The following is a 72089-nucleotide window of genomic DNA, read 5'->3' as shown; positions in this document are numbered from 1 at the left end:
CGTATTCCATAGGTCATTGTTGCGGAGATACGTGGCACCTATGGTCCCATCTGTTGAGCCTCCTGCCCCGGTTTTGGTGGAGGGGGAATTGGAGTATATTGTGGAGAAGATTTTGGATTCTCGTGTTTCAAGACGGAAACTCCAGTATCTGGTCAAATGGAAGGGTTATGCTCAGGAAGATAATTCCTGGGTTTTTGCCTCTGATGTCCATGCTCCCGATCTTGTTCGTGCCTTTCATGTGGCTCATCCTGGTCGGCCTGGGGGCTCTGGTGAGGGTTCGGTGACCCCTCCTCAAGGGGGGGTACTGTTGTGAATTCTGTGGCAGAGTTCACTCCTGTGGTCACAAGTGGTACTTCGGCTGATTCTCTCTGGGAGCTTCCGTTTGTGGAGGAAAGTGGTACTGCAGCTTCTGAGTTTCCTCCCTCAGGTGATCTGGTGAGGTCGTTAGCTGCTTCTCTACTTAACTCCACCTGATGCTTTGATCCATGCTTCCTGTCAATGTTCCAGTGTTGGACTTGTGTTTCTCTGGATCATTCCTGTGGCCTGCTGCTCTGCATAGCTAAGTGCTTCTTTGCTATTTGTTGCTATTTTTTCTGTCCAGCTTGTCTATTTGTTTTGCTGGAAGCTCTGGGACGCAAAGGGTGTACCTCCGTGCCGTTAGTTCGGTACGGAGGGTCTTTTTGCCCCCTTTGCGTGGTTTTCTTTAGGGTTTTGTGTAGACCGCAAAGTTATCTTTCCTATCCTCGTTCTGTCTAGAATATCGGGCCTCACTTTGCTGAATCTATTTCATCCCTACGTTTGTCTTTTCATCTTACTCACAGTCATTATATGTGGGGGGCTGCCTTTTCCTTTGGGGTATTTCTCTGAGGCAAGGTAGGCTTATTTTTCTATCTTCAGGCTAGTTAGTTTCTCAGGCTGTGCCGAGTTGCATAGGGAGCCTTAGGCGCAATCCACAGCTGCCTCTAGTTGTGTTTGGAGAGGATCAGGAATTGCGGTCTACAGAGTTTCCACGTCTCAGAGCTCTTTCTATTATTTTGGGTTATTGTCAGATCACTGTATGTGCTCTGATCGCTATGTACATTGTGTTACTGAATTGCCTAGCATAACAGGCTCCTGCACATCAGGAGGATATTCGCTTTCTGGTGTTGCATAATCTGCATGATGTGGTCGTTTTGGGGTTGCCATGGCTGCAGGTTCATAATCCAGTATTGGACTGGAAATCTATGTCTGTGTCCAGCTGGGGTTGCCAGGGGGTACATGGTGATGTTCCATTTTTGTCTATTTCGTCTTCCACTCCTTCTGAAGTTCCAGAGTTTTTGTCAGATTATCGGGATGTATTTGATGAGCCCAAAGCCAGTGCCCTACCTCCTCATAGGGATTGCAATTGTGCAATTAATTTGATTCCTGGTAGTAAGTTTCCTAAGGGCCGATTGTTCAATTTATCTGTGCCAGAACACGCCGCTATGCGGAGTTATATAAAGGAATCCTTGGAGAAAGGCCATATTTGCCCGTTGTCATCACCGTTAGGAGCAGGGTTCTTTTTTGTGGCCAAGAAGGATGGTTCTTTGAGACCTTGTATTGATTACCGCCTTCTCAATAAAATTACAGTCAAATTTCAGTATCCTTTGCCGTTGCTGTCTGATTTGTTTGCTCGCATTAAAAGGGCTAGTTGGTTCACTAAGATAGATCTTCGAGGGGCGTATAATCTTGTGCGTATTAAACAAGGCGATGTATGGAAAACAGCATTTATTATGCCCGAGGGCCATTTTGAGTACCTAGTTATGCCATTCGGGCTTTCCAATGCTCCATCAGTATTTCAGTCCTTTATGCATGACATCTTCCGAGAGTACCTGGATAAATTCCTGATTGTGTATTTGGATGATATTTTGGTCTTTTCGGATGATTGGGAGTCTCATGTGAAGCAGGTCAGAATGGTGTTCCAGGTTCTTCGTGCGAATTCCTTGTTTGTGAAGGGGTCAAAGTGTCTCTTTGGAGTTCAGAAGGTTTAATTTTTGGGGTTCATTTTTTCCCCTTCTACTATCGAGATGGACCCTGTTAAAGTCCAGGCCATTTACGATTGGACTCAGCCGACATCTGTGAAGAGCCTGCAAAAGTTCCTGGGCTTTGCTAATTTTTATCGTCGCTTCATCGCTAATTTTTCTAGTGTTGCTAAACCGTTGACTGATTTGACCAAGAAGGGTGCTGATGTGGTCAATTGGTCTTCTGCAGCTGTGGAGGCTTTTCAGGAGTTGAAGCATCGTTTTTCTTCTGCCCCTGTGTTGTGCCAGCCAGATGTTTTGCTCCCGTTTCAGGTTGAGGTTGATGCTTCTGAGATTGAAGCTGGGGCTGTTTTGTCGCAAAGAAGTTCTGATGGCTCGGTGATGAAGCCATGTGCTTTCTTTTCTAGAAAGTTTTCGCCTGCTGAGCGCAATTATGATGTTGGTAATCGAGAGTTGTTGGCCATGAAGTGGGCATTCGAGGAGTGGCGTCATTGGCTTGAAGGAGCCAAGCATCGCGTGGTGGTCTTGACAGATCACAAGAATTTGACTTATCTCGAGTCTGCCAAACGGTTGAATCCTAGACAGGCTCGTTGGTCGCTATTTTTCTCCCGTTTTGATTTTGTGGTTTCGTACCTTCCAGGCTCTAAGAATGTGAAGGCTGATGCCCTGTCAAGGAGTTTTGTGCCTGACTCTCCGGGTGTTCCTGAGCCGGCGGGTATTCTCAAAGAGGGGGTAATTATGTCTGCCATCTCCCCTGATTTGCGGCGGGTGCTGCAAAAATTTCAGGCTGATAGACCTTACCGTTGCCCAGCAGAGAAACTGTTTGTCCCTGATAGATGGACTAGTAGAGTTATCTCTGAGATTCATTGTTCAGTGTTGGCTGGGCATCTGGGAATCTTTGGTACCAGAGATTTGGTAGCTAGATCCATTTGGTGGCCGTCTTTGTCGCGGGATGTGCGTTCTTTTGTGCAGTCCTGTGGGACTTGTGCTCGGGCTAAGCCCTGCTGTTCTTGTGCCAGTGGGTTGCTTTTGCCCTTGCCGGTCCCGAAGAGGCCCTGGACGCATATTTCTATGGATTTTATTTCGGATCTTACCGTCTCTCAAAAGATGTCGGTCATTTGGGTGGTTTGTGATCGCTTTTCTAAGATGGTCCATTTGGTACCTTTGTCTAAATTGCCTTCCTCCTCTGATTTGGTGCCATTATTTTTCCAGCATGTGGTTCGTTTACATGGTATCCCGGAGAACATCGTTTCTGACAGAGGTTCCCAGTTTGTTTCGAGGTTTTGGCGATCTTTTTGTGCTAGGATGGGCATTGATTTGTCTTTTTCCTCGGCTTTCCATCCTCAGACAAATGGCCAAACCGAACGAACTAATCAGACTTTGGAAACATATCTGAGATGCTTTGTTTCTGCTGATCAGGATGATTGGGTGTCCTTTTTGCCGTTGGCTGAGTTCGCCCTTAATAATCGGGCCAGCTCGGCTACTTTGGTTTCGCCGTTTTTCTGCAATTCTGGTTTCCATCCGCGTTTCTCTTCAGGGCAGGTTGAGTCTTCTGACTGTCCTGGTGTAGATACTGTGGTGGATAGGTTGCAGCAGATTTGGACTCATGTGGTGGACAATTTGACATTGTCCCAGGAGAAGGCTCAACGTTTCGCTAACCGCCGGCGTTGTGTGGGTCCCCGACTTCGTGTTGGGGATTTGGTTTGGTTGTCGTCTCATTATGTTCCTATGAAGGTTTCCTCTCCTAAGTTTAAGCCTCGTTTCATTGGTCCGTATAAGATTTCTGAGGTTATCAATCCTGTGTCATTTCGTTTGGCCCTTCCTGCTTCTTTTGCCATCCATAATGTGTTCCATAGGTCGTTGTTGCGGAGATACGTGGCGCCTGTGGTTCCAGCCGTTGATCCTCCTGCCCCGGTGTTGGTAGAGGGGGAGTTGGAGTATGTGGTGGAGAAGATTTTGGATTTTCGTATTTCGAGACGGAAACTCCAGTACCTGGTCAAGTGGAAGGGTTATGGTCAGGAAGATAATTCCTGGGTTTTTGCCTCTGATGTTCATGCTGCCGATCTGGTTCGTGCCTTTCATTTGGCTCGTCCTGGTCGGCCTGGGGGCTCTGGTGAGGGTTCGGTGACCCCTCCTCAAGGGGGGGTACTGTTGTGAATTCTGTTGTCGGGCTCCCTCCTGTGGTCATGAATGGTACTTCGGCTGGTTCTGTCCATGGACTTTCTTTGGTGGCTGTGGGTGTTTCTGAGTTTCCTTTCTCAGGTGACGAGGTTAATTCGTTAGCTGGCTGCTCTATTTAACTCCACTTAGATCTTTGCTCCATGCCACCTGTCAATGTTCCAGTATTGGTCTAGTTCACTCCTGGATCGTTCTTGTGACCTGTCTTCCCAGCGGAAGCTAAGTGACTGCTTGTTTTTCTCTGGTTTGCTATTTTTCTGTCCAGCTTGCTATTTTGATTGTTCTGCTTGCTGGAAGCTCTGGGACGCAGAGTCGGTGCGGAGGGTCTTTTTGCGCCCTCTGCGTGGTCTTTTTGTAGGTTTTTGTGCTGACCGCAAAGCTACCTTTCCTATCCTCTGTCTGTTCAGTAAGTCGGGCCTCACTTTGCTTAATCTATTTCATCTCTGTGTTTGTATTTTCATCTTTACTCACAGTCATTATATGTGGGGGGCTGCCTTTTCCTTTGGGGAATTTCTCTGAGGCAAGGTAGGCTTTATTTTTCTATCTCTAGGGCTAGCTAGTTTCTTAGGCTGTGCCGAGTTGCATAGGGAGCGTTAGGAGCAATCCACGGCTATTTCTAGTGTGGTTGATAGGATTAGGGATTGCGGTCAGCAGAGTTCCCACGTCCCAGAGCTCGTCCTATATTATCAGTAACTATCAGGTCATTCCGTGTGCTCTTATCCACTAGGTCCATTATTGTCCTGACCACCAGGTCATAACAATTGCCATTCACCTGGCGAAGTCCTGGAAGCCCGGAATCTCTTCTGCCTCCAATTCTTCATCCTGATCACAGCCCAGGACCCCATGTGTCACTATGGATAAGGCATCAGCATGTGTTTTCTCAGCTCCTTTCTGATACCCAATCTTGTGTGGGACACCCATCTTTGTTCCAGGGCTCCAACTTTGGCATTTTCCAGATGAGCCAACAGGTTGTTGTTGGCTTGCACCAAGACTTCGGACCCCGACAGGTATTCAGCAAACTTTTCAGTCAGCGCCCATACCAGCGACAGCAGCTCCAGTTTGAAAGAACTGTAGTTGTTGGGCCTCCGCTCTGAGTCATGGGGAGATCAGCTCGTGTAGGCAATCACTCACTCTTTCCCATCTTGCACTTGAGAGAGCACGGCCCCCAGACCATGAAGACTTCTGTCAATGTGTAAAATGAGGGTTGCGAAAAGTCGGCATAGGTCAGTATTGGAGCTTCTGTCAGGGCCATCTTCATAGCTCGGAAGGCTTCCTCCTGGCTGCTCCCCCACAGGATAGTTCAATTCTTCGCTCTGAATGGTATTCCTTGGAGCAGCTCTAACAACGGATTAGCGATGCGAGTGAAATTTGTCACGAGCCTCCAGTAATATCCAGCTAGCTTCAGAAAAGCTTGCACATCCTTCACTGTCTTCATGGTGGGCCAGTCCTGTACTGCTGCTATCTTCTCACGGGCAGGCCTCACCCAGTCAGCAGATACGATGTGTCCCAGATACTCAATCTGTTTGCGGAAGAGTTGACACTTCTAGGGCTTCACTTTCAGACCATGTTTTTGCAGTCAACTCAACACTTGCTCTAGCCGCTAGAGATGTTCTTCAAAGGTGGCTGTATAGACAATGATATCACCCAGGTAGATAAGTGTTGCTTCAAAGCTGAGATCCCCCAAGCACCTATCCATCATGCATTGAAACATCCCATGGGCATTGTTCAGTCTAAAGGGCACTCGATTAAACTCAAATAGTCTGATAGGCAGAATGAACGCTGTCTTCGGCCGATTATGTTCGGCCATGGGCACTTGCCAATATCCGCTGGCCAGATCTAGGGATGAGAAGTATTTAGCTTTTCCTAAGGTGGACAAGGATTCTTCAATTCTTGGCAGGGGATATGAATCTTGTACAGTACAGGCATTCAGTCGCTGGTAGTCAACACAGAAGAGCAGGGTCCCATCTTTTTTTTCATACTAACACGATAGGGGCGGCCCATGGGCTTTGACTCACCCAATTGACCCCACTCTGCAGCATGTGGGGCAACATTTTTTTCACCGCTTGATACATCTGAGGAGGGATCTGGCGGTATCTTTCTCGAATAGGGGCGGTACTTCCTGTAGGTATCTCATGGGTTATGGCAGTGGTGCACCCGAAGTCATCCTCATAATGGGCAAAGACATCCTGGTAGCGCTCCAGTATGGCCTCCATCTGTTGCACTTGCTGCAGGGAGAATCCCGACATTTCGTCCCGTATCTGTTCCAGGATCCGGTGCCCCTCTCTTGTGCTTCCAAGTGGCAGCTCTGGGGCCATGGTAACAGCTATAGTCCACGAATCCCATGGTTTCACTGCTAATTGGCCAGTCTCTGGCGGCACCAGTTCTTCAGGCATGCCCAGCACCTGTGCCACCTCACTCCTGGATGAAAGGGTCAAACTGTCTTGTTCCCCAAGGTTGACACACTGCACCACTATGTTACTGTCATGAACAGTGGCCAAAGTCCAAGCAACGAAGAGTCCAGGGGGTATCTGGTCTGCTGTGGTTGGCTCAATCTGTGCTTCCACCCCTTCAAGCGGTGTACAGGCTCGTACGGGCAGAGTGAGCACCGTCAGACCCGGCGGTAAGACGAGCTTGGCAGAAGCGAGGATACCAAATTCCTAGGATCTTCCCATTGCTTGACGTCTCCTGCGCCTGGGCGACTCGAATCTATTGCTGGAACACCTTTCTTTGGGGGTGATCGGGGGCTCCACCAGTCCAGAAAGGCATCTGGTGGCTCACTAATCGGCAGGGTTCCGAGTTCTTTCAATACATTCATCCCCAGGGTCCCAGGAGTGCCGTCATCAAAGTCACTGGTAAGCAGCACTACCCATTTTCGTCCTACATCTTTGCCGCATATGGTCATTTGCATCCAGACCACCCCTTTGACTGGGATTGGCAATGGGTTAGCTGCCTTTAGCTTAATCACAGGGCCCCATTCGGGCCACGTGGTCCCTGAAAAATGACATCTGAAGTATGCTTCGGGCATGGTCATGACCTGGGAACCTGTGTTAACTAAGGAGCGAAGGGCCTGGCCGTCCATTTTTTGCCCAGATGAGAGGGCTCAGGGAAACTAAACTTTTGGGACTATCTTCTCTGATTCTTGGCTGTTCAGGCTTCGGGGCGTCACCCTCCTAGCCATGGAGCCCACTAATTTAACTGCTGCCGAATGAGCAGTCTTCCACGCTTCGCACAACCTTGGGCATAATGTCCAATGTCCCCACATCTGAAACAGATCACCTGTCTGTCTGTCTTAAGCTGTCTCATCTCCTGATGGGGTGCAGCAGGAAAACAGTACTTGGGGTTGATTCGGTCTTTGGACTGACATGGAGCCACAGGAATGGTTTTTCTGAAGTCAGACCACTCTTCCCGCATTCCTTGTATCTCATTCCAGATTTCTCTAACCCAGCCTGGCTCAGCTTCAGTTGAAACGGGCACCTCTCCACTCTAGACCTTCCCTGCCGAGGCTGCCACCCCCTGCTCTTGTTGGTCTCTCAAGATCACATCAGGGGGCCCCACATCCACATCATCCCACTTAGTAATTGCTGCGTGGATCTCTTGCAAGACATTCATATAATAGGTCACGGACTCCCCCTCACTCTGTACACGGTTGAACAAGAGCATGCACAATTCCCAAATGTCTGAGTGATACCCATGCATCTCCTCTAAGATCTGCGACACCTTGGTAAAAATGTTCTGCTCATGCGGGGGCCGAGAAATTACGGAACATCTGGCTTCTCCATCCAGGGCCATCACAGCAATCGCTGCCTGCATCGCAGGGATCATAGGGTGCATTCTCAGCATCCCCTTGACCTGCTCAGTCCAGTCCCAGAGCAGTGAATTGCTCACGGTGAATTTTGGGAGATTGCTGAGCATGGCCCCCAATGGCAAGCTGGCCCTTGGGACACCCATGGCCGCTTAGTCTGCTATCTTTGCGCTCGTGGACTGCATCCTGCCAACTACATCAAGTATAAGCAGGTTTGGGGATGCAGTAACACAAGAGAGGCAGAGTAAGGGTTAACAGTTTTAATTTTCCACTGCGCTCTGGAATGCACGGTCTGTGTGTAACAAACTAACTTACATTCACAATCTTTTCCTCTCTAATTCCCTTAACCTTCTGGCTATTACAGAAACCTGGATCCAGCACTCAGACACCACCGCCGCTGCCGCTCTCTCGTTTGGTGGGCTGAAATTTTCACATACCACCAGACCTGAGAACAGACAGGGTGGATGTGTTGGTTTGCTCCTTTCATCACAATGTGCTTTCCAGGTCATTCCCCCGGTTCCCTCACTTACATTTCCTTCCTTTGAAGTCCATGCCGTCAGACTCTTTAAGCCCTTCTCCTTGCGAGTGGCGGTTGTTTATCGCCCTCCAGGCTCCTCCCGCCTGTTTCTAGACCACTTTGCCACCTGGCTTACTCACTTTCTATCATGTGACATCCCCACCCTCATCATGGGAAACTTTAACATCCTCATCAATGATCCCATCTGCCAATCTGCCTCTCATCTTCTTTCTCTAACTTCTTCATTCGGGCTCTCACAGTTTACTAATTCTCCTACGCATGAGGACGGGAATACTCTGGACCTGATTTTCTCCCGTCCCGGCTCACTGCACGACTTTACTAACTCCCCTCTCCTGCTCTCGGACCACAACTTTCTTTCCTTCTCTGTCAAGAATTGTCTCCCCACCCGGGACACCCCCACTTACAACACTTATCGGAATACAGGCACCATTAATACCCAGCAGCTTATGGACAATCTCCACACATCTTTAGCTCCCATCTCCTCCCTCTCCTGTCCAGACTTAGCAATGTCACACTTCAATATTACACTGAAGAATGCCCTGGATGAAGCAGCACCTTCTACACGCAGAAAGACACGACACAGACAATGGCAGCCCTGGCACACTATGCAAACACGCTTTCTTCAGCGTTGCTCAAGGTGTGCAGAGGGGAAGTGGAGAAAATCTCTCTTAGCAGAAGACTTCATCAACTATAAGTTCATGCTCAAAACCTATAACTCTGCCCTTTATCTGGCCAAACAATCCTACTTCATCACCCTCATCACCTCACTATCCAACAACTCAAAACGACTTTTTGAAACCTTTATCTCTCTCCTGAAACCTAAAGTACAGGCCCCCATCACCAATCTCAAAATCAAACCACATCCATCAGGATATCTCAGCCCAATCTCCTCAGTGCCTGGATCCCCTTCCCTGCTGCACCTCAAGCTCACTAGACATATTTGAGCCTATTTCAGAAGAAGAAGTTTCCAAGCTCCTTGCTTCTGCTCGGCCTACAACCTGCAACAGTGACCCCATTCCTTCACATCTCCTGCAGTTTCTCTCACCAGTGGTCACCACTCACCTGACTAAAATATTTAACCTCTCTCTTTCTTCAGGTATCTTTCCCTCCTCATTTAAACATGCCATCATAACCCCTTTACTTAAAAAGCCATCCCTGGACCACAACTGCACTGCTAACTACAGACCTGTCTCTAACCTTTCCTTCATCTGTAAACTCCTGGAACGCTTGGTCCACACCAGTCTAATCCGCTATCTCGGATAACTCTCTTCTCGACCCCTTACAAACTGGTTTCTGCTCTTTACACTCTACTGAAACTGCCCTCACGAAAGTCTCTAATGATCTAATAACAGCTAAATCCAAAGGTCATTGCTCTCTGCTGATTCTCCTGGATCTCTCTGCTGCATTTGACACTGTGGATCACCAGCTCCTTCTCACTATGCTCCGCTCCATAGGCCTCAAGGACACAGCTTTCTCCTGGTTTTCCTCCTACCTCTCTGACCGCTCCTTCATTGTAACTTTTGCCAGCTCCTCTTCCTCTCCTCGTCCCCTTACTATCGGGGTTCTGCAGGACTCAGTCCTAGGCCCCTTCCTCTTCTCTCTATACATTGCCCCTATTGGACAAACAATCAGTAGATTTGGGTTCCATTATCATCTCTATACTGACGACACCCAATTATACACTTCTTCCCCTGACATCACCCCTACCCTAATACAAAATACCAAGGATTGTCTGTCTGCTGTCTCTAACATTCTGTCCTCCCTCTATCTGAAACTAAATCTCTCCAAAACGGAACTACTTTTGTTTCTCCCCTCTACTAACCTCACTGTTGTGAATTCCGCTCTTGGGCTCCCTCCGGTGGTTGTAAGTGGCACTTTTGTGAGTTCTGCTCTTGGGCTCCCTCTTGTGGTTTCTAGTGGTATGGCTGCTCCTTGGAGTTAGCTGTCATCAGCTGCCTCCACTTATCGTCTCTTCTGCTCGGCTATTTAAGTCTGGCTCTATCTTCAGCCAGTGCCACTTGTAAATGGTTCCTGGTTGGATTCACATCTCTTTGGAGTTCCCTGTTATCCTGACCAGTTCAGCTAAGCTAAGTTTTTGCTTGCCCTTTTCTGTCCATAGATTGTGGACTTATACATTCCGTGCTTTCTATGTTTGTCCAGCTTATCAGTGTGAATTAATTCTGTCTTGCTGGAAGCTCTGGGAGGCAGATTTGCCCTCCACACCTTTAGTCAGGTGTGGAGATTTTTTGTAAACTCTGCGTGGATTTTTGTAGTGTTTTATACTGACCGCACAGTATTCCATCCTGTCCTATCTATTTAGTTAGACTGGCCTCCTGTGCTCATCCTGGTTTCATTCTGTGTATGTCTTTTCCCTCTCCACTCACAGTCATTATTTGTGGGGGGCTAATCTATCCTTTGGGCATTTTCTCTGAGGCAAGATAGCTTTCCTGCTTCGATCTTTAGGTGTAGTTACCTCTTAGACTGTGACGAGATGCCTAGGGAGAGTTAGGAGCATTCCACGGCTACTTTTAGTGTTGTGTTTAGCTTAGGGACTGCGGTCAGTACAGTTACCACTTCCTTCAGAGCTCGTTCCATGTTGCTCCTAAACCACCGTATCATAACAGTATAAGTGGCCAAAAATGAATTAAATGCATCTCAAAAGAAGGAAAAGAAAGTTCTGAACCATTTTTTTTTCTGTGCTCTAGTTTGTCTTTTTTTTTTCTTTTCCTCTTGATATCTGGGTGGTTCAGTATATATGCTTTGGCATGGATGTTCAGGGTTTGTTTTCTCGTGTGGATCAACTTGCTGCAAGAGTACAGAGTATCCAGGACTATGTTGTCCAGACTCCGGCTTTAGAGCCCAGAATTCCTACTCCTGATTTGTTTTTTGGGGACATATCCAAGTTTTTGAACTTTAAAAATAACTGCAAATTGTTTTTTGCTTTGAAACCCCGTTCTTCTGGTGATCCCATTCAGCAAGTAAAAATCATCATATCCTTGCTGCGTGGTGACCCTCAAGACTGGGTTTTTTCTCTTGAAACAGGGGATCCGGCATTATTGAATGTAGATGCATTTTTTCAAGCGCTCTGATTATTGTATGATGAACCTAATTCTGTGGATCATGCGGAAAAAACCCTTTTGGCCTTGTGTCAAGGTCAGGAAGCGGCAGAGTTATACTGCCAGAAATTTAGAAAATGGTCTGTGCTCACTAAATGGAATGAAGAGGCTCTGGCTGCTATTTTCAGAAAAGGTCTTTCTGAAACCCTTAAAGATGTTATGGTGGGCTTTCCTACGCCTGCAGGTTTGAGCGAATCTATGTCTCTAGCCATTCAGATTGATCGGCATCTGCGCGAGCGCAAAGCTGTGCACCATATGGCAGTACCCTCTGAGCAAAGTACTGGACCTATGCAATGTGATAGGATTTTGACTAGAACAGAACGGCAGGAATTCAGACGTCAGAATAGGCTGTGTTTTTACTGTGGTGATTCGGCTCATGTTATCTCTGATTGCCCTAAGCGTGCTAAGAGAGTCGCTAGGTCTGTTACCATTAGTACTATACAGCCTAAATTTCTCTTATGATCTGTGACCCTGATTTGCTCATTGTCGTCCTTTTCTGTCATGGCATTTGTGGATTCAGGCGCTGCCCTGAACTTAATGAACTTAGAATTTGCCAGGCGCTGTGGTTTTTCCTTGCAGCCTTTGCAGAGCCCTATTCCTTTGAGGGGCATTGATGCTACACCCTTGGCCAAGGATAAACCTCAGTACTGGACACAGATGACTATGTACATGGCTCCTGCACATCAGGAAGATTGCCGTTTTCTGGTGTTGCATAACCTGCATGATGTTGTTGTACTGGGATTTCCATGGTTACAGGAACATAATCCGGTGCTGGATTGGAAAACTATGTCGGTGACTAGTTGGGGTTGTCAAGGGGTACATAGTGACGTTCCTTTGATGTCAATTTCCTCTTCCCCCTCTTCTGAGGTCCCTGAGTTTTCGTCGGATTTCCAGGATGTATTTGATGAGCCCAAGTCCAGTTCGCTTCCTCCACACAGGGACTGTGATTGTGCTATTAACTTGATTCCTGGTTGTAAGTTCCCTAAGGGCTGACTTTTCAATCTGTCTGTGCCAGAGCATGCCGCCATGCGGAGCTATGTTAAGGAATCTTTGGAGAAAGGGCATATTCGGCCCTCTTCGTCACCATTGGGAGCGGGTTTCTATTTTGTTGCTAAGAAGGATGGCTCCTTGAGACCCTGTATTGATTATCGTCTTCTTAATAAGATCACGGTCAAATTCCAATACCCCTTGCCTTTGCTTACTGATTTGTTTGCTCAGATTAAGGGGGCTAGTTGGTTTACTAAGATTGACCTCCAAGGGGCATATAATCTTGTTCGTATTAAACAGGGTGACGAATGGAAAACTGCATTTAATACGCCCGAAGGCCATTTTGAATACCTTGTGATGCCATTTGGGCTCTCTAATGCTCCATCTGTGTTCCAGTCTTTCATGCATGATATTTTCCGCAATTATCTTGATAAATTCATGGTCGTATATTTGGATGATATTTTGATTTTTTCCGATGATTGGGAGTCTCATGTGAAGCAGGTCAGGATGGTGTTCCAGATCCTTCGTGATAATGCTTTATTTGTGAAGGGGTCTAAGTGCCTATTCGGAGTTCAGAAGGTCTCTTTTTTGGGTTTTATTTTTTCTCCCTCGTCTATAGAAATGGATCCTGTTAAGGTCCAAGCTATTCATGACTGGATCCAACCCACATCTGTGAAGGGTCTTCAAAAATTTTTGGGTTTTGCTAATTTCTATCGCCGTTTCATTGCCAACTTTTCCAGTGTGGTTAAGCCCCTTACTGATTTGACGAAGAAAGGCGCTGATGTGACGAATTGGTCCTCTGAGGCTGTTGAGGCCTTTCAGGAGCTTAAACGCCGATTTACTTCGGCCCCTGTGTTGCGTCAACCGGATGTTTCTCTTCCTTTTCAGGTTGAGGTTGATGCTTCTGAGATTGGGGCAGGGGCCGTTTTGTCTCAGAGGGCGTCTGATGGTTCTTTGATGAAACCGTGTGCTTTTTTTTCCAGAAAGTTTTCGCCTGTGGAACGCAATTATGATGTCGGCAATCGGGAGTTGTTGGCTATGAAGTGGGCGTTTGAGGAGTGGCGACATTGGCTTGAGGGAGCTAAACACCGTGTTGTGGTCCTGACCGATCATAAGAATCTGATTTACCTCGAGTCGGCCAAGCGGCTGAATCCTAGACAGGCTCGATGGTCCCTGTTTTTCTCCCGTTTTGATTTTGTGGTCTCGTATCTTCCGGGATCTAAGAATGTTAAGGCTGATGCCCTCTTTAGGAGTTTTTCGCCTGATTCTCCTGGAGTCCTTGAGCCGGTTGGCATTCTTAAGGAGGGGGTGATTCTTTCTGCTATCTCCCCTGATTTGCGGCGGGTGCTTCAGGAATTTCAGGCTGATAGGCCTGACCGCTGTCCAGTGGGGAAGCTGTTTGTTCCTGATAGATGGACAAGTAAGGTAATTTCTGAGGTTCATTGTTCAGTGTTGGCTGGGCATCCTGGGATTTTTGGTACCAGAGATTTGGTTGCTAGGTCCTTTTGGTGGCCTTCCTTGTTGCACGATGTGCGTGCTTTTGTGCAGTCCTGTGGGACTTGCGCCCGGGCCAAGCCTTGCTGTTCCCGCGCTAGTGGGTTGCTTTTGCCTTTGCCGGTCCCTGAGAGGCCCTGGATGCATATTTCCATGGATTTTATTTCGGAGCTTCCTGTTTCCCAGAAGATGTCTGTTATATGGGTTGTTTGTGACCGGTTCTCTAAAATGGTCCATCTGGTACCTTTGCCTACGTTGCCTTCCTCCTCAGATCTGGTTCCATTATTTTTTCAGCATGTGGTTCGTTTGCATGGCATTCCGGAGAATATTGTGTCTAACAGAGGTTCTCAGTTTGTCTCTAGATTTTGGCGGGCCTTTTGTGCTAGGATGGGCATTGATTTGTCTTTTTCTTCAGCGTTTCATCCTCAGACTAATGGCCAAACTGAGTGAACTAATCAGACCTTGGAGACCTATTTGAGATGCTTTGTGTCTGCTGATCAGGATGATTGGGTATCTTTCTTGCTGTTGGCCGAGTTTGCCCTTAATAATCGGGCTAGTTCGGCTACTTTGGTTTCACCTTTCTTTTGTAATTTTGGTTTTCATCCTCGTTTTTCTTCTGGGCAGGTTGAGCCTTCTGATTGTCCTGGTGTTGATTCTGTGGTGGACAGGCTGCAGCAGATTTGGACTCATGTAGTGGACAATTTGACGTTGTCTCAGGAAAGGGCTCAACGTTTTGCCAACAGCCATCGGTGTGTTGGTCCCTGGCTTCGTGTGTGGGATTTGGTTTGGTTGTCTTCTCGTCATGTTCCTATGAAGGTTTCTTCTCCTAAGTTTAAGCCTCGGTTTATTGGTTCTTATAAAATTTCTGAAATTATTAATCCGGTGTCTTTTCGTTTGGCTCTTCCTGCCTCTTTTGCTATTCATAATGTTTTCCATAGATCTTTGTTGCGGAGATATGTGGAGCCCGTTGTTCCCTCGGTTGACCCTCCTGCCCCGGTGTTGGTTGAGGGAGAGTTGGAATATGAGGTTGAGAAGATTTTGGATTCTCGTTTTTCGAGGCGGAGGCTTCAGTATCTTGTCAAGTGGAAGGGTTATGGCCAGGAGAATAATTCTTGGGTGTTTGCCTCTGATGTCCATGCCACCGATTTAGTTCGTGCTTTTCACTTGGCTCGTCCTGATCGGCCTGGGGGCTCTGGTGAGGGTTCGGTGACCCCTCCTCAAGGGGGGGTACTGTTGTGAATTCCGCTCTTGGGCTCCCTCCGGTGGTTGTAAGTGGCACTTTTGTGAGTTCTGCTCTTGGGCTCCCTCTTTTGGTTTCTAGTGGTATGGCTGCTCCTTGGAGTTAGCTGTCATCAGCTGCCTCCACTTATCGTCTCTTCTGCTCGGCTATTTAAGTCTGGCTCTATCTTCAGCCAGTGCTACTTGTAAATGGTTCCTGGTTGGATTCACATCTCTTTGGAGTTCCCTGTTATCCTGACCAGTTCAGCTAAGCTAAGTTTTTGCTTGCCCTTTTCTGTCCATAGATTGTGGACTTATCAATTCTGTGCTTTCTATGTTTGTCCAGCTTATCAGTGTGAATTAATTCTGTCTTGCTGGAAGCTCTGGGAGGCAGATTTGCCCTCCACACCTTTAGTCAGGTGTGGAGATTTTTTGTAAACTCTGCGTGGATTTTTGTAGTGTTTTATACTGACCGCACAGTATTCCATCCTGTCCTATCTATTTAGTTAGACTGGCCTCCTGTGCTCATCCTGGTTTCATTCTCTGTATGTCTTTTCCCTCTCCACTCACAGTCATTATTTGTGGGGGGCTAATCTATCCTTTGGGCATTTTATCTGAGGCAAGATAGCTTTCCTGCTTCTATCTTTAGGGGTAGTTAGCTCTTAGGCTGTGATGAGATGCCTAGGGAGAGTTAGGAGCATTCCACGGCTACTTCTAGTGTTGTGTTTAGCTTAGGGACTGCGGTCAGTACAGTTACCACTTCCTTCAGAGCTCGTTCCATGTTGCTCCTAGACCACAGTATCATAACACCTCACTCTACCTAACATCGAAATTACCCTGGAGGGTTCAACCATAACTCCCAAGCAGCATGCCCGCTGTCTTGGGGTCATATTCGACACCGAACTTTCCTTTACTCCCTATATCCGATCACTCACTCGCTCTTGTCACCTGCATCTTAAAAACATCTCCAGAATCCGACCTTTTCTCACCTTTAAAACTGCTAAGACTCTTACTGTTGCCCTTATTCATTCCCGTCTGGACTACTGCAACTCTCTTCTGATTGGCCTCCCTCTTACCAAACTTTCCCCTCTTCAATCCATCTTGAATGCAGCAGCCAGAGTCATATTTCTGTCCAGCCGCTTCACCGATGCCTCCATCTTGTGCCAGTCATTACACTGGCTACCCATTCGCTACAGGGTCCAGTATAAACTCATCTCTCTCACCCACAAAGCTCTCCACAGTTCTGCACCCCCTTATATCTCCTCTCTCATCTCTGTCTATCACCCTACACGTGTCCTCCGTTCTACAAATGACCTAAGACTAACATCCCACGTAATCCGAACCTCGCACCTCCGTCTCCAAGACTTCTCTCATGCTGCGCCAGCTCTCTGGAATGCACTTCCCCAGATGATCAGACTGATACCTAGCCCCGACCTATTCAAGCGCGCTTTGAAAAGCCATCTCTTCAAACAAGCCTACCACATTAACTACTCAGTAAACTAACTTTGCCCTGTTACCTCCTTCCAAATTTTATTCTGAATCTGCACCCTACTATTCATTTGTCTCCACACCCTCCATGCACATGATAACTGCACTTGATACTTGACTATTGCACTTAAACACACGGGCTGATGACCGGATCATACAGCTTTACTGTATATGAAAATCCCTATTTATTATAATTGCCAGACCTGAATAACACGCAATCAAAAATACGGGTATAAATAACAATGGTACCGCTGAAAACGTCATCTTGTCCCGCAAAAAAGTTATAGTCCTCAGAATAAAACGATGCAAAAATTATTATTTTTTATAGAAAATAGTTTTTATCGTATAAAAGCGCCAAAACATAAAAAAATATAAATGAGGTATTGCTGTAATCATACTAACCCGAAGAATGAAACTGCTTTATCAATTTTACCAAATGTGGAATGGTATAAACGCCCCCTCCCAAAAGAAATTCATGAATAGCCGGTTTTTGGTCATTCTGCCTCACAAAAATCAAAATAAAAAGCGATGAAAAGATGTCACGTGCCCAATAAAAACGTCAACTCGTCCAGGAAAAAACAAGACCTCACATGACTCTGTGGACCAAAAGATGGAAAAATTATAGCTCTCAAAATGTGGAGACGCAAAAAACTATTTTTTGCAATAAAAAGTGTCTTTTAGTGTGTGACGGCTGCAAATCATAAAAATTCGCTAAAAAAACACGCTATAAAAATAAATCAAACTCCCCTTCATCACCCCCTTAATTAGGGGAAAATAACAAAAATGTATTTATTTCCTTTTTCCCTTTAGGGTTAGGGTTAGGGTTGGGGCTAGGGTTAGGGTTGGGGCTAGGGCTAGAGTTAGGGTTGGTGCTAAAGTTAGGGTTGGGGCTAAAGTTAGGGTTGGGGCTAAAGTTAGGGTTGGGGCTAAAGTTAGGGTTAGGGTTGGGGCTTAAGTTAGGGTTAGAGTTGGGGCTAAAGTTAGAGTTAGGGTTGGGGCTAAAGTTAGGGTTAGGGTTGGGGCTAAAGTTCGGGTTTGGATTACATTTACGGTTGTGATTAGGTTTAGGGGTCTATCAGGGTTAGGGGTGTGGTTAGGGTTATGGTTGGGATTAGGAGTGTGTTGGAGTTAGGAGTGTGGTTAGGGTTGGGATTAGGGTTAGGGGTGTGGTTAGGGTTGGGATTAGAGGTGTGATGGGGTTAGGGGTGTGGTTGGGATTAGGATTAGGGGCATGTTCGGGTTAGGGGTGTGGTTAGGGTTATGGCTGGGATTAGGGTTAGGGGTGTGTTTGGATTAGGGTTTCAATTAGAATTTTGGGGTTTCCACTGTTTAGGCACATCAAGGGCTCTCCAAACGCGACATGGCGTCCGATCTCAATTGCAGCCAATTCTGCGTTGAAAAAGTAAAACGGTGCTCCTTCCCTTCCGAGCTCTCCCGTGCGCCCAAACAGGGGTTTACCCCCGCATATGGGGTATCAGCGTACTCAGGACAAATTGGACAACAACTTTTGGGGTCTAATTTATCTTGTTACTCTTGGGAAAATAAAAATTTGGGGGGATAAACAAATTTTTGTGGTAAAAAATTATTTTTTATTTTCACGGCTCTGCGTTAAACTGTAATGAAACACTTGGGGGTTCAAAGTTCTCACAACACATCTAGACAAGTTACTTAGGGGGTCTAGTTTCTAATATGGATTACTTGTTGAGGATTTCTACTGTTTAGGTACATTAGAGGCTCTGCAAACGCAATGTGACCCCTGCAGACCATTCCATCTGTCTGCATTCCAAACGGCACTCCTTCCCTTTCGAGCTCTGGTATCAGCGTACTCCGGACAAATTGGGCAACAACTTTTGGGGTCCAATTTCTCCTGTTACGCTTAGGAAAATACGAAACTGGGGGCTAAAAAATAATTTTTGCGAAAAAAAAATGTTTTATTTTTACGGCTCTGCATTTATAAACTGTAGTGAAACACTTAGGGGTTCAAAGCTCTCACAACACATCTATATAAGTTCCTTAGGGGGTCTACTTTCCAAAATGGTGTCACTTGTGGGCGGTGTCAATGTTTAGGCACATCAGGGGCTCTCCAAACGTGACATGGCGTCCCATCTCAATTCCAGTCAATTTTGCATTGAAAAGTCAAATGGCGCTCCTTCCCTTCCGAGCAAGGCCATGCGCCCAAACAGTGGTTTACCCCCACATATGGGGTATCAGCATGCTCAAAACAAATTGCACAACAACTTTTGGGATCCAATTTATTCTCCTACCCTTAAGAAAATAAAAAATTGGGGGCGAAAAGATCATTTTTGTGAAAAAATATGATTTTTTATTTTTACGGCTCTGCATTATGAACTTCTGTGAAGCAGTTGGTAGGACAAAGTGCTCACCACACATCTAGATAAGTTCCTTAAGGGGTCTACTTTCCAAAATGGTGTCACTTGTGGGGGATTTCAATGTTTAGTCACATCAGGGGCTCTCCAAAAGCAACATGGCGTCCCATCTCAATTCCAGTCAATATTGCATTGAAAAGTCAAATGGCGCTCCTTCCCTTCTGAGCTCTGCCATGCGCCCAAACAGTGGTTTACCTCCACATATTGGGTATCGGCGTACTCAGGACAAATTGTACAACAACTTTAGGTGTTCATTTTCTCCTGTTACCCTTGGGAAAATAAAACAAGTTGGAGCTGAAGTAAATTTTTTGTGAAAAAAGTTAAATGTTCGTTTTTTTAAACATTCTAAAAATTCCTGTGAAACACCTGAAGGGTTAATAAACTTCTTGAATGTGGTTTTGAGCACCTTGAGGGGTCCAGTTTTTAGAATGGTGTCATACTTGGTTATTTCCTATGATATAGACCCCTCAAAACGACTTAAAATGTGATGTTGTCCCTAAAAAAAAAATAATGTTGTAAAAATGAGAAATTGCTGGTCAACTTTTAACTCTTATAACTCCCTAACAAAAAAAAAAGTTGGTTCCAAAATTGTGCTGATGTAAAGTAGACATGTGGGAAATGTTACTTATTAAGTGTTTTGTGTGACATATCTCTGTGATTTAAGGGCATAAAAATTCAAAGTTGGAAAATTGTGAAATTTTCAAAATCTTTGCGAAATTTCAGTTTTTTTTTACAAATAAATGCAGGTAATATCAAAGAAATTTTACCACTATCATGAAGTACAATATGTCCTGAGAAAACAATGTCAGAATCATCAAGATCCGTTGAAGCGTTCCAGAGTTATAACCTCATAAAGGGACAGTGGATTCAGGAGCTAAGGCAGAGTACCTGGCCCCAGCATCCACCCTTGGGGGTAAAGGGGTTAAAAGATTAATAACTGCTGAGCAAAAAAATGGATTGTATACGGACAGCACACGGATGGCAAGTGAATAAAAATTGTTCCACTTTCCTGAAAGAGAATGGGGCCGATTATACTCAAGTGGGAACAATGCCTTAATATACAGAAGTATTAATAAGGAAATTATATCACACGATCAACTAGTTAAATAACATGGTCATTTAGAAAAAACAAAACAATTGATATGTCACAAACCTCATTGACAAATATGCATGAATGTTGTTGTACAATTAAGTAGCATTATATTATCAACAACTATATATGTATAGAAAAATTTGTAAAGTCATATTGCATATGCACATTATTATTGGTTTTGCTATTTGGATTGCATTTTTTAGTTAAAATTCATGTGATTTCAAATTAAAATTATACAATCAGTTAATTACATTACTTTTAATAAAAATGCAAATAAAGAAGAAAATAAAAAATGCAAAAATTCCAGTTTTGATAAAAAAAGCTACAAAAATCAAAGACAAAAGCTTGTAAAATGCAGTGCTTATTAAATGGAAACTTCCATTTTTTTCTATGTCTATCCAGAATATGTGTGTATCTAGCACTCATCTGGCGTCATTATTTCTGGCATTGTTTAACAACATTTTCATACAAATGTGAATTGTTGTGACTGCAGTGGAAGTGTCTTTGCTTAAGATAATATTTGACCACATATGTGTGTATTACTACCTGGCTACATTGAACTTGAGCAAACATTTTCTGCTTCATCACCTTCTTAAAACAATTGAACTGCAACATGTTTGTGCTAAGAGCACGCTACTTGCAATTCATCATGTTGGGCCAAATATCCTTATTTAGGCAAGGAACACATTGCAACATAACTTAATTTATCATTTTTCATTACTGCTAACAAGAAGAGAGAAAATAACTCCATTAGCACTTCTCATTTATTTCTGATGGCTTCTTCAACATTCTGATTTATAAAGTAGCAAAAGTTCAAGTGTTTATTCAATAGAAGGAGCCCACCCAGAGAGGTATCTCTAATTACTATCCATGTAGCTTCAGTTAAAACACATTGTTTGTTAATAAATACAGCTCTGGCAAAAGTTGAGACCACTTTAAAATGTTCATTTTGTCAGATTTTTCTCGTTATAGGTATATTTTTGAGTTAAATGAATTTTTTTTATTTATTCTATAAACTACTGACAACATGTCTCCGAATTTCCAAGCAGTAAATTTTGTATTTATTTTCTGAAAAGGAGAAATGGTCAAAATTACAAAAAAAAAAAACCAACCCAGTGCTTTCAGACCTTAAATAATGCAAATAAAACAAGTTCATAATGATTTAATAATAATAATCTTTATTTTTATATAGCGCTATCATATTCCGCAGCGCTTTACAGTTTGCACACATTATCATCACTGTCCCCATTGGGGCTCACAATCTAAATTCCCTATCAGTATATCTTTGGAATGTGGGAGGAAACCGGAGTACCCGGAGGAAACCCACGCAAACACGGAGAGAGCATACAAACTCTTTGCAGATGTTGTCCTTGGTGGGATTTGACCCCAGGACTCCAGCGCTGCAAGGCTGCTGTGCTAACCACTGCGCCATCATTTAGAAACAACTAACGTTTTAACTCAGGAAGAGTTCAGAAATCAATATTTTGTGGTTAACCATGATTTTTAATCACAGCTTTCATGCGTCTATGTCTTCACTTTGGGCCAGGGTGCAATAGAGCGAATAGGGACACCGACATTGAGCAAGGGTGCCACAGAGTTCAAATTAGGGTGCCAACTTCCGCTGCAAGGAAGGTAGAGATCATAGGAAGAGATAGGGATCTATTAGGATCACACACCTACCTCCTGGTAATAGTTCGATGAACTTGGTCATTAAAGAAAACACCCTCGTATTGTCTGTAATCACATGTATCTTTTGGGCAATATGTTTGTATGTTTTTAGATAAAAAAAAAGTTAAGTTTTAGGGGTCAATTCTTTTTTAATGTTTTTTTTGTATAATTTTGGCCTTGTCCAGCAATTCATGATTTGTTTTTTTTGTAGTCTGGTTCGTGTATTACGGTACACTAATACTCCCCTCTTCCCTGGATAAGGGAAGGGTACAGAGTGAGAGAGGATTCAGGAGCTAAGGCAGGATACGTGGCCCCAGCATCTTCACCATCAGAAGTAATCTGTGGAACAGAGTGAGCTAGGGCGCCCCTAGCGTTAGGAACGGAGAAAGAGCCCCTGGTCCAGGAACACCCAAAAACAGAGTCACGACATCAGCTCTGACTGAAACCGTTTTTGATCCATTATGGATCCTTTCTCTGCTTTGACAGGGAAACAGCCGCAACTCAGCTTGAAGTTGGCAGATCTATACACCATCATTTTGCAGCACCTTAACACATCAGGTTTGTGGACCGTGAGTCACAGGTAACCCTTAGTGGAGCCCAAGATCGCATTGCCTGACAGGTTCTCTGGGTGGCATGATAAGTTTGTTGTTTTCAGGGACGCCTGTAAGCTATACTTCAGAGTACGTCCTTTTCCTTAATAGCAATAGGAGGTGATAATAATCTCTCTCCTTCAGGGTGACTCTCAAGCATGGAGCCTATGCATTGTTTTTCCCATAGAACTCCCAGTCGCTTCAGACAGTGGGTCATATAAATAACAATCCCGACTGTGGCCATACTAGGTCAGCGTCAGCAGGGAGACCGGCCGGCGGACGAGTATTGTTCCAAATTTCGGAGGTAGTCCACTGACACTAAGTGGAATGACCCCATGCTCTGTAGCCATTTCTGTGAAGGGCTATCAGTAAGGGTGAAGGATGCCTTAGCCCTGAATGAGACTCCACTTTTCCTTGAGGTGGCCATGTCTCTATGGCTATGAAGGTGGATTGCTGTTATGACCAGAGACATAAAGAGACACCCCAATATGCGGGAGGTCCTGGGCCAAGGGAAACCTGGTCTGAGTCATCTGAGGAACCCATGCAGTTGGGTGGTATGACACATTATGGGAATCAAACTGTAGTTTGGTATAAAGGGGAGTGTGTTTTTATTGTAGGAAAAAGGGTCATTTCATGGGTGCATGTCCCTCCCTACGTCACCGTAAACAGCCGCCAGAAAATGAGGAAGCCCGAGTTGCGGGGAGGTTAGCAACCCGGATGTACATATCTCTTCCGTGGGTAGGACACAATTTTTTCTGCCTGCTGAAATCCATCTGGGCAAAAATAAAGTGGTTGTTTCTGCCTTTCTGGACAGTGGGGCAGGGTTTAATTTGATTGACCAGACCTATACTCATAATAGCCATCGACTTTGCACCCTTAAGACAGGGGTATTCTACTTAAGTTGTCCGAGGGTTACATCTACAGGTGGTGGCCATGCACTTAGAAGGTATTTACTGTTATGTGCTACAGGGTATTCCTTCTCCTGTTGTTGTTGGACTACCTGGGCTCACTCTGCACATTTCGATTGGCAGACTAGGGAGGTGGTAAAGTGCAGTGAGTATTATCAACTACATTGCTCGGGAACCCAGCTTGAAAGGGTGTATACCCAGTCTATGCCTAAATACCTGTCTGACTTTTGGGATGTGTTTTTAGAGCAGGGGTGCCAAGAACTTCCTCCCCTTCATCCTTATGACTACGCCGTTAATCTTATCCCTTGGCCAAGCTGCCAATGAGCAGACTATCTGAACCAGAGAAATTATAGAGTCAGGCCATGAAGAACTAGATCACAGAAAGTTTGGCAAAGTCATATCAGACCATCCTCATCCCCCATTGCTGGGGTTTTTTTCTTTATAAAGAAGAAAAATGGGGGGGGTACATTCCTGTCTAGATTTCCACAATCTCAAGCAGATCATGGCCCGGGATCTGTATCAGCTCCCTCACATCCTGGACCTCTTTAATCAGATTGTAGGAGCAAAATAGTTTTCTAAACTGGATCTCAGGGGGGCGATTAATCTCATTTGTATTAAAGAGGGGAATGAGTTGAAAACAGCTTTCAATACGCCTGAGGCACACTATGAGAACCTTGTGATGCCATATGAGTTGACTAATTCTCTCGCCGTCTTCCCGCACTTTGAAAATGAAATATTTAGTTAACGGGTAGGTAGATTTGATGTAATCTATCTTGATGACATATTAATTCACCTGACCTATGCAGTATGTGCGCTTTGTGTGTGTGTATATATACTGTATGTGTGCTCTGTGTGTGCATATATACTGTATCTGCGCTCTGTGTATATATACTGCATGTGCTCTGTGTGTGTACTGTATATATACCGTATCTGTGCTCTGTTTGTGTGTGTATATATACTGTATGTGAGCTGTGTGTATACTGTATATACTGTATGTGCGCTCTTTGTGTTTATATACTTTATGTGTGCTCTGTGCATACTGTATAAGTGTGTGCAGTTTGTGCTTCTGCAGTATTTGTAATGTGAGTATAATGTGTGTGTATATGTATTGTATGTACGATCTGTGTGTGTGTATATACAGTATATATGCTGTATGTGTGCTGTGTGTATACTGTATGTGTGCAGTGTGTATATATACTATAGAAGTGTGTGCAGTTTGTGTATCTGCAGCATGTAAATGTAAATGTGCAATGTACGTAAAATGTGTGGCTATATATGCATATGTTTATTGTTGCACATATACATTCATGTATATACCCAAAAATTTAGCTGCAGAAGCATGTACCACCATGGTGTTCATGCAGGTTTTTGACAAAGTATATGTGAAATCCATCCACAAACTGCCTCCCATTGTTATCAATGTGAAATCCACATTGTCATACACAGAGGTTTTTAAGAAGCTATGTCATGGAAACTGTAGTAGATAGCTACATGAAGATTAGCCCCACTAAATGTCAGAAACCTATTGATGGTGACCAGACAACCCCTATTGATGGTGACCAGACAACCCCTTTAACCACTTCCCTCATCCAAGGTTTTTAGTCAGTCACACATTTGTGTTTCGCTGTCTGAGTACTTCTTGGACCGCTGTCTGAGTACGGAACTTAAAGCATGGATTGGACAGTGCATTGTAGGTATATAAGAAGCTGTTGCGTTCAGGTCAAGAGACCTGTGACTGACCCATTCATTGCAGTCCAGTATATGTCAGACTATCACACACAGATGTGAGAATCCAACCATTTGAAAAGTATTCAGATTTGGTGCCGAGGGCAGTACCAGTTGTAAATATAGCCTTGCCTGCTGTCATGTTTGTCGAACTGTTGAGCACTCAGCCCTGGAATGGTACAGTGATTCCCTCAGTTATTTTTCCGGATACTCTGATAACCCCTTTTCAATTCACTGTTCCAATGACGTTGGATTTTATTCCACCATCATGTGAAGACTGCAGCCAATCCAATCAGCAGCTGCTTTACTCTCACTTCCTTCAGACATAAGGGATGTTCAGAATCTAACAACCGGGTACCAAGTACCCAAACACACCACTCTTACAAAAAGTGATACAGGAAATAGTATACAGGCTTCTGGGATCATATAGTCTGTGTCATATCATATGGGCATCCCAAATATATAAGCCCTAGTCTAAATAGACCTAAAGAGCATAGTGCCAAGTTCCCAGTCCAGTTTAACACATATAGAATGCCTGACACATACCCATGTGGTGAGCCTGTCCTTAGTATCACACACGTACAGGTGCACCCACCTGTCCAGGCAAACGGCACTCGCACGGGTGCTTGCGCCAGGTGGTGACCACGGCCCTGTGGGGGGAGTCAGCCCAATTAGGGAGGTATAAAAATGGCCTATGGTGGACATTCAGCAGCTGCAAATGATGGAATTGGAAAAGTCAGTAAGAGGAGGCCAAAAGCAAGACATTTTTCAGGCAAGCTACGTGTCAGCAGGGAAAGTGGGGCAAAATAATTTGAAATCCATGATTGGTTCATTTTAATGAAGGTTAGATCATCAACATTTCGGGTAGCCAGACGTGTCCTTTTTTCGGTCAGTATTGAACCAGCAGCACTGAAGACTCTTTCTGATAGCACACTAGCAGCAGGGCAAGCGAGCTCCTGTAATGCATATTCTGCCAATTCAGGCCAGGTGTCTATTTTAGCTGCCCAGTAATCAAAGGGGAATGACCTGTGAGGGAGAACATCGATAAGGGAGGAAAAGTAGTTTGTAACCATACTGGACAAATGCTGTCTCCTGTCACTTTGAATCGATGCAGCAGTACCTGTCCTGTCAGCGGTCATTGCGAAATCACTCCACAACCTGGTCATAAAACCCCTCTGTCCAATGCCACTTCGGATTTGTGCACCTCTAACACCTCTGCCATGTTGCCCCCTACGGCTCGTGTGAGAACCATCACCGCCGCTGTGTGCTGGGAATGCCTGAACCAAACGTCTACAAGAGTTGCTTGTTTGGTAGCCAATATTTACTCAAGGTTCTCATGTGGCATGATATTTTGTAATTTTCCATTATATAGTGGATCCAGGAGGCAGGCCAACCAGTAATCGTCATCAGTCATCATTTTGATAATGCGGGGGTCCCTTTTTAAGATACGCAAGGCATACTCAGCCATGTGGGCCAATGTTCCAGGTGTCAATTCACTGCTTGTGCTGGGTTGAGGAGCACTGTCTTGCCTGTACCTGACCTTGCAACGCCACCAGTTTCTATGGCCCCCTGAGAAGCATCCTCCTCTCATAAATATTCATCCCCATCCTCCTCCTCCTCCTCTTTGTCCGCCACCTCATCCAGGAGAGTTCCCTGAGCAGACAATAGCTGACTGTCATCAAGGCTTCCCTCCTCCTCGACTGCAGATGCCAGTGCCTTATTGTGCGTCAAACTTTGCATCAGCAGACGCATTAGTGGGATGCTCATGCTTATGCACTTACCAGCCGTGTGCATTCCTCAAAACACTGAAGGACTTGACAGAGTTCTTGGAGCTTCGACCACTGCACACCAGACAACTCCATGTCTGCCATCCAACTGCCTGCCTGTGTATGTGTATCCTCCCACAAATGAATCACAGCACGCCTCTGTTCACATAGCCTCTGAACCATGTGCAGTGTGGAGTTCCACCTTGTTGCAACGTCGATTATTAGGCGGTGCTGGGGAAGATTCAGCAATCGCTGATGGTTCAGCATACGGCTGGAGTGTACGGGCGACCGGCGGATGTGCGAGCAAAGTCTTCGCACCTTCAGGAGCAGGGCTGGTAACTCCGGATAATATTTGAGGAAGCACTGCACCACCAGGTTCAAGGTGTGAGCCAGGCAAGGTATGTGTTTAAGTTCTGAAAGGGCTATGGCAGCCATAAAATTCCTTCCGTTATCACTGACTACCTTGCCTGCCTCAAGATGCACACTGCCCAGCCATGACTGAGTTTGTTGCTGCAAGTACTCGGCCAGTACTTCCGCGGTGTGTCTGTTGTCGCCCAAACACTTCATTTCTAACACAGCCTGCTGACGCTTACCACTAGCTGTTCTATAATGGGACACCTCGTGTGCAACACTGGCAGCTGCAGATGGAGTGGTCGTGCGACTGCGCTCTGTGGACGACCTTTTGCTTCTGGAGAAGGAGGAGGAGGAGGAGGGGTGGCAAACACCTACAGCCAACTGTTTCCTAGACCGTGGGCTAGGCAGAACTGTCCCACTATGGCTGTCCCCTGTGGACCCTGCATCCACCACATTAACCCAGTGTGCCGTGATGGACACGTAACATCCCTGGCCATAACTACTGGTCCATGCATCTGTTGTGAGGTGCACCTTTCCACTGACTGATTGCCTCAGTGCATGGACAATGCGGTCTTTGACATGCTGGTGGAGGGCTGGGATGGCTTTTCTCGCAAGAAGTGTCGACTGGGTAGGTCATAGCGTGGTACTGCGTAGGCCAACAGGGCTTTGAAAGCTTCGCTTTCAAAAACTGGTAGGGCATCAACTCTAACGAGATTAGTCTAGCAATGTGGGCGTTCAAACCCTGTGTACGCAGATGAGAGGATGAGTACTTTCTTTTTCTAACGAGATTGTCTTGTAGGGTGAGCTGGACTGGAGAGCTGCATATGGTGGAACTAGCGGTGGTGGTGGTGGTGGACATGGCGGATTGAGAGAGGGTTGGTGATGGTATTCTTGATGTTGGCCTTCATACAGTGTTTCCTACCAATAACCTTGTGATTCCCTGACTGCTTTGGCCTTGCGACGATACCTCCACATTTGCTGCTGATGGTGTCCTAACCGGTGAGCTTACAGTGAAGGAAGCAATGTAGCATTGCTGACTACCTTCATTCTGAGCAGGTGCACCAACGGTACGGGACGTTTGGTAGTTAGTCCAAGCTTGCAAGTTCATGCTGGTTAAATGTCTAAACATGCACGTTGTATTTAAATTTTGAAGATTCTTCCCTCTGCTAAAGGTCTTTGAGCATTTCTTGCAGATAACTTTTGACTGATCATTCGGATCTTGGTTAAAAAATTGCCACACTGCAATCTTCCTACTCTGTGCTACTTTCACCGGATGGCCACGCTATCTTAAAACTGTTTTGGTTTTTGACAAACGTGTTTGGCCTGATACGGGCCTGCCAGATGACAGCTGTTGCGATGTAGATGGCTGCTGCGGATCCTCCTCCTCCGCTTCAGAGCTACTGGCAGGGGCACCCTCTTCCCCCAATGGCTGCCAATCTGGGTCAACAACTGGGTCATCTATCACCTCCTCTTCAATGTCATGTGCACCTTCCTCTGTGTCACCGTGTAAGGTGCTATAGCGTTCGGGACGGGGCACCATAGTCTCATCAGGGTCAGATTCTGGCTCAGTACACTGCGAGAGCAATGTAGTGATCTGACTCAATGGAACAGCATTATAATCTAGCTGTGGCTGTGCATCAGTGCACTCCATGTCCGATTCATCTTGTCATGGGCAGTTAACAATTTGCCGTTCTAACCCAGGCACGGTATGTGTAAAGAGCTCCATGGAGTAACCTGTAGTGTCGCCTGACGCATTTTTTACTTTTGGTTTGGGTGAAGGACACAAGGAAACGTCTTGTTCTTGACCGGGAGCATCCACTGACGACTCGCTGCTTTTATATTTCAAGCTTTCTGAAGAGGAGGCGAAAGAGCTAATGGTTGACTCAGCAATGAAAGCCAAAACTTTTTCCTGCTGCTCTGGCTTTAAAAGCCATTTTCCTACTCCCAGTCCTTGTATAGCCGATGACGCTGGCTCAACACCTCCAGCCTTAGGTGCTATTGTGCTTTTCCCACTACCATCAGATGCACCACCACCACCACCACCATCAGTACCAGCTGGCAACCACCGCCCACAGCCTCTTCCACGAGACTTCCTAATTTTTTGGAAAATCTAACCAAAATAACAATCGTTATATGGTACTGTAAAACAAGGTAGAAGGTGTATATAAACTTGTTGAGAATTTGAAACACCCTTTTTTTGGGGGAGACTGACCCAAGACTCAGGCCCAGTGTATATAACAACGCAATCTAAGTGGCAGAAAGTGGCTGGCTGACATACACCAAACTAACAGGACTGCAGTAGATCCACTTTGTGAGAATTTGAAACTCCCATTTTTTGGAGGAGACTGACCCAAAACTCAGGCCCAGTGTATATAACAAAGCATTCTAAGTGGCAGAAAGTGGATGGCTAACATACACCAAACTAACAGGACTGCAGTAGATCCACTTTGTGAGAATTTGAAACTCCCTTTTTTTTGGGGGAAACTGACCCAAAACTCAGGCCCTGTGTATAAAACAACGCAATCTAAGTGGCAGAAAGTGGATGGCTGACATACACCAAACTAACAGGACTGCAGTGGATCCACTTTGTGAGAATTTGAGACTCCCTTTTTTTGGGGGAGACTGACCCAAAACTCAGGCCCAGTGTATATAACAGCGCAATCTAAGTGGCAGAAAGTAGCTGGCTGACATACACCAAACTAACAGGACTGCAGTAGATCCACTTTGTGAGGATTTGAATCTCCCCTTTTTTTGGGGGAGCCTGACCCAAAACTCAGGCCCAGTGTATATAACAACGCAATCTAAGTGGCAGAAAGTGGCTGGAAGATATATGAAAAAATACAAGGACTGTAGTACAATTTCAATCTCCCTACAATGATCTCAGGAAAAGTATGGCAGCAATAAAAAGGACTGCTGCACACAAAAGTGTGGACAAATAAACAAGATAACTGTGCAGAAACGAGCAACAGGATTTTTGCTTTTAAAAAAGCAGTTGGTTTGCACAGCGGCGTGCAAACAACAATGCAGCCATCAGGGAGCCTTATAAGGCAGCCTAATAAGCTACAGAGCTGATGCACAAAAATGTAGCCTCCACTGTCCCTGCAAACAAATGGTGGTATTGGACAGTAGAAATCGCTACAGCACAAGCAGTTTCGGGGCTTAATCTTTCCTCCCTAACTACATCCCTTCTTCTGATGCAGCTGCATCAACATCTCCCTATGCTACGATTGGCAGAAGTAAGATGGCGGTCGGTGTGCATGCCCATTTATAGCCCCTGTGAAGCCACAGAAAGCAAGCCAATCACTGTCATGCCCTTCTCTAAGACGGTGGGGACTGAAACCTTTGTCATCACGCTGCCCACACTCTGCAGCCTCCTTCATTGGCAGAAAAATGGCGCTGAAAGCGTCACACGAAACGTGACTTTGGCGCGAAGATCGCCGACCTCATGGTCGATCCCACACTAGGATCGGGTCGGGTTTCATGAAACCCGACTTTGCCGAAATTCAGTGATTTTTGAATTTGTCCGATCCGTTTCGCTCAACCCTACACTGGATTGTTTATAAGTAGGACTCGGCATTCACCAAACACCTTCACAGGATTCTGGAGCTGTGGAACAGGAACCACACATAGACTCCATCTGGTTTGCAGCTTGAACACTTCTGCAGGACCGAAGCTCCCACAAGGTACAAGTGAGTTATTCTCACCAAGGGCAGTCTCTCCTACTGAACCGAGGTTTTGGAGCTTTAGATCCCCTGAACAGAGGCCATCCAGGTGTTCCTCACAACAGCAGCGACATTGTATGCCCTTCTTATGGCTGATTTCAGGCTGCTGCTTTGCCAGCCCACTCTCAACCTTTTTAGGCTTCACTCGAGTAGCTGCTTTAACGAGTAGAGGAACTGGAGGGTCACAGATGGTCGTGGCTTGACGTGGAGGTTTCTTCACATATTTCGCCCGTCTGGGGCGCCTCTCGGAACTAGGTGGGGAAGATTTTACAGGAGCAGCAGGACACGGTATGTCAAAGACTCTACGGAAGGCCACCAGGAAGGCCCCAAGACTCAAGACGATAGGATCCCCTGCTTCCCAGAGGGGACAAATCCATAATAAAGCATCTCCTGTTAGGTAGGACATAATGTAACCCACCTTAAACCTGTCACAGGGGAAACAAGCTGCATTCTAGCAGGATGTTTTTATATCTTCATATATTCTTTGTCACTTTTTTGTTTGGTCTGGTTATATCATGATCAAATCAATTTTTTCATACACTCAGTACTCCTGTTTTATTACACACTCGGCATCAATATACTTTCTCTGCACTATGTGATGTCATATGCATCTATACATCAACCCCTCCCCGTTTCATCCTCCACCGCACTGTTATAGCAGCATATATTAAAGTGTGTTTTCTTTTTAGTAGTATATATTGCTTTATACCGCTTGGAGTTTTTTTGCGGTATTCATATTATCGATTTGGATATTTATATATTTCTCATCCTCCACTGCATAGTCTCAGCAGCCTATGTTGTTTCACACTGTCCCGAACTTTTGTACTGAATTTATGTCATTTGATTGCTCTTCTCCTTTTATCACTGGCCATTTTTCTTCTAATACATTTTTACTAGGTATTATATTTTCTGGCTTTTCCCCTTCGTTCCATATTGGGACCTTATATCCCTTCTTTATTTGCATATTAATTTTCAATTATTTCTTTCCCCCGGTCCACCGTCACTCATATTAACAGGCTGTGAAATTTAGCCTCTTATTTCATATCTTTAGTCTACAATTAACCCCTACACCTGTCTTTTCGATCACTATAATATTACCTGCACCTTTCTTCTTCTTGCATTTTCAATCAGCGGTCTCTGACACGTTCCTACAGCGGTCTCTGACATACTCACTCTTTGCTCGGTAACCTAGTACGCCTGCGCGTCTCTGTTTCACCAGCCGTGGTCCGCTTGTCTGGGAATCTAACTGCGCATGCGCGGTGTCCGCATACCCCCTCTGACCTCCGGGAGGCGCTGACCCACGTGACCGCAGTGCGTTCCACTGCGTGTCACGGTGCGCAATCCCGGAAGTCCCCTTGGTAAGGTGGGACGGCACTTCAGCGTGCGCAGCCAGGAAACTTCCTGTGACACCCCCGGATCCGGCGTCATACAGCGCTCTTTATTTAAACCCCCACTATACCTTGCTAACTTGTCCTCGCCCCCACTGGAAGAAGCTATGGCGAAACAGCGCTTGTCGGGCGCCGGGGATCCGCACCTGCCTCCTGCCACTGGTACAAGGCACTTCACTGCGCTTCCATCTACACTGAGGTAATTAACCCTGAGACCACCAGTATGAGTTCTCTTGTTACCCACTAGTAGGTAACCCTTTCATTCTGGCTGCTTACATGAATATTTCTCTCCAGTTTGTTAGCATAACTATTTGCACTACTGGATACATTTTAGTTTCTTTGTGCCAGTTTATTGGGAGAACACTCTGCATAGTGGCCATATATTAGTTATTTTCCGGTTGCCATGAGCTATTTATTATTATTGTGTAGTGCCGCGTTACCTAGCCTTTTATACACATTTGTGTCACCATAAATACCACCATATATGTGACACCCTCGGCTTACTATTTACCGTGCCAACACGGAGCAGGTCCGTCTCCCCAGGTTTTGTCTGGTGTTGAAATATCCCCCCTGTATTTTATCTACATTTTGTGCTTTTGATGGATAAACTTTTTTAATTATTGTTAATAAACATTATATTTTTTATTATTACATTTCTTTCTCTTCACTTCGTTTTTCCTTTGGGATATACCCTTTCCATAAAGGAATATGTGAATTAAGGATGTAGCACAAGCATTGTTCCAGGAAGCTTTGGCATTCTTCTGGATTCCCATAGAACCTAGGCGGGTCTGCTGGGTCGTGCTCCTCCTCATAGGCCAGAAGTTGCTTGTAGAGAGCGTTAGAGACTATGATTGGGTCAGAAGTCTCCTCAATCTGAACCACCCTTGGTGGAACAAATTTTTCAGGTTGCTCACATGAGCAGGAAAAAAGTTCATCATGCTCTGCGAGCGGTAGGACATGGGATACAGCGGAGGCCATGGCCTGTGCAAACTGTCATGCTCACGCCCTGACTGGTGGGCGTGAGCTCAGGGGGTTTGTGGCCCCACTGTGCCACAAATCAGACTACCCTGGAAGGGGCGTGACTATGACAACTGCCTTGGTCTTCACTGGAGCCTCTGATGGTGAGGTCAGGCTTGTGCAGCAGGCCGCTGCCAGGTGCTACTTCAGGGTGGTGTCTGGCTGTGGCTGCTGATCCCACACTAGGACATGTGCGGGCATCAGGCAGGACTGGCAGAAGAGCACGGCTGGAACTCAGATGAGTAGACTGGCACGGCTGAGACACAGGGCTGGCAGAGACACCAGGTTGTTCAGGTACAGCAGACACCCCGGGCTGGCAGGTACGGCAGAGACACAGGGCTGGCAGGTACGGCAGAGACACAGGGCTGGCAGGCACGGCAGAGACAAATGGCTGGCAGGTACGGCAGAGACACAGGGCTGGCAGGTACGGCAGAGACAGGGCTGGCAGATACGGCAGAGAGACAGGGCTGGCAGGTACGGCATAGACACAGGGCTGGCAGGTACGGCAGAGACGCAAGGCTGGCAGGTACGGCAGAGACAGGACTGGCAGATACGGCAGAGACAGGGCTGGCAGGTATGGCAGAGAGACAGGGCTGGCAGGTACAGGGCTGGCAGGTATGGCAGACACACAGGGCTGGCAGGTACGGCAGAGACACAGGGCTGGAAGGTACGGCAGAGACGCAAGGCTGGCAGGATCTGCAGAAACACAGGGCTGGCAGGAACGGCAGAGACACAGGGCTGGTTGGTGTGGTGTATGAAGGAACAGATAGGGACCTGTTCACACAGGAGGCACAGGTACGGAAACAAGCCAGAAGGAAAGGAGAATGAAGGAACAGGTTGAGACCTGTTCACACAGAAAGAGAACCACAAGGCTGTGGATAGGAGAGGTAGAGCAGCAATAGATAGCGCAGCAACAAAAGCTAAGCAAAGCAGAACCACAAGGAATGCGGAGAGGAGCTGCAGCAAGAGATTACTGCAGCAGCAGAAGCTAAGCAGAGCGGAACCACAAGGAATGCAGAGGAGAGCTGCAGAAGAGATTTCTGCAGCAGCAGGAGCGGAGCGGAGTAGAAAGGAGCAGAACCGCAGGAGTGCGGAGCAGAGGCAAAGCCGCAGAGAGACAAGGGTAGAACCACAAAGTGCAGAGCCAAGAGCAGAGTGAAGGCACAGAGTGCAGAGACAAGAGCAAAGGAAAGGCACAGAGTGCAGAGCTAAGAGCAGAGCAAGCCCCAGAGTGCAGAGCAAAGTCACAGGTTGCAGAGTAAGAAGCAAAGCAAGGTCGCAGAGTGAGGAGTCGAGAGCAGAGCAGAGATAGGACAAAGTTCAGACAAGGTAATGGAACAAGACAAAGTACAAGAACAAATACACAGGGACCAGGATATTCTGCCTCCTGGAGGGTGGACAGACAAAAACAAGGCAAAGCAAGGACACAGACACTGAGACCAGGATATACAGCCTCCTGGACGGCAGACCAAGAAGAACAAGGCAAAGTTAAGGAGTAGAGACTCCAGAGAAGGAGAAACACAGAGCAAGGCCTGGCAGCTCAGAAGCAAAACACTAACTGAGTAAACACATTGCACAGGCCCAGTCCACTGGGGGGAGCTGCTATAAATTCTGGAGGCCTCTTGGTAATTGGTCAGGAACAGACCAGACATGTGCACCTGATTTCTATAAGAACCAGAGAGTTCAGGTGCCGCCCCCCCTATGCACACAGCCAGGAAGCATCCAGAGAGGAGAGCAGAGGCACAGAATATGGAGCTGGCAAGAAACAGAAACCACAACATGACCTGGAGCAGTGGGTAAGATAGTGTGAGAGATGAGAGGCCATGCTGTGATGCCAACAGAGTTGTTACAGTGATTTTCCCTTCCTGCATCTTCCCTCTGCACTGAGGATTCCGGTGTGGAGTAGGCCTCCACATCAAGATGTACTTCACCTGAGACCTAGTAGCCAGCCCATGTGTATTGACACGTAAGAGGCATACGTGAGCCTGGAAACCCCAGTGCAGAGTGAAGAAACAAGAAGAGGACATGGTGTGCATGCTTATGGAAGAAATGAGAAGTTGGAGGGAGCTGCACAGAGGACTGGATAGAGAGAGAAATAACTCCTTTATATAACTTTTCATTATGACAAAACCACTATTACAAATGTATGGAATAATTTAGATGTGTGTGTACTTATTTCTTTTTCTTTATACACAAACACAAGTAAAGCGCTGTGGAATATGATGGTGCTAAATAAGCAAGTAAAAAATATATAGAGCGATTTTGAGAGATGCATACATATACCATATTTCCCGGCGTATAAGACGACTTTTTGACCCCTAAAATTGTCCCAACAGTCGGGGGTCATCTTATACGCCGGGTACGGCGTGTGCAGGGAGTGATCCTGCATTTCGGCGTGTGGTTCCCAGGGTCTGGAGGAGAGGAGACTCTCCTTCAGGCCCTGGGATCCATATTCATGTTAAAAATAAAGAATAAAAATAAAAAACCTGGATATACTCACCCTCGGACGGGCCCTGGATCACAGCGCTGCTAGCGTCTCCCTCTGTTCCTTAGAATGCAGTGAGTGAAGGACCTTCAGTGACGTCGCGGTCACATGAGCGGTCAGACCACCTGACCGCTCATGTGACCGCGACGTCACTGAAGGTCCTTCACTCACCGCATTCTAAGGAACAGAGGGAGACGCTATCAGCGCTGTGATCCAGGGCCCGTCCGAGGGTGAGTATATCCAGGTTTTTTATTTTTATTCTTTATTTTTAACATGAATATGGATCCCAGGGCCTGAAGGAGAGTCTCCTCTCCTCCAGACCCTGGGAACCACACGCCGTATAAGATGACTGGGTGTATAAGATGACCCCCGTCTTATACGGCGGGCATATCCCAAATTCCATATTTTATATGGAAAAGTTGGGGGTCTTCTTATACGCCCAGTCGTCTTATACGCCAGAAAATACGGTACCTCGATTATGTTTGTATATATTCATTACAGATACATATATTATAATATACAGTATATATATACTGTATGTAGAGAGAAAGAGATAGGGAGAGAGGCTTAGTGCTATTTTGCAGGGGCTTTCTTTGTGTGCGTGTGTGTGTGAATATATATATGTAAATTAATTTTTTAAAGCCAATATGGGTAAGGCTAGGGTCACATTGCGTTAGTGCAATCCGTTTAGCGCTAGCGCTAGAGGATTGCGCTAACGCAATGTTTTCTATGGGGCAGTGGTCGGGGTCGCGGTAACGTCCCCGCTCTCGCAGATCCCCGATCTGCGAGAGCGGGGAACGGACCGCGGGCGCACCTCGGACGCTGCAAGCAGCGTCCGCGGCGCGCCAGGAATCACTGGCGCGTCGCTAGCGCGTGCCGAATATGGCACGCGCTAGTGAAGCGCGTTCTCATTGCCTTCAATGGGCGCGTTAACGGCCGCGTTGCACGGCGTTAATTTCGCCGTGCAACGCTGTCCGATTAACGCGGTCCCATAACGCAATGGGAACCCAGCCTAATACATGTTGTGTTTCCTCTACAGGCCTTTGCACATGCTTTACAAACACCCAATATATGCCCCTTTTATATATACTTCTTGTGTTTCTATAATGATACAATCTGATAATTGAGCTCTTCAGGATACTATAATGCTGCTGACCAGAGGTGCTGCCTAGCAACCAGCCTGAAATCTGGGGGCATGTCTCAGTAGAGCACAGAACGCTGAGCTGACAATCCCAAGATGGCAGCTCCCATAAACTGATTCTCTCACATCATAATTCATATAATTATAGTAATTATTTTTCCAAAGATAATTTTTTCAATATTTATTCATATACATTGGGGAAAATAAGTATTTGATACTTTGCTGATTTTGCAAGTTTTCCCACCACCTACAAAGAATGGAGAGGTCAGTAATTTTTTTCGTAGGTATACTTCAACTGTGAGAGACAGAATCTAAAAATGAAAACCAGAAAATCACATTGTATCATTTTTAGATAACTAAATTGTATGCAGTTTATTGCATGAAATAAGTATTTGATCACTTAACAGCTAACAAGAATTCTCTCACAGACCTGTTAGTTTTTCTTTAACCCCTTAATCCCATATGACGTACTATCCCGTCCAGGTGACCTGGGACTTAATTCCCATGGACGGGATAGTACGTCATATGCGATCGGCCGCGCTCACGGGGGGAGCGCGGCCGATCGCGGCCGGGTGTCAGCTGCCTATCGCAGCTGACATCCGGCACTATGTGCCAGGAGCGGTCACGGACCGCTCCCGGCACATTAACCCCCGGCACACCGCGATCAAAGATGATCGCGGTGTGCCGGCGGTGCAGGGAAGCATCGCGCAGGGAGGGGGCTCCCTGCGGGCTTCCCTGAGACGATCGGTACACGGTGATGTGCTCACCGTGTACCGAGCGTCTTCTCCCTGCAGTCCCCGGATCCAAAATGGCCGCCGGGCTGCATCCGGGTCCTGCAGGGAGCACTTCCGGGTCAGGATCAGGCTGCAGCTGCAGCTCTAATCCTGCCCGGCTGTATGTCAGATCACCGATCTAACAGAGTGCTGTGCACACTGTCAGATCGGTGATCTGTGATGTCCCCCCCTGGGACAAAGTGAAAAAGTAAAAAGAAAAATTTCCACACTTGTAAAAAAAAAAAAAAAAAAAAATCCTAAATAAAGCAGAAAAAAAAAAAATATTATTCCCATAAATACATTTCTTTACATAAAAAAAAAACAAAAAAAACAATAAAAGTACACATATTTAGTATCGCCGCGTCCGTAACGACCCGACCTATAAAACTGGCCCACTAGTTAACCCCTTCAGTGAACACCGTAAGAAAAAAAAAAAAAAAACGAGCCAAAAAACAACGCTTTATTATCATAACGCTGAACAAAAAGTGGAATAACACGCGATCAAAAAGACGGATATAAATAACCATGGTACCTCTGAAAACGTCATCTTGTCCCGCAAAAAACGAGCCGCCATATAGCATCATAACCAAAAAAATAAAAAAGTTATAGTCCTGAGAATAAAGCGATGCCAAAATAATTATTTTTTCTATAAAATAGCTTTTATCGTATAAAAGCGCCAAAACATAAAAAAATGATATAAATGAGGTATCGCTGTAATCGTACTGACCCGAAGAATAAAACTGCTTCATCAATTTTACCAAACGCGGAACGGTATAAACGCCTCCCCCAAAAGAAATTCATGAATAGCTGGTTTTTGGTCATTCTGCCTCACAAAAAATCGGAATAAAAAGCGATCAAAAACTGTCACATGTCCGAAAATGTAACCGATAAAAACGTCAACTCGTCCCGCAAAAAACAAGACCTCACATGACTCTGTGGACCAAAATATGGAAAAATTATAGGTCTCAAAATGTGGAGACGCAAAAACTTTTTTGCTATAAAAAGCGTCTTTTAGTGTGTGACGGCTGCCAATCATAAAAATCCGATATGAAAAACTCGCTATAAAAGTAAATCAAACCCCCCTTCATCACCCCCTTAGTTAGGCTAGGTTCACATTGCGTTAATGGGTTAACGCTAACGGACAGCGTTGCACGGCGAAAATGTCACAATTAACGCCGTGCAACGGGTCCGTTAGCACAACCATTGACAGCAATGTGATTTTCGGGTGTAGCGCATCGCTAGAGCGTGCCATTTTCGGCTCGCGCTAGCAAGGTGCCGTTCTTTTGTGGCGCGCCTCAGACGCTGCTTGCAGCGTCCGCGGCGCGCCCGAGGTCCGATCCCCGATCTTCCAGAGCGGGGACGTTAACGCGACCACTAAACACGACACCTAAAAAGACATTGCGTTAGCGCAATCCGCTAGTGCTAAACGGATTTCCCTAATGCAATGTGAACCTAGCCTTAGGGAAAAATAATAAAATTAAAAAAAATGTATTTATTTCCATTTTCCCATTAGGGTTAGGGTTAGGGCTAGGGTTAGGGCTAGGGTTAGGGTTAGGGTTTGTATTACATTTACGGTTGGGATTAGGGTTGGGATTAGAATTAGGGGTGTGTCAGGGTTAGGTGTGTGGTTAGGGTTACAGTTGGGATTAGGGTTAGGGGTGCGTTTGGATTAGGGTTTCAGTTATAATTGGGGGTTTCCACTGTTTAGACACATCAGGGGCTCTCCAAACGCGACATGGCGTCCGATCTCAATTCCAGCCAATTCTGCATTGAAAAAGTAAAACAGTGCTCCTTCACTTCCGAGCTCTCCCGTGCGCCCAAACAGGGGTTTACCCCAACATATGGGGTATCATCGTACTCGAGACAAATTGGACAACAACTTTTTGGGTCCAAGTTCTCTTGTTATCCTTGGGAAAATAAAAATTTGGGGGGCTAAAAATCATTTTTGTGGGAAAAAAAAGGATTTTTTATTTTCACGGCTCTGCGTTGTAAACTGTAGTGAAACACTTGGGGGTTCAAAGTTTTCACAACACATCTAGATAAGTTCCATGGGAGGTCTAGTTTCAATATGGGGTCACTTGTGGGTGGTTTCTACTGTTTGGGTACATCAGGGGCTCTGCAAATGCAACGTGACGCCTGCAGACCAATCCATCTAAGTCTGCATTCCAAATGGCGCTCCTTCCCTTCCGAGCTCTGCCATGCGCCCAAACAGTGGTTCCCCCCCACATACGGGGTATCAGCGTACTCAGGACAAATTGAACAACAACTTTTGGGGTCCAATTTATTCTGTTACCCTTGTAAAAATACAAAGCTGGGGGCTAAAAAATCATTTTTGTGAAAAAAAAAAAGAATTTTTATTTTCACGGCTCTGCGTTATAAACTGTAGTGAAACACTTAGGGGTTCAAAGTTCTCACAACACATCTAGATAAGTTCCTTGGGAGGTCTAGTTTCTAATATGGGGTCACTTGTGGGGGGTTTGTACTGTTTGGGTACATCAGGGGCTCTGCAAATGCAACGTGACTCCTGCAGACCAATCCATCTAAGTCTGCATTCCAAATGGCGCTCCTTCCCTTCCGAGCTCTGCCATGCGCCCAAACAGTGGTTCCCCCCCACATATGGGGTATCAGCGTACTCAGGACAAATTGGACATCAACTTTTGGGGTCCAATTTATTATGTTACCCTTGTGAAAATACAAAACTGGGGGCTAAAAAATAATTTTTGCGAAAAAAAAAAAAAAATTATTTTAACGGCTCTGCGTTATAAACTGTAGTGAAACATTTGGGGGTTCAAAGCTCTCAAAACACATCTAGATAAGTTCCTTATGGGGTCTAGTTTCCAAAATGGTGTCACTTGTGGGGGGTTTTAATGTTTAGGCACATCAGGGGCTCTCCAAACCAACATGGCGTCCCAACTTAATTCCAGTCAATTTTGCATTGAAAAGTCAAATGGCGCTCCTTCCCTTCCGAGCTCTGCTATGCACCCAAAAAGTGGTTTACCCCCACATATGGGGTATCGTCGCACTCAGGACAAATTGCACAACAACTTTTGTGGTCTAATTTCTTCTCTTACCCTTGGGAAAATAAAAAATTGGGGGCGAAAAGATCATTTTTGTGAAAAAAAAAAGAATTTTTATTTTCACGGCTCTGCGTTATAAACTGTAGTGAAACACTTAGGGGTTCAAAGTTCTCACAACACATCTAGATAAGTTCCTTGGGAGGTCTAGTTTCTAATATGGGGTCACTTGTGGGGGGTTTGTACTGTTTGGGTACATCAGGGGCTCTGCAAATGCAACGTGACTCCTGCAGACCAATCCATCTAAGTCTGCATTCCAAATGGCGCTCCTTCCCTTCCGAGCTCTGCCATGCGCCCAAACAGTGGTTCCCCCCCACATATGGGGTATCAGCGTACTCAGGACAAATTGGACATCAACTTTTGGGGTCCAATTTATTATGTTACCCTTGTGAAAATACAAAACTGGGGGCTAAAAAATAATTTTTGCGAAAAAAAAAAAAAAATTATTTTAACGGCTCTGCGTTATAAACTGTAGTGAAACATTTGGGGGTTCAAAGCTCTCAAAACACATCTAGATAAGTTCCTTATGGGGTCTAGTTTCCAAAATGGTGTCACTTGTGGGGGGTTTTAATGTTTAGGCACATCAGGGGCTCTCCAAACCAACATGGCGTCCCAACTTAATTCCAGTCAATTTTGCATTGAAAAGTCAAATGGCGCTCCTTCCCTTCCGAGCTCTGCTATGCACCCAAAAAGTGGTTTACCCCCACATATGGGGTATCGTCGCACTCAGGACAAATTGCACAACAACTTTTGTGGTCTAATTTCTTCTCTTACCCTTGGGAAAATAAAAAATTGGGGGCGAAAAGATCATTTTTGTGAAAAAATAAGATTTTTTATTTTTACGGCTCTGCATTATAAACTTCTGTGAAGCACTTGTTGGGTCAAAGTGCTCACCACACATCTAGATAAGTTCCTTAAGGGGTCTACTTTTCAAAATGGTGTCACTTGTGAGGGGTTCCAATGTTTAGGCACATCAGGGGCTCTCCAAACGCAACATGGCGTCCCATCTCAATTCCAGTCAATTTTGCATTGAAAAGTCAAATGGCGCTCCTTCCCTTCCGAGCTCTGCCATACGCCCAAACAATGGTTTACACCCATATATGGGGTATCAGCGTACTCAGGACAAATTGGCCAACAATTTTTGAGGTCCAATTTCTTCTCTTACTCTTGGGAAAATAAAAAATTGGGGGCGAAAAGATAATTTTTGTGAAAAAATATGATTTTTTATTTTTACGGCTCTGCATTATAAACTTCTGTGAAGCAATTGGTGGGTCAAAGTGGTCACCACACATCTAGATAAGTTCCTTAGGGTGTCTACTTTCCAAAATGGTGTCACTTGTGGGGGGGTTTCAATGTTTAGGCACATCAGTGGCTCTCCAAACGCAACATGGTGTCCCATCTCAATTCCTGTCAATTTTGCATTTAAAAGTCAAATGGCGCTCCTTCCCTTCCGAGCTCTGCCATGCGCCCAAACAGTGGTTTACTCCCACATATGGGCTATCAGCGTACTCAGTACAGATTGTACAACAATGTTTGGCATCCATTTTATCCTGTTACCCTTGGTAAAATAAAACAAATTGGAGCTGAAATAAATTTTGTGTGAAAAAAAGTTAAATATTCATTCTTATTTAAACATTCCAAAAATTCCTGTGAAACCCCTGAAGGGTTAATAAACTTCTTGAATGTGGTTTTGAGCACCTTGAGGGGTGCAGTTTTTAGAATGGTCTCACACTTGGGTATTTTCTATCATATAGACCCCTCAAAATGACATCAAATGAGATGTGGTCCCTAAAAAAAAATGGTGTTGTAAAAATGAGAAATTGCTGGTCAACTTTTAACCCTTATAACTCCCTAACAAAAAAAAATTTTGGTTCCAAAATTGTGCTGATGTAAAGTAGACATGTGGGAAATGTTACTTATTAAGTATTTTGCGTGAGATATCTCTGTGATTTAAGGGCATAAAAATTTAAAGTTGGAAAATTGCGAAACTTTCTAAATTTTCGCCAAATTTCCGTTTTTTTCACAAATAAACGCAAGTTATATCGAATAAATGTTACTACTAAAATGAAGTACAATATGTCACGAGAAAACAATGTCAGAATCGCCAAGATCCGTTGAAGCGTTCCAGAGTTATAACCTCATAAAGGGACAGTGGTCAGAATTGTAAAAATTGGCCCGGTCATTAACGTGCAAACCACCCTCGGGGCTTAAGGGGTTAAGTAGCCATCTTCCTCTGCACTCATTACCTGTATTAAATGCACCTGTTTCAACTTGTTACCTGCATAAAAGACACCTGTCCACACACTCAATCAATCTCACTCCAACCTCTCCACCATGGCCAAGACCAAAAAGCTGTATAAGAACACCAGGGACAAAATTGTAGATCTGCACAAGGCTGGGATGGTCTACAAGACAATAGGCAAAAAACAAACAAAATGGAGTAAGCACAAAATCTCACTGATCATTATAAAAATACTTGAATTTATTGAACATATACAAAGAAACACACAAAAATTACACCATATCCGCACAATGCAGTGTGCACAGGAGATAAAACAAGGAATAGACTAGTGATGTGACAGGGAATTCATGGGAAAAATGTGTATTAAACCATGGCGCATGATATCATATTCATACCGATTTAGCACAAATCAAAGGGCCCAATGTATAACACAGTCCATAGCCAAATTATATGGGGAGTCTCCCCTTTGAAAAAGCTGGACCGCGAAACGCGCGTCAGGGGCGCCAGGGAGTCTGTGGGATTGACTTTGTACCATGGGTAAGCATTAACTTTTACACCGATGCACTTCATGGCCATTTACAGCGGTACTTGCATCCATATAATTTGGCTATGGACTGTGTTATACATTGGGCCCTTTGATTTGTGCTAAATCGGTATGAATATGATATCATGCGCCATGGTTTAATACACATTTTTCCCATGAATTCCCTGTCACATCACTAGTCTATTCCTTGTTTTATCTCCTGTGCACACTGCATTGTGCGGATATGGTGTAATTTTTGTGTGTTTCTTTGTATATGTTCAATAAATTCAAGTATTTTTATAATGATCAGTGAGATTTTGTGCTTACTCCATTTTGTTTGTTGTTTGGACTCTTCAGGGAGTATTCTCACACATAATAACTATGTTGACTTTGATGGAGGGGTACTACTGATTCACTCCTGGCCACAGTGTAATTCTGCTGTCTATGACCTATCATATAAAGACAATAGGCAAGCAGCTTGGTGGAAAGGCAACAACTGTTATTAGAAAATGGAAGAAACACAAGATGACTGTCAATCTTCTTCGGTTTTGGGCTCCATGCAAGATCTCACCTCGTGGGGTAAGAATGATTTTGAGAAAGGTCAGGAATCAGTCTAGAACTACACGGGAGGACCGAATCAATGACCTGAAGAGAGCTGGGACCACAATTTTAAACATTACCATTAGTATCACCCTACAATGTCATGAATTAAAATCTGCATGCAAAGTAGGCATGCTCATGCCAGCACATGCCCAGACCTGTTTGAAGTTCATCAATGACCATCTGGATGATCCAGAGGAGGCCTGGGAAAATGTTATGTGGTCAGATGAGACCAAAATAGAACTTTTTGGTATCAACTCCACTCACCGTGTTTGGAGGAAGAACAAGGTTGAGTACAATCCCAAAAACACTGTCCCAACCATGAAGCATGGTGGGGAATACATCATACTTTGGTGATGCTTTTCTGCAAAGGGGACAGGATGACTGCACTGTATTGAAGGGAGTATGGATGGGGTCATGTATTGCAAGATTTTTGATCAACAACCTCCCTTCCTCAGTAAGAGCATTGAAAATAAGTCATGGCTGGGTCTTCCAGCATGACAATGGCCTGAAACACATAGCCCGGGCAACTAAGGAGTAGCTCTGTAAGAAGCAATTCATGGTCCTAGAGTGGCCTAGCTAGTCTACAAACCTGAATCCAATAGAAAATCTTTGGAGGAAGCTGAAACTCAATGTTGCCTAGCAACAGCCCTGAAATCTGAAAGATTTGGAGAAGATCTGTATGGAGGAGTGGGCCAAAATCCTTGTTGCTGTTTGTGCAAACTTGGTCAAGAACTAAAGGAAATGTCTGACCTCAGTAGTTTCAAACAAATATTTCTGTATCAAATATTAGGTTCTCTTTTCTATTGTATCAAATACTTATTTCATGCAATAAAATGCAAATGAATTATGTAAAAATCATACAATGTGATTTTCTGGATTTTTTTTTAAAGATTTTGTCTCTCGCAGTTGAAGTGTACCTATGATAAAAATCACCAACCTCACCATTCTTTGTAGGTTGGAAAACTTGCAAAATTGGCAGTATATCAAATACTTATTTTCCCCACTGTATACTGTCACCTTGCTAGAATCTTAAACAAGAAAGAAATGGAGTACCAATATCCAAAAAAGAGTAAAATCATAATAATTTTTTATTAAACTCATAAATATAAGGCACCGAAGCAAAATATACCATAATCATATCAAGACAGGAGTTCTTTTTGAGACAAGGACTCAGGTGCAGCAGAACACGTGCAAACAGACAATACAGCAGAGCAAGCTAGAATAAAACCTAATAAAGTGCCAGTGCTTCAAATATAATTCAAATTATCATAAAGTAGTAGGGATAGCCATGTGAATTATAGTATCAAATGGGACATATAGTAACGTGTAATACTGATAACTAGTGTTGAGCGATACCTTCCGATATCGGAAAGTATCGGTATCGGATAGGATCGGCCGATATTCAAAAAATATCGGATATCGCCGATACCGATACCCGATCCCAATGCAAGTCAATGGGACCAAAATATCGGAATTAAAATAAACCCTTTCTTGCCTTGTAGGTTCATTCTACATGAAGGAAAACAACTAAGAATAATGCCGGATGTATTTGGGGAGGTGGCGGAGACATTAAAGTCATAGAGGTTTATCCCAATCAAATAGAATAGCATGTTATTTGTTTTTTTTTAAGACGTTCGGAGTGACAAAGATATTGACTATGTAAATTTTTTTTTTTATTTTGTCAGATATTGATGTTTCACTATTCCACGCCCTTCCCCTTTTTTTTTTTCTTTTTTTTTTTTCTTTTCCCACACTTTCATCTTCATCATCATCAGCATCTTTGACATCAACTTCTTCTTCACCTTATTCATCTTCTTCTTCATCCTTTACCTTTTTTTGTTTTTTTTATTACATTCTTCATATTCATTTTATTCAACTATTATTATTCTTCCTATTCTACATATTCTTTTTATTCCACTGTTATTATTCTTCCTATTCTACTTTTTCATCATATTCTCATTTGTGACAGGCATTCCCGTAGTTGTTATCTATAAAAGTTGGAAGATTACACCTTCCGTTCTGCCAGTCACAAAAGTTACATTTGTCCGCGTTCAGTTTGGCCTGCAGCATCAGGCTTTATCCAGGGGCACCACGAGGAGGAACGGACTCACCCCCATACACTGCTTAGTCTTCTTCTGCTTAGAATTTAGATAATATCTTTTGCTCTGATATTAAGTCTTATACTTAATGTTCTTCTGCTCTTTGTTCTGCAGCCTCTTGTTCTTCTGCTTCTCGGTCTTCCATGTCGTCGTCTCCAGGGTCGTCGTCTCCAGTGTCGTCATCTCCGTCGTCGTCGTCTCAGCCGTCGTCGTCTCCGCCGTCGTCGTCTCCGCCGCCGTCGTCGTCGTCATCGGGGTGGTCTTCTGGGTCGTCGTCGTCGTCGTCATCGGGGTGGTCTTCCGGGTCGTCGACTTTAGGGTCTTCAACTTGGAAATGTAGCAGAAGGTACAAGAAGGCTGAGAAAATGCCAAGAACCAGCTGATGGAACTGGAACTCGGATGGCTACCCGAAGGTTCAAGAGCCTATGGAACTACCGAGGACCAGCTGACGTTACTGGAACCCGGTTACTAAGCAGGAGGTACCCGTGCTAAAAAGCACTACCAAGGACCGCCTGACGTTGGCGGAACTCGGATACCCAGAAGGAGGCACCTAAGCCAAAGGCTCTGCCCGGAACCAGCTGACAGTACTGGAACCAGGATGGGGAGCAGAAGGTACAAGAGCAAAAGACACTGCCGAGAACCAGCTGACGGTACTGGAACCCGGATGGGTAGCCGAAGGTCCAAGAGCCAATGGAACTACCGAGGACCAGCTGACGTTACTGGAACCCGGTTACTAAGCAGTAGGTACCCGTGCCTGAAAGCACTACCAAGGACCACCTGACGTTGGTGGAACTTGGATACCCAGAAGGAGGCACCTAAGCCAAAGGCTCTGCCCGGAACCAGCTGACGGTACTGGAACCAGGATGGGGAGCAGAAGGTACAAGAGCAAAAGACACTTCCGAGAACCAGCTGACGGTGCTGGAACCAGGTGGTGGACCTGAAGGCCCACAGGAGAGGAGAGAACAGCTAGGCCGCGAGGCAGCCGCAGTTACCGAACCCCAACAGTCCTACAGGGGGAGCTGGGCCTACTGGCACTACAGAACCAGCCTTGACTACCAGTTCACGCAGCCCACATAGGAAGCTCCTAAACTGGAGACACCCTGGAGTTGGCTAACCCGACCGCACCACGACGGGGCAAGCATAGGCGTCTCAGTGAACTTGACACAACCCGGAAACAGCTGACGGTGCTGAAACCAGGCTTGGCACGAGGGAGTACCTGTGACAAGAACACTGCCGAGAACCAGCTGGCGGTGCTGGAACCCAGATGCGTTGCCCCAGTGTGCAAGAGCCAATGGCACCGAGGACCAGCTGGCGGTGCTGGAACCGGTTACTAAGCTGTAGGTGCCCGCGCTTAAAAGCACTACCAAGGACCGCCTGGCGTTGGCGGAACTCGGATACCCAGGAGGAGGCACCTAAGCCAAAGGCTCGGCCTGGAACCAGCTGACGGTGCTGGAACCAGGAGGTGGACCCGAAGGCCCACAGGAGAGGAGAGAACAGCTAGGCCGCGAGGCAGCCGCAGTTACCGAACCCCAACAGTCCTACAGGGGGAGCTGGGCCTACTGGCACTACAGAACCAGCCTTGACTACCAGTTCACGCAGCCCACATAGGAAGCTCCTAAACTGGAGGCACCCTGGAGTTGGCTAACCCGACCGCACCACGACGGGGCAAGCATAGGCGTCTCAGTGAACTTGACACAACCCGGAAACAGCTGACGGTGCTGAAACCAGGCTTGGCACGAGGGAGTACCTGTGACAAGAACACTGCCGAGAACCAGCTGGCGTTGCTGGAACCCAGATGCGTTGCCCCAGCGTGCAAGAGCCAATGGCACGACCGAGGACCAGCTGACGGTGCTGGAACCCGGTTACTAAGCTGTAGGTGCCCGCGCTTAAAAGCACTACCAAGGACCGCCTGACGTTGGCGGAACTCGGATACCCAGGAGGAGGCACCTTAGCCAAAGGCTCGGCCCGGAACCAGCTGACGGTGCTGGAACCAGGATGTGGACCCGAAGGCCCACAGGAGAGGAGAGAACAGCTAGGCCGCGAGGCAGCCGCAGTTACCGAACCCCAACAGTCCTACAGGGGGAGCTGGGCCTACTGGCACTACAGAACCAGCCTTGACTACCAGTTCACGCAGCCCACATAGGAAGCTCCTAAACTGGAGGCACCCTGGAGTTGGCTAACCCGACCGCACCACGACGGGGCAAGCATAGGCGTCTCAGTGAACTTGACACAACCCGGAAACAGCTGACGGTGCTGAAACCAGGCTTGGCACGAGGGAGTACCTGTGACAAGAACACTGCCGAGAACCAGCTGGCGTTGCTGGAACCCAGATGCGTTGCCCCAGCGTGCAAGAGCCAATGGCACGACCGAGGACCAGCTGACGGTGCTGGAACCCGGTTACTAAGCTGTAGGTGCCCGCGCTTAAAAGCACTACCAAGGACCGCCTGACGTTGGCGGAACTCGGATACCCAGGAGGAGGCACCTAAGCCAAAGGCTCGGCCCGGAACCAGCTGACGGTGCTGGAACCAGGAGGTGGACCCGAAGGCCCACAGGAGAGGAGAGAACAGCTAGGCCGCGAGGCAGCCGCAGTTACCGAACCCCAACAGTCCTACAGGTGGAGCTGGGCCTACTGGCACTACAGAACCAGCCTTGACTACCAGTTCACGCAGCCCACATAGGAAGCTCCTAAACTGGAGGCACCCTGGAGTTGGCTAACCCGACCGCACCACGACGGGGCAAGCATAGGCGTCTCAGTGAACTTGACACAACCCAGAAACAGCTGACGGTGCTGAAACCAGGCTTGGCACGAGGGAGTACCTGTGACAAGAACACTGCCGAGAACCAGCTGGCGGTGCTGGAACCCAGATGCGTTGCCCCAGTGTGCAAGAGCCAATGGCACCGAGGACCAGCTGGCGGTGCTGGAACCCGGTTACTAAGCTGTAGGTGCCCGCGCTTAAAAGCACTACCAAGGACCGCCTGGCGTTGGCGGAACTCGGATACCCAGGAGGAGGCACCTAAGCCAAAGGCTCGGCCTGGAACCAGCTGACGGTGCTGGAACCAGGAGGTGGACCCGAAGGCCCACAGGAGAGGAGAGAACAGCTAGGCCGCGAGGCAGCCGCAGTTACCGAACCCCAACAGTCCTACAGGGGGAGCTGGGCCTACTGGCACTACAGAACCAGCCTTGACTACCAGTTCACGCAGCCCACATAGGAAGCTCCTAAACTGGAGGCACCCTGGAGTTGGCTAACCCGACCGCACCACGACGGGGCAAGCATAGGCGTCTCAGTGAACTTGACACAACCCGGAAACAGCTGACGGTGCTGAAACCAGGCTTGGCACGAGGGAGTACCTGTGACAAGAACACTGCCGAGAACCAGCTGGCGTTGCTGGAACCCAGATGCGTTGCCCCAGCGTGCAAGAGCCAATGGCACGACCGAGGACCAGCTGACGGTGCTGGAACCCGGTTACTAAGCTGTAGGTGCCCGCGCTTAAAAGCACTACCAAGGACCGCCTGACGTTGGCGGAACTCGGATACCCAGGAGGAGGCACCTTAGCCAAAGGCTCGGCCCGGAACCAGCTGACGGTGCTGGAACCAGGATGTGGACCCGAAGGCCCACAGGAGAGGAGAGAACAGCTAGGCCGCGAGGCAGCCGCAGTTACCGAACCCCAACAGTCCTACAGGGGGAGCTGGGCCTACTGGCACTACAGAACCAGCCTTGACTACCAGTTCACGCAGCCCACATAGGAAGCTCCTAAACTGGAGGCACCCTGGAGTTGGCTAACCCGACCGCACCACGACGGGGCAAGCATAGGCGTCTCAGTGAACTTGACACAACCCGGAAACAGCTGACGGTGCTGAAACCAGGCTTGGCACGAGGGAGTACCTGTGACAAGAACACTGCCGAGAACCAGCTGGCGTTGCTGGAACCCAGATGCGTTGCCCCAGCGTGCAAGAGCCAATGGCACGACCGAGGACCAGCTGACGGTGCTGGAACCCGGTTACTAAGCTGTAGGTGCCCGCGCTTAAAAGCACTACCAAGGACCGCCTGACGTTGGCGGAACTCGGATACCCAGGAGGAGGGACCTTAGCCAAAGGCTCGGCCCGGAACCAGCTGACGGTGCTGGAACCAGGATGTGGACCCGAAGGCCCACAGGAGAGGAGAGAACAGCTAGGCCGCGAGGCAGCCGCAGTTACCGAACCCCAACAGTCCTACAGGGGGAGCTGGGCCTACTGGCACTACAGAACCAGCCTTGACTACCAGTTCACGCAGCCCACATAGGAAGCTCCTAAACTGGAGGCACCCTGGAGTTGGCTAACCCGACCGCACCACGACGGGGCAAGCATAGGCGTCTCAGTGAACTTGACACAACCCGGAAACAGCTGACGGTGCTGAAACCAGGCTTGGCACGAGGGAGTACCTGTGACAAGAACACTGCCGAGAACCAGCTGGCGTTGCTGGAACCCAGATGCGTTGCCCCAGCGTGCAAGAGCCAATGGCACGACCGAGGACCAGCTGACGGTGCTGGAACCCGGTTACTAAGCTGTAGGTGCCCGCGCTTAAAAGCACTACCAAGGACCGCCTGACGTTGGCGGAACTCGGATACCCAGGAGGAGGCACCTAAGCCAAAGGCTCGGCCCGGAACCAGCTGACGGTGCTGGAACCAGGAGGTGGACCCGAAGGCCCACAGGAGAGGAGAGAACAGCTAGGCCGCGAGGCAGCCGCAGTTACCGAACCCCAACAGTCCTACAGGTGGAGCTGGGCCTACTGGCACTACAGAACCAGCCTTGACTACCAGTTCACGCAGCCCACATAGGAAGCTCCTAAACTGGAGGCACCCTGGAGTTGGCTAACCCGACCGCACCACGACGGGGCAAGCATAGGCGTCTCAGTGAACTTGACACAACCCGGAAACAGCTGACGGTGCTGAAACCAGGCTTGGCACGAGGGAGTACCTGTGACAAGAACACTGCAGAGAACCAGCTGGCGTTGCTGGAACCCAGATGCGTTGCCCCAGTGTGCAAGAGCCAATGGCACGACCGAGGACCAGCTGACTGTGCTGGAACCCGGTTACTAAGCTGTAGGTGCCCGCGCTTAAAAGCACTACCAAGGACCGCCTGACGTTGGCGGAACTCGGATACCCAGGAGGAGGCACCTAAGCCAAAGGCTCGGCCCGGAACCAGCTGACTGTGCTGGAACCAGGAGGTGGACCTGAAGGCCCACAGGAGAGGAGAGAACAGCTAGGCCGCGAGGCAGCCGCAGTTACCGAACCCCAACAGTCCTACAGGGGGAGCTGGGCCTACTGGCACTACAGAACCAGCCTTGACTACCAGTTCACGCAGCCCACATAGGAAGCTCCTAAACTGGAGGCACGCTGGAGTTGGCTAACCCGACCACACCACGACGGGGCAAGCATAGGCGTCTCAGTGAACTTGACACAACCCGGAAACAGCTGACGGTGCTGAAACCAGGCTTGGCACGAGGGAGTACCTGTGACAAGAACACTGCCGAGAACCAGCTGGCGTTGCTGGAACCCAGATGCGTTGCCCCAGCGTGCAAGAGCCAATGGCACGACCGAGGACCAGCTGACGGTGCTGGAACCCGGTTCCTAAGCTGTAGGTGCCCGCGCTTAAAAGCACTACCAAGGACCGCCTGACGTTGGCGGAACTCGGATACCCAGGAGGAGGCACCTAAGCCAAAGGCTCGGCCCGGAACCAGCTGACGGTGCTGGAACCAGGAGGTGGACCCGAAGGCCCACAGGAGAGGAGAGAACAGCTAGGCCGCGAGGCAGCCGCAGTTACCGAACCCCAACAGTCCTACAGGGGGAGCTGGGCCTACTGGCACTACAGAACCAGCCTTGACTACCAGTTCACGCAGCCCACATAGGAAGCTCCTAAACTGGACGCACCCTGGAGTTGGCTAACCCGACCGCACCACGACGGGGCAAGCATAGGCGTCTCAGTGAACTTGACACAACCCGGAAACAGCTGACGGTGCTGAAACCAGGCTTGGCACAAGGGAGTACCTGTGACAAGAACACTGCCGAGAACCAGCTGGCGTTGCTGGAACCCAGATGCGTTGCCCCAGCGTGCAAGAGCCAATGGCACGACCGAGGACCAGCTGACGGTGCTGGAACCCGGTTACTAAGCTGTAGGTGCCCGCGCTTAAAAGCACTACCAAGGACCGCCTGACGTTGGCGGAACTCGGATACCCAGGAGGAGGCACCTAAGCCAAAGGCTCGGCCCGGAACCAGCTGACGGTGCTGGAACCAGGAGGTGGACCCGAAGGCCCACAGGAGAGGAGAGAACAGCTAGGCCGCGAGGCAGCCGCAGTTACCGAACCCCAACAGTCCTACAGGGGGAGCTGGGCCTACTGGCACTACAGAACCAGCCTTGACTACCAGTTCACGCAGCCCACATAGGAAGCTCCTAAACTGGAGGCACCCTGGAGTTGGCTAACCCGACCGCACCACGACGGGGCAAGCATAGGCGTCTCAGTGAACTTGACACAACCCGGAAACAGCTGACGGTGCTGAAACCAGGCTTGGCACGAGGGAGTACCTGTGACAAGAACACTGCCGAGAACCAGCTGGCGTTGCTGGAACCCAGATGCGTTGCCCCAGCGTGCAAGAGCCAATGGCACGACCGAGGACCAGCTGACGGTGCTGGAACCCGGTTACTAAGCTGTAGGTGCCCGCGCTTAAAAGCACTACCAAGGACCGCCTGACGTTGGCGGAACTCGGATACCCAGGAGGAGGCACCTAAGCCAAAAGCTCGGCCCGGAACCAGCTGACGGTGCTGGAACCAGGAGGTGGACCCGAAGGCCCACAGGAGAGGAGAGAACAGCTAGGCCGCGAGGCAGCCGCAGTTACCGAACCCCAACAGTCCTACAGGGGGAGCTGGGCCTACTGGCACTACAGAACCAGCCTTGACTACCAGTTCAGGCAGCCCACATAGGAAGCTCCTAAACTGGAGGCACCCTGGAGTTGGCTAACCCGACCGCACCACGACGGGGCAAGCATAGGCGTCTCAGTGAACTTGACACAACCCGGAAACAGCTGACGGTGCTGAAACCAGGCTTGGCACGAGGGAGTACCTGTGACAAGAACACTGCCGAGAACCAGCTGGCGTTGCTGGAACCCAGATGCGTTGCCCCAGTGTGCAAGAGCCAATGGCACGACCGAGGACCAGCTGACGGTGCTGGAATCCGGTTACTAAGCTGTAGGTGCCCGCGCTTAAAAGCACTACCAAGGACCGCCTGACGTTGGCGGAACTCGGATACCCAGGAGGAGGCACCTAAGCCAAAGGCTCGGCCCGGAACCAGCTGACGGTGCTGGAACCAGGAGGTGGACCCGAAGGCCCACAGGAGAGGAGAGAACAGCTAGGCCGCGAGGCAGCCGCAGTTACCGAACCCCAACAGTCCTACAGGGGGAGCTGGGCCTACTGGCACTACAGAACCAGCCTTGACTACCAGTTCACGCAGCCCACATAGGAAGCTCCTAAACTGGAGGCACCCTGGAGTTGGCTAACCCCACCGCACCACGACGGGGCAAGCATAGGCGTCTCAGTGAACTTGACACAACCCGGAAACAGCTGACGGTGCTGAAACCAGGCTTGGCACGAGAGAGTACCTGTGACAAGAACACTGCCGAGAACCAGCTGGCGTTGATGTAACCCAGATGCGTTGCCCCAGCGTGCAAGAGCCAATGGCACGACCGAGGACCAGCTGACGGTGCTGGAACCCGGTTACTAAGCTGTAGGTGCCCGCGCTTAAAAGCACTACCAAGGACCGCCTGGCGTTGGCGGAACTCGGATACCCAGGAGGAGGCACCTAAGCCAAAGGCTCGGCCTGGAACCAGCTGACGGTGCTGGAACCAGGAGGTGGACCCGAAGGCCCACAGGAGAGGAGAGAACAGCTAGGCCGCGAGGCAGCCGCAGTTACCGAACCCCAACAGTCCTACAGGGGGAGCTGGGCCTACTGGCACTACAGAACCAGCCTTGACTACCAGTTCACGCAGCCCACATAGGAAGCTCCTAAACTGGAGGCACCCTGGAGTTGGCTAACCCGACCGCACCACGACGGGGCAAGCATAGGCGTCTCAGTGAACTTGACACAACCCGGAAACAGCTGACGGTGCTGAAACCAGGCTTGACATGAGGGAGTACCTGTGACAAGAACACTGCCGAGAACCAGCTGGCGGTGCTGGAACCCAGATGCGTTGCCCCAGTGTGCAAGAGCCAATGGCACCGAGGACCAGCTGGCGGTGCTGGAACCCGGTTACTAAGCTGTAGGTGCCCGCGCTTAAAAGCACTACCAAGGACCGCCTGGCGTTGGCGGAACTCGGATACCCAGGAGGAGGCACCTAAGCCAAAGGCTCGGCCTGGAACCAGCTGACGGTGCTGGAACCAGGAGGTGGACCCGAAGGCCCACAGGAGGGGAGAGAACAGCTAGGCCGCGAGGCAGCCGCAGTTACCGAACCCCAACAGTCCTACAGGGGGAGCTGGGCCTACTGGCACTACAGAACCAGCCTTGACTACCAGTTCACGCAGCCCACATAGGAAGCTCCTAAACTGGAGGCACCCTGGAGTTGGCTAACCCGACCGCACCACGACGGGGCAAGCATAGGCGTCTCAGTGAACTTGACACAACCCGGAAACAGCTGACGGTGCTGAAACCAGGTTTGGCACGAGGGAGTACCTGTGACAAGAACACTGCCGAGAACCAGCTGGCGGTGCTGGAACCCGGATGCTTTGCCTATCAAACATTGTCTTCCTACAGCCCCAACTAGCGGTGTTGGAGCAAAGGGTAAGCAGGGGGAGCAGAGTGTAGGCCGAAGCCTGCACTGGAGTCAGCTTTGTGTCTGCGTTGCGTTTGCAGGACACTTTGCCGGCTACACAGTGGGGGAACAGCAGGCGGTGCTGAACCCCACTAACACATTGGCTGGTGTTTTTCTCTGTGCAGCTAGCACTTCCGGGCAAAAACTAGCGTTGTTACAGCCCAGGGTCAGCAGGAGGAGGAGAGGAGCAGAGTGTAGGCCGCATGCCGCTGCCATGAGGCCGCACATTCTGAAGAAGGCGGAAGGAGATGAGTAAAGACAGGCGAAGATATCCACTGCTCGTGCCCATCAATCACACCCTCGCAGTCAAAATAAGTAAGACAACGAGGAGCGTGGTTTCAGGCAGGGCGGACGCACAGCCGCAGCCAGCCAACCAAAGATGTCAGAAGACGGGCAGCGCTAACAAGGGGGGTGCTGCGTGTCATTAAAAAGGAAAGTCACACCTCAGGGACATTGTAATGGTCTGTAATGAGACACATTTTTTACGTGTTTAATTAAACGTGGGCAAGTAGACAAAGTCAGCCACCTTGTACAAATGCAGCAGTACTGCTGTACTAGGTGGCTGTTATACATAGAAACACCTTGGGGTGGGTGGCAGGGTCCCTTTAATTTCAGTTCATGTGCCTGCGTGGCGTTTGCAGGTCATGTTGCCGGCTACACAGCAGGGGAACAGCTGGCGTTGCTGAACCCCACTAACACATTGGCTGGTGTTTTTCTCTGTGCAGCTAGCACTTCCAGGCTAAAACTGGCGGTGTTATGAGCCCAGGGTCAGCAAGAGGAGGAGAGGAGCAGAGTGTAGGCTGAAGCCTGCACTGGTGGCAGCTTTTGTTCTGTTGTGCCTGCGTGGCGTTTGCAGGTCACGTTGCCGGCTACACAGCTGGGGAACAGCTGGCGGTGCTGAACCCCACTAACACATTGGCTGGTGTTTTTCTCTGTGCAGCTAGCACTTCCAGGCAAAAACTAGCGGTGTTTAAGCCCAGGGTCAGCAGGAGGAGGAGAGGAGCAGAGTGTAGGCCGAAGCCTAGTTGAACCAATTTCAAAGGTAACCTTTAACCCCCCTCAGGTGTTGCAAGGTACAAGAGCCACACCTCGTGCAGCATTAATGCTGCACAAGTAAAAGGTTGCTCTCTTAATTTTTCTCCTTGCACACGCTGAATAAAACACGTACACTATTTATCCCATTCTACTGTAAAACAGTAGTGGAGGCGTGACTTGTCTTTTTAAAGAAAAGCAGCCCAGGTGTCGAAAATAACACCTTGGTTGCAAGCTACACAGCAGGGGAACAGCTGGCGGTGCTGAACCCCACTAACACATTGGCTGGTGTTTTTCTCTGTGCAGCTAGCACTTCCGGGCAAAAACTAGCGGTGTTTGAGCCCAGGGTCAGCAGGAGGAGGAGAGGAGCAGAGTCTAGGCCGAAGCCTGCACTGGTGGCAGCTTTTGTTCTGTTGTGCCAGCGTGGCTTGTGCTGGACACGTTGCCGACTACACAGCAGGGGAACAGCTGGCGGTGCTGAACCCCACTGACACATCACCTAGTGTTTTTTCTGTGTAGACAACACTTCCAGGTGGCAACTGACAGTGTTGAAACCCAGGGAATCAAAGAGGAGCAGAGTGTAGGCCGAAGCCTGCAGTGGAGCAAGTTGAAAGGGAACCTTTAACCCCCCCCCCAGGCATTTGTTGCTGAAAGAGCCATCTTGTACAGCAGTGATACTGCTCATGGAAAATGGTGGCTCCGAAAATTATGCTCCTTGCAAACACTGAAGTACACACTCATATAATGTGTCCCCTCACACCGTCAAACCATCCCGGAAGTGGGACTTTCCTTTGTAATGTGACACAGCACAGCCGTCATTCCAACCCCCTTGGTGCCGGGCGCCACCTCCTCAACGTTGTTTGGTTCTGTCACGGAGCCCGCGCTGTAATGTTATCCCTTGGCCATGCACAGTTAGCGGTGCCCGTCTTCTGACATCATGTAGGTGTCAGGCTGGCAGTGCCTGTGCGTCCAAGCTGCCCGAGATCCAACCTTGCAGTGTAATATAATGTAGTCCCACTGCGGGCCAGGGATCCATGGGCATGCGCAGTGCATATCATCGCCTCTCACTCACCTCCTTCCTGCTTCTTCAGACTGTGCGGCGTCACGGCCGTGGCATGCTATTAGGGATCAGCTGACGCCGCCTAGTCTGAAGAAGCGTGAAGAAGGGGAGTGAGAGGCTAGTATATGCACTGCGCATGGCCATGGATACCAGGCCCACTGTGGGATCACATTAGACGACACTGCGAGGTGTGATTTCGGGCAGCGTGGACGCACAGGCGCAGCCAGGACGACAACAAATGATGTCAGAGGACGGGCAGCGCAAACTGTGCATGGCCAAGGGATAACATAACAGCGCAGGGTCCATGACGGAATCAAACAACGCTAAGGAGGCAGCGCACGGTGCCAAGGGGGTAGCAATGACGGCTGTGCTGCGTCACATTACAAAGGAAAGTCCCACCTCCGGGACGGTTGGACGGTGTGAGGGGACACATTACATGAGTGTGTAGTTCAGCGTTTGCAAGGAGCATAATTTCAAGAGCGACCTTTCCCTTGTGCAGTATTAGTGCTGCACATGGTGGCTCTTTCAGTAACAAACGACTAGGGGGGGGGGGACAGGTCCCCTTACATTTTAGTTGTGCCAGCGTGGCGGTCGCATGACACGTTGCCGGATACACAGCTGGGGATCAGCTGACGTTACTGAACCCCAATAACAGAGGAGCGACTGTTGACTGTGCACACAGCACTTCCAGGCACCAACTGGCGGTGTTAGAGCCCAGGGACAGCAGGAGGAGCAGATTGGAGGTATTGCCGCACACACAGCTGGGGATCAGCTGACGTTACTGAACCCCAATAACAGAGGAGCGACTGTTGACTGTGCACACAGCACTTCCAGGCACCAACTGGCGGTGTTAGAGCCCAGGGACAGCAGGAGGAGCAGATTGGAGGTATTGCCGCACACACAGCTGGGGATCAGCTGACGTTACTGAACCCCAATAACAGAGGAGCGACTGTTGACTGTGCACACAGCACTTCCAGGCACCAACTGGCGGTGTTAGAGCCTAGGTACGGCAGGAGGAGCAGAGGAACAGAGTGTAGGCCGAAGCCTGATTGGAGCAAGTTGAAAGGGAACCTTTAACCCCCCCCAAGACGTTTGTAGCTGAAAGAGCCATCTTGTGCAGCACTAAGGATGCAAAAGGAAAAGGTGGTTCTTTTAATTATGCTCCTTGCAAACACCGAAGTAAACACTAAAAATGTGTCCCCTTATACCGTTAAACCGTCCCGGAGGTGCGAATTTCCTTCGTAATGGGACACAGCACAGCTGTCATTCCTATCCCCTTGGTGCCGTGCGCTGCCTCCTCAGCGTTGTTTTAAGCTGTCACGGAGCCTGCGCTGTTCTGTTAGCCCTTGGCCATGCCCAATTAGCGCTGCCTGTCTTCTGACATAATTTGGTGTCAGGCTGTCAGTGCCTGTGCGTCCACGCTGCTCCAGATCCCACCTCGCAGTCTCGTCTAACGTAATCCCACTGCGGGCCTTGGAACCATGGGCATGCACAGTGCATATCCTCGACTCTCACTCCCCTCCTTCCCTCTTCTTCAGACTGTGCGGTGTCACGGCCGTGGCATGCTATTAGGGATCAGCTGACGGCGCACAGTCTAAAGAAGGCGGAGGGAAATGAGCGAGACCCCGAGGGGAAGATATGCACTGCGCATGCCCATGGATCCCAGGCCCGCAGTGTGACTCAATCAGAAGACACTGCGAGGCGGGATCTCGGGCAGCGCGGCCGCACAGGCGCAGCCAGCCTGACACCAAATTATGTCAGAAGACAGGCAGCGCAAATAGGGCATGCCCAAGGGATAACAGAACAGCGCAGGCTCCGTGACAGCTTAAAACAACGCTGAGGAGGCAGCACATGGCACCAAGGGGGTAGGAATGACGGCTGTGCTGCGTCACATTACGAAGGAAAGTCCCAGCTCCGGGACAGTATAACGGTATTAGTGAACACATTTTATAAGTGTTAAGTTCTGCGTGTGCAAGGAGCTAAAAAAAAAGAGCTACCTTTTCCTTGTGCAGCATTACTGCTGCACAAGATGGCTCTTTCAGTAACAAACGACGGGGGGGGGGGGGGACAGGTTCCCTTACATTTAGGTTGTTGTGCCAGCGTGGCGGTCGCAGGACACATTGCCGGCTACACAGCTGGGGATCAGCTGACGTTACTGAAACCCAATAACACTGGGTCGTATGTTCTTACTGTGCAGCCTGCACTTCTGAGCCGCAACTGGCGGTGTTGGAGCCCAGGAATAGCAGTTCAGGTGGTAGAAAGATGAACACAGCACGAGACCTGGATGACACCCAATTACTTAATCAGGCAGAGGAGTGGCAAATTCCTGCGAGATCCAGGCCTGGTTCATTTTCAGGAAAGTAAGCCGGTCAACGTTATCGGAGGATAGTCGCATGCGACGGTCTGTTAGTACACCACCTGCGGCACTAAAGACACGTTCCGATAAGACACTAGCCGCAGGGCAAGCCAGCACCTCCAATGCATACTGGCTTAGCTCTGGCCATGTATCCAGCTTAGAGACCCAAAACTTGAACGGGGAAGAGCCGTCAGGGAGTACAGTAAGAGGGCAAGCCATGTAGTCTGTCACCATCTGACGGAACCGTTGCCTCCTGCTGACTGGAGCCGCCGGTGATGGTGTAGACATTTGGGGCGGGCACACAAAAGTGTGCCAGAGTTGTGCCATACTGGGCTTGCCTTGGGCAGAGGCACTGCTTCTGCTCCCTCTTTGGGCAGAGCCTCCCCCACTGCCTCGACGCACTGAGCTGCTTTGTAAAGCACTAGCAGCACTCCTCTCAGTTGGACAGGAGAAGATGATGGAATTCACCAGTTTACCGCAATTTACGCTCCGGGGTCAACGCAGGGATGAGGTTTTGGACGTTGTCCCGGTAGCGAGGATCGAGGAGGGTGAACACCCAATAATCAGGCATGTTGAGAATGTGGTCGATGCGGCGGTCATTTCTCAGGCACTGCAGCATGAAATCCACCATGTGCTGCAGAGCGCCAACTGGCCCAGAAACGCTGTCCCCTGCTTGAGACATGATCTCTGCCCGCTCGTCATCACCCCACCCTCGCTGTACACACTGACCACTGGACAATTGTGTCGCTCCCTCCTCTGGACGGAGCTCTTCCTCCTCCATTGACTCCTCCTCATCCTCCTCACAAATTGGCCCCTGCGTACCCCTTTGTGAGGAACCACGTGGCGCTGACTCTCCAGAAGCTGATGGAAAAGGTGACTCCTCATCCTCCACCTCTTCCACAACATCATCCCTTAACCCTTGCAAAGTTTGCTGAAGCAGGCAGATAAGGGGGACAGTCATGCTGACTAGTGCATCATCTGCACTTGCAATCCGCGTGGAATAATCAAAAGGATGCACAACCTGGCAGACGTCCTTCATAGTGGCCCACTCTGTGGTTGTGAAGTCTGATCGGCGCTGACTGCGACTTCTTTGCGCCTGATGCAGCTGGTACTCCATAACTGCTTGCTGCTGCTCACACAACTGCTCCAACATATGTAACGTGGAATTCCACCGGGTAGGTAGGTCACATATGATGCGGTGTTCCGGAAGGCGGAATCGGCGCTGCAGAGCAGCAATGCGGGATCTGGCCAAGCTGGAACGCCGCAAGTGAGCACACTCTAGGCGGACCTTGTGCAGCAGGGCATCAAGATCCGGATAGTCCCTCAGAAAACTCTGCACAACCAAATTGAGCACATGTGCCAGACATGGGATGTGAGTGAGGTTGCCAAGGGCCAAAGCTGCCACCAGATTTCGGCCATTGTCACACACTACCATGCCTGGCTGGAGATTCGCTGGCAGTAACCACACATCGCTCTCCTGCTTGATGGCATTCCAGAGCTCCTGCGCTGTGTGGCTTCGATGCCCCAATGAAACTAGTTTCAAGACGGCCTGCTGACGTTTGGCCACGGCTGTGCTCATGTTGGTCATAGGTAAACGTTCACGGGTCCATGTGGAGGTGGACTGTGACGGATCCTGCAGAGAGGAATCTGAGGAACTGGTGTAAGAGGAGGAGTCGATGCGTACAGACTGGATTCCTGCAATCCTTGGAGTGGGCAGGACACGTCCTGCGCCACTCGCACGATCTGTACCTGGCTCAACAACATTAACCCAATGGGCAGTGAGGGAAACATATCGCCCCTGTCCATGCTGACTGGTCCACGCATCGGTGGTGAGGTGGACCTTGCTACTGACGGCGTTCAGTAGCGCATGTTTTATGTTTGCCTCAACATGCGTGTGCAGGGCAGGGACAGCCTGCCTGCTGAAGTAAAAGCGGCTGGGCACCTTGTACTGTGGGACTGCCAATGCCATCAAGTCACGGAAGCTGTCAGTCTCCACCAGCCTGAACGAGAGCATTTCCAGGGACAACAGTTTGGCAATGCCTGCATTCAGAGCCTGTGCTCGGGGGTGGTTGGCCGAGAATGCCCGCCTTTTCTCCCATGCCTGTACTACCGATGGCTGTAGAGTAGACTGGGAGTGTGAGGATGACTGGGAAGGTGGTGCTGTGGGTGGAATTACACTAGGTCTCTGGACAACAGTGGAGGAAGAGGCAACACGAGATGAAGAGGTGGTAGCTGCCGCTGTTGGTTGGCCTACGTCTTCACTGTGTTTCTGTAACTCCACCGCGTGCCTGGTCCGCACATGTTTCCACATATTTGTGGTATTGAGGTTGCTGACATTTTTCCCTCTTTTTACTTTCTGATGACACAGCTTGCATTTGACAAAACAAATGTCATCTGCAACTGTGTCAAAAAAGGACCAGGCACTGCAAGTCTTGGGAGCGCCCTTTTTGGCTTTGGAAAGAGACAGGCTCCTAACGGGTGCCAAAGTGGAGGCTACAGGCTCCGCAGTCTTCCCCCTCCCTCTCCCTCTTTGGCCCGTAAGGGGAAGCTCTTCCTCAGAGCTGCTCCCACCACCTTCCTGTTCCTCACGCCATGATGGGTCAAGGACCTCATCATCTCCACTACCCTCTGCCACCAACTGCTCCTCCTGGATAGTCTCGGCAGCACAGTACGCATCAGAAAGCGGCACCTGAGTTTCATCATCAGATGCGTACTGTGCTGTGGTCACCGGAGGCACTGGCCCACCTGCCTCTTCAGAGTCAAAGAGAAAAAGCTGTTGGGCATCACTGCACACTGCCTCTTCTTCCATTTCTCCAATGCTGCTTGGCTGGCCCCCTGTTTCCAATCCAAGAGATTCAGAGAACAGAAGTAGAGACGGCTCCTGTCCTGAGCTCTCTGACTGCCTGGCCAATTTGGCAGGTGGTGAAGAGACAGATGGCTGCTCTCCAGTGCTCTGTGCCTGAGAGGATGTGGCACTAACTGAAGTCGATGCCGAGGCGTTAGCTGCCATCCACCCGACAACGGCTTCAATTTGGTCTTCACGCAGCAGCGGTGCACGGCGCTCTCCGACAAAGCTGCGCATGAAGGACTGTTCCCTGCTGAAACTGAGTGACGACGAGTCACCGGCGCCCGCAGCAGGCACAGAATCACCACGTCCTCTCCCTGCTCCTCTCCCTGCTCCGCGCCCACGCCCACGTGCCTTACTCCCTGCTCTCTTCATCTTGGTTGACAGATAAAGATAAGCAGAAAAGTACTAAGGCCTTAGTGTGCTTATTCCTGAAATGCTCCTCCTAACAGGTGTAAGAAACACTAATGTTGTAAAGTGTGGACTAAACTTTATTATTTTTCAAATGTGGCCTACACAAGTGTTAAGTTGTGTTTGGTGAACTTTACTTTTTTTTTTGTGCAGATCGGGCTACAGAGCTAGTTTAAATCACACGGAGACCGTGCAGACAGCCGTAAACAGCGCTGCAAGGCCAAAAAACCCTCCTCTAGGTTATCCTATGTAGTGTTTTTCCACTATTTAGCTGGAGACGGGTGGAAAGACACTAATAGGAATTTTTATTTTTAAATTTTAAACAGGCTGCACTATTTGAAAAAAAGGAAATTGTTTTTCAAGGTATGAGGCAGTAACGCACCCTGAGCTGAATCCAACCGGCTATGGCTGCACACAGACTACAGGGCGAGCTGCGCTCACACAGAGACCGTGCAGACAGCCGTAAACGGCGCTGCAAGGCCCAATAAACCCCCTCTAGGTTATCCTATGTAGTGTTTTTCCACTATTTAGCTGGAGACGGGTGGAAAAACACTAATAGGGAATTTTTTTTTAAATTTTTAAACAGGCTGCACTATTTGAAAAAAAGGAAAATTTTTCTCAAGGTATGAGGCAGTAACGAACCCTGAGCTGAATCCAACCGGCTATGGCTGCACACAGACTACAGGGCGAGCTGGGCTCACACGGAGACCGTGCAGACAGCCGTAAACGGCGCTGCAAGGCCCAAAAAACCCCCTCTAGGTTATCCTATGTAGTGTTTTTCCACAATTTAGCTGGAGACGGGTGGAAAAACACTAATAGGGAATTTTCTTTTAAATTTTTAAACAGGCTGCACTATTTGAAAAAAAGGAAAATTTTTCTCAAGGTATGAGCCAGTAACGAACCCTGAGCTGAATCCAACCGGCTATGGCTGCACACAGACTACAGGGCGAGCTGGGCTCACACGGAGACCGTGCAGACAGCCGTAAACGGCGCTGCAAGGTCCAAAAACCCCCCTCTAGGTTATCCTATGTAGTGTTTTTCCACAATTTAGCTGGAGACGGGTGGAAAAACACTAATAGGGATTTTTTTTTTAAATTTTTAAACAGGCTGCACTATTTGAAAGAATGGAAAATTTTTCTCAAGGTATGAGCCAGTAACGAACCCTGAGCTGAATCCAACCGGCTATGGCTGCACACAGACTACAGGGCGAGCTGGGCTCACACGGAGACCGTGCAGACAGCCGTAAACGGCGCTGCAAGGCCCAAAAACCCCCCTCTAGGTTATCCTATGTAGTGTTTTTCCACAATTTAGCTGGAGACGGGTGGAAAAACACTAATAGGAAATTTGAGAAAAAATGTGCAGCAGGCTGCACTATGAGCAAAAAAGGACAACTGTGTGAGGCAGTGTGAACCCCCCTGAGCTGAATACAACCGGGTATATGGCTGCACACAGACTACAGAGTGAGCTGCACACACACACACACACACACAGAGACCTTGCAGAACGCTGTTAAAACAGCGCTGCAAGGCAAGAGCAAGGTGAACAGTGAAGAACACACAGCGTTTTGCTAAATTAGCCTTTGGAAAGGAAAATAAAGCAATTAGCTAGCTCAACTGGCCCTCAGTTAGAACACAGCGTCCTGTCCCTAACTGAAATCACAGCAGAGTGAGCGCAAAATGGCGGCAGCGTTTTTTATAGTGCAGAGTGACATCATTTCAGCAGCCAATCACAGCCTTGCCAGTACTTACATGCCCACCATGCTAAACAGGATGTGCCCACACTTCCAATCATTCCTCATTGGCTGCTGCGTTCAGTTTGAATTCTGGGAACTTCCGATTCCGGTATCCGATACGCGGGAAGTATCGGAATTCGGTATCGGAATTCCGATACCGCAAATATCGGCCGATACCCGATACTTGCGATATCGGAATGCTCAACACTACTGATAACATTATCACATGGCTTCCACCTGAAATATATAAAATCAGTTTTTCTTACCCATAGCTGCACTACCCGCCACACGTGTAACCCCTACGCGCATTTCGCGTGGGCTTTGTCAGGGGGCTGTGATGGTGTGATCTATCCCTGCATCTCTTATAATCCTCCCCATCCAGCTGTGGACAATCGCCATAATCGGCGCATGTTCCCTGGAAACAGGAGCCAGAAGTCGCCTCAACAACAGGCGCCAAGATGGCGGTGCGGGTCATCCAGAATCGCTGGGTGACGTCACTGACCCGCACATGTCATCAAGCGGCGCCCAAGTGGACACGCCTGCCTATCCCGCACAGAGGACATGCGCACTGGCGACTTCCAGTGCCCGGACATAACCTGGAGTAAATGACGGACTCCTCACTGCTATCTATCGAACAATACCCTTGTGTTATCCTGCTGTGCAGTAGTTTCAGTTGTGATTTACGTAACAGGTAAATAAAGTGTAGAAAAAAGGTAATAATTACCCATATAGATACAGTTAGGGCCAGAAATATTTGGACAGTGACACAATTTTCGCGAGTTGGGCTCTGCATGCCACCACATTGGATTTGAAATGAAACCTCTACAACAGAATTCAAGTGCAGATTGTAACGTTTAATTTGAAGGGTTGAACAAAAATATCTGATAGAAAATGTAGGAATTGTACACATTTCTTTACAAACACTCCACATTTTAGGAGGTCAAAAGTAATTGGACAAATAAACATAACCCAAACAAAATATTTTTATTTTCAATATTTTGTTGCAAATCCTTTGGAGGCAATCACTGCCTTAAGTCTGGAACCCATGGACATCACCAAACGCTGGGTTTCCTCCTTCTTAATGCTTTGCCAGGCCTTTACAGCCGCAGCCTTCAGGTCTTGCTTGTTTGTGGGTCTTTCCGTCTTAAATCTGGATTTGAGCAAGTGAAATGCATGCTCAATTGGGTTTAGATCTGGAGATTGACTTGGCCATTGCAGAATGTTCCACTTTTTGGCACTCATGAACTCCTGGGTAGCTTTGGATGTATGCTTGGGGTCATTGTCCATCTGTACTATGAAGCGCCGTCCAATCAACTTTGCAGCATTTGGCTGAATCTGGGCTGAAAGTATATCCCGGTACACTTCAGAATTCATCCGGCTACTCTTGTCTGCTCTTATGTCATCAATAAACACAAGTGACCCAGTGCCATTGAAAGCCATGCATGCCCATGCCATCACGTTGCCTCCACCATGTTTTACAGAGGATGTGGTGTGCCTTGGATCATGTGCCGTTCCCTTTCTTCTCCAAACTTTTTTCTTCCCATCATTCTGGTACAGGTTGATCTTTGTCTCATCTGTCCATAGAATAGTTTTCCAGAACTGAGCTGGCTTCTTGAGGTGTTTTTCTGCAAATTTAACTCTGGCCTGTCTATTTTTGGTATTGATGAATGGTTTGCATCTAGATGTGAACCCTTTGTATTTACTGTCATGGAGTCTTCTCTTTACTGTTGACTTAGAGACAGATACACCTACTTCACTGAGAGTGTTCTGGACTTCAGTTGATGTTGTGAACGGGTTCTTCTTCACCAAATTAAGTATGCGGCGATCATCCACCACTGTTGTCATCCGTGGACGCCCAGGCCTTTTTGAGTTCCCAAGCTCACCAGTCAATTCCTTTTTTCTCAGAATGTACCCAACTGTTGATTTTGCTACTCCAAGCATATTTGCTATCTCTCTGATGGATTTTTTCTTTTTTTTCAGCCTCAGGATGTTCTGCTTCACCTCAATTGAGAGTTCCTTTGACCGCATGTTGTCTGCTCACAGCAACAGCTTCCAAATGCAAAACCACACACCTGGAATCCACCCCTGACCTTTTAACTACTTCATTGATTACAGGTTAACGAGGGAGACGCCTTCAGAGTTAATTGCAGCCCTTAGAGTCCATTGTCCAATTACTTTTGGTCCCTTGAAAAAGAGGACGCTATGCATTACAGAGCTATGATTCCTAAACCCTTTCTCCGATTTGGATGTGGAAACTATCATATTGCAGCTGGGAGTGTGCACTTTCAGCCCATATTATATATATAATTGTATTTCTGAACATGTTTTTGTAAACAGCTAAAATAACAAAACTTGTGTCACTGTCCAAATATTTCTGGCCCTAACTTTACATATATGAAAGTGCACTAATCATAATAAAGAGTGCTAAACTAACCATAAATAAAGTGCACATATACAAATAATCATACTTATAATTATATCAAATTCCAAAAAATCCTAGACAAAAGTGCAAAGTGCAGAAATAGGCAACCATAACACACAAGATAATAAATTTCAATAACTATCATAACTTATTACACAATACAAATGCAGGTATATTTCATAATATGGAGTAATTCAGATGGAAATATTCATCCAGGTCAGATTAGAAGGCTTTTTCCGGAGTCCATAAGGGAAAATGTTCAGACATGCTTACTGATATGAGACGAATTACTAAAATACAAAAGGACACAACACACACATTAAAAATCCAGAATTATAAAAATGAGGAGAAACTTGCTCATTTAAACCCAATGGGGCTAGCGTATCTAGGACCGTGATCTACCGACACTCTCTCTCTGTGTAAGGAGTCGTATGACGTCACCACCTCTCACACCCATATGAACTCGATCAATCTCACAGATCTTAAGGCTGGCCGGATTACAATCATGTCTCAATTTGAAATGTCTAGGGAGCGACTTGAGACCTTCCACATCTTCCACATCACGGGTGACTCCAATATCCCTTACATGTTCACGTGTATGCACACGTAACTCCCGTGATGTCAATCCAATATAAATCAAATTGCAACTACATTTGGCGTAATAAACAACATGTGTAGTCGTACACGTGATAAATTCATTGATATTAAATTTCTTGAGGCCGTCCGATGACGTGAATGACGTGGCACGAACATGATTTTTACAGGTCAAACAGCTTTGACATGGAAAAGATCCCATCCTTCTGTTTTCACCACCAAACTAAGATTGGGGTTTTGTTACATAGTGACTTCTAACTAACATGTCTTTAAGATTCTGGCTTCTACGGGCCGTCATCAAAGGTGCCGCTGATAAGCACTTACGGAGAGTAGAGTCCGTCATTAATATTGGCAAGTGTCTCAAGAATCATTCGCATGGTCTCCCATTGTTGGTTTAGTGTAGAAATAAACCGTATCCCAACATCACTTGATTTTTTCTTATTTTCTGGGCAAAGAAGCTCCCTTCTCTCCGACCTCCTCGCTCTCGAGTATCCCCTCTTAATGCTCCGCCCACTTTAACCCCGATCCCTGAATCTGCACCTCAGATCCCCAGCGTGTTTTTCAAATAGTTCATCTGAAGTACATATTCTCTGAGCCCGGAGAAACTGGCCCACCAGTATTGCATTGATCGTCGAGTCTAAGTGTGCAGATGATGCATGCAAAACTGCATTCACTGATGTTTCTTACGATACATATCAGTGTGAATACACCCATCACTCTGCACCCTAAGCTCGACGTACAAAAAGGACACCGCTTTGTGATGATAATTGTAAATTAATCTGATGTTGGAGTTGTTGTGATTCAAACCCACCATGAAAATATGTAGTACCTCGACGGCACCCTGCCAAATAAACAGGATGTCGTTTATATACTGGAAACAACCAAGGATTTGGGGCACGGCATGCATGCTGCCACAAAACAAACCCCTCTCCCAGTACCCCAGAAATAGGTTTGCATACGACAGCGCACATGCCGCCCCCAACGCAGTACCATGTTTCCTTATGGACTCTGTTATGTTTACTAATGACAGGTGTTATGAAGGCAATCCAGAAACACAGTGTGCTTAGCGATCAGAGCGCAAACAGTGATCTGACAAATACCCAAAAATACAAGAACGAGCTCTGAGACGTGGAAACTCTGTAGACTGCACACCTGATCCTATCCTAAACACAACTAAAAGCGGCTGTGGATTGCGCCTAACAACTACCTAGGCAACTCGGCACAGCCTAAGAAACTAGCTAGCCTGAAGATAGAAAAATAGGCCTGACTTGCCCCAGAGAAATTCCCCAAAGGAAAAGGCAGCCCCCCACATATAATGACTGTGAGTAAGATGAAAAGACAAAACGTAGGGATGAAATAGATTCAGCAAAGTGGGGCCCGATATTCTAGGACAGAGCGAGGACAGTAAAGCGAACTTTGCAGTCTACAAAAAACCCTAAAGCAAAACCACGCAAAGGGGGCAAAAAAAACCCACCGTGCCGAACTAACGGCACGGCGGTACACCCTTTGCGTCTCAGAGCTTCCAGCAAAACAAAAGACAAGCTGGACAGAAAAAAAGCAACAAAAAAGCAAAAAGCACTTAGCTATACAGAGCAGCAGGTCACAGGAACAATCAGGAGAAGCTCAGATCCAACACTGAAACATTGACAAGGAGCAAGGATAGCAGCATCAGGCGGAGTTAAGTAATGAAGCAGTTAACGAGCTCACCAGAACACCTGAGGGAGGAAGCGCAGAAGCTGCAGTACCACTTGTGACCACAGGAGTGAATTCAGCCACAGAATTCACAACAGTACCCCCCCTTGAGGAGGGGTCACCGAACCCTCACCAGAGCCCCCAGGCCGACCAGGATGAGCCGCATGAAAGGCACGAACAAGATCGGAAGCATGAACATCAGAGGCAAAAACCCAGGAATTATCTTCCTGAGCATAACCCTTCCATTTAACCAGATACTGGAGTTTCCGTCTAGAAACACGAGAATCCAAAATCTTCTCCACAATATACTCCAATTCCCCCTCCACCAAAACCGGGGCAGGAGGCTCAACAGATGGAACCATAGGTGCCACGTATCTCCGCAACAACGACCTATGGAATACATTATGTATGGAAAAGGAGTCTGGGAGGGTCAAACGAAAAGACACAGGATTGAGAACCTCAGAAATCCTATACGGACCAATAAAACGAGGTTTAAATTTAGGAGAGGAAACCTTCATAGGAATATGACGAGAAGATAACCAAACCAGATCCCCAACACGAAGTCGGGGACCCACACGGCGTCTGCGATTAGCGAAAAGTTGAGCTTTCTCCTGGGACAAGATCAAATTGTCCACTACCTGAGTCCAGATCTGCTGCAACCTATCCACCACAGAATCCACACCAGGACAGTCCGAAGACTCAACCTGTCCTGAAGAGAACCGAGGATGGAACCCAGAATTGCAAAAAAATGGAGAAACCAAGGTAGCCGAGCTGGCCCGATTATTAAGGGCGAACTCAGCCAACGGCAAAAAGGACACCCAATCATCCTGGTCTGCAGAAACAAAACATCTCAGATATGTTTCCAAGGTCTGATTGGTTCGTTCGGTCTGGCCATTAGTCTGAGGATGGAAAGCCGAGGAAAAGGATAGGTCAATGCCCATCCTACCACAAAAGGCTCGCCAAAACCTTGAAACAAACTGGGAACCTCTGTCAGAAACAATATTCTCAGGAATGCCATGCAACCGAACCACATGCTGAAAGAACAAAGGTACCAAATCAGAGGAGGAAGGCAATTTAGCCAAGGGCACCAGATGGACCATTTTAGAAAAGCGATCACAGACCACCCAAATGACTGACATCTTTTGAGAAACGGGAAGGTCAGAAATGAAATCCATCGAAATATGTGTCCAAGGCCTCTTTGGGACCGGCAAGGGCAAAACCAACCCACTGGCACGAGAACAGCAGGGCTTAGCCCTAGCACAAATCCCACAGGACTGCACAAAAGTACGTACATCCCGTGACAGAGATGGCCACCAGAAGGATCTAGCCACTAACTCTCTGGTACCAAAGATTCCAGGATGACCAGCCAACACCGAACAATGAAGTTCAGAGATAAGTTTATTAGTCCACCTATCAGGGACGAACAGTTTCTCTGCTGGACAACGATCAGGTTTATTCGCCTGAAATTTTTGCAGCACCCGCCGCAAATCAGGGGAGATGGCAGACACAATGACTCCTTCCTTGAGGATACCCGCTGGCTCAGATAAACCCGGAGAGTCGGGCACAAAACTCCTAGACAGAGCATCCGCCTTCACATTTTTAGAGCCCGGAAGGTACGAAATCACAAAGTCGAAGCGGGCAAAAAATAACGACCAACGGGCCTGTCTAGGATTCAAGCGCTTGGCAGACTCGAGATAAGTCAAGTTCTTATGATCAGTCAATACCACCACGCGATGCTTAGCTCCTTCAAGCCAATGACGCCACTCCTCGAATGCCCACTTCATGGCCAGCAACTCTCGATTGCCCACATCATAATTACGCTCAGCGGGCGAAAACTTCCTGGAAAAGAAAGCACATGGTTTCATCACTGAGCAATCAGAACCTCTCTGTGACAAAACCGCCCCTGCTCCAATCTCAGAAGCATCAACCTCGACCTGGAACGGAAGAGAAACATCTGGCTGACACAACACAGGGGCAGAACAAAAACGACGCTTCAACTCCTGAAAAGCTTCCACAGCAGCAGAAGACCAATTAACCAAATCAGCACCCTTCTTGGTCAAATCGGTCAATGGTTTGGCAATGCTAGAAAAATTACAGATGAAGCGACGATAAAAATTAGCAAAGCCCAGGAACTTTTGCAGACTTTTCAGAGATGTCGGCTGAATCCAATCCTGGATGGCTTGGACCTTAACTGGATCCATCTCGATAGTAGAAGGGGTAAAGATGAACCCCAAAAATGAAACTTTCTGCACACCGAAGAGACACTTTGATCCCTTCACAAACAAAGAGTTAGCACGCAGGACCTGAAAAACCATTCTGACCTGCTTCACATGAGACTCCCAATCATCTGAGAAGATCAAAATGTCATCCAAGTAAACAATCAGGAATTTATCCAGATACTCACGGAAGATGTCATGCATAACAGACTGAAACACAGATGGAGCATTGGCAAGTCCGAACGGCATCACTAGATACTCAAAATGACCCTCGGGCGTATTGAATGCAGTTTTCCATTCATCTCCTTGCCTGATTATCACCAGATTATACGCACCACGAAGATCTATCTTAGTGAACCAACTAGCCCCCTTAATCCGAGCAAACAAGTCAGATAACAATGGCAAGGGATACTGAAATTTAACAGTGATCTTATTAAGAAGGCGGTAATCAATACACGGTCTCAGCGAACCATCCTTCTTGGCTACAAAGAAGAACCCTGCTCCCAGTGGTGATG

The sequence above is a fragment of the Ranitomeya imitator genome, chromosome 5, assembly GCF_032444005.1.
Source record: "Ranitomeya imitator isolate aRanImi1 chromosome 5, aRanImi1.pri, whole genome shotgun sequence".
NCBI lineage: Eukaryota > Metazoa > Chordata > Amphibia > Anura > Dendrobatidae > Ranitomeya > Ranitomeya imitator.
The sequence above is the reverse complement of the archived record's forward strand: the minus strand, read 5'-3'. Positions refer to the sequence as shown.